This window comes from Enoplosus armatus, chromosome 17 (genome assembly GCF_043641665.1).
Source record: "Enoplosus armatus isolate fEnoArm2 chromosome 17, fEnoArm2.hap1, whole genome shotgun sequence".
NCBI lineage: Eukaryota > Metazoa > Chordata > Actinopteri > Centrarchiformes > Enoplosidae > Enoplosus > Enoplosus armatus.
In genome coordinates this window covers 21991154-22046891 of record NC_092196.1, presented here as the reverse complement: position 1 = coordinate 22046891, position 55738 = coordinate 21991154, and the positions used below count along the sequence as shown (strand labels likewise).

Here is a 55738-nt window from a genome sequence, read left to right as displayed (position 1 = left end):
ATTCAAATACATAATTTAAAAAAGTGATATAAGTTACCGGCGACATATACGTATAATGATAAAAAAACAAGTATTCAAGTAGAAGTAAAAGTAGTCATACTTGAGTTAGAGTACAAAAGTATTTACTGAAAGAATGACTTGAATGACACCAACACACTACAGTCTCTTATTTGATGGATGTGACTGAAATGATGGTCTTCCTCAGGTGAAGAAGTGATGAAATGACAAGTCATCATCTGCTGCCACAGATACCCCAGGACAATATTCCCAGTCTCTATCTCTCAGGTGTGATCACTAAATATTACATTCATATTACATCTATTAAATACATTAATAAGTCAACACTTTTTATGGTTTGGTAAATAAATCATGTGCATCGACATAATAGAGCGAGTCTGTTTAAGTAAAGAGTGTCCTCAGACTTTGATCATTCCAGTATAGATGTCTCAGTTTTCATCACAGACAGCCCCCCCAACCCCACCCCGCCACACACACACACACACACACACACCCACACCCAGGTCTCTCCAGTCACATGAAGAAGTGGACAGATGAGTCTCTTATCACTCTGAACATGTCTCATCTGTTAAATACAGATGTGTTCACTTCTTCACTTCATTACATCAGTCGTGTCCACATGAAATATTGTCTTTTTCTGTTCGTGTGCATAATTTGGTCTCTACTTTTCTGTCTGTGGAGTGAGCATGACAGTTAATGCACACCTTCACACCGTTAGCTTGAACATTTACAGGAGTGCTCATTTTGAAGCATGAGAAACTGTGTGTATATATTATTCAAGTTATTAGCATTAACACAACAGACACACTGACTGCTCTCTGTCAGCTCAGCGTCCATGTCTGATGTACTGACCTCAGACCAGCATTGTTCTGCTGTTCATTTGAGTGTAAATAGTAGCTGCTACCAGCTGACCACCTGCCTCTAAACAGAAAATGCATGAATGCATAAAATAATAATAAATAAAAGTAGCGTGATGAATGCATCCAAATGTAACAGTGTAAAAGTAAAAGTACACTGCATTAAAACTACTCTGTACTACTCAAGTACATGTAACGCAGAAAATGTAACTCGTTACTACACCTCTGCATATGTAGCATTAGACTGTACAGGTGTTCCTAAGAAGGTGGACACTGAGAATATATTGTAGTACATATAAATAAAATAAATAAATAAACATGTAACTTAATAAATATATAAATAATCCAAAATATTTAAACATGGAAACATTAAGATCAGAGTATTCTGGGTAAAGAGATCTGGTGATAATGTGAACTGTTGCAGTTCACAGAGAGTTCAGGTTTGGATAGCATGTTAACGAGCATGTCAGCAGCCAATCAGCTCCTTCCAGTGCTTCATGGATGATGTTTGGGATGTACAGGAGGTCATACGTGTGGATTAATATGTAAGTTTGCTTTATATTTTGTGCCTTCAATGTAAATATGAGAGGAGTGTTGGCAGATGGCAACATGTGGCTGCGCAGACAGGAAACAGTGACCTGACACGTATTCGTCGTCTTTGTAACCTGATCTCAAACCAAAACCCCTCATGCAGATGTTTCCAGCTGCTCAGATGACCTGATGAGTGTTTTCATTGACAGAAGTGACTTGAATTAATCAGTGAATAAAAACACCAGAGTGGCATGAGTATGACATGGACATTATAGTGTTATTATAATGTGAATTAATATTATATTATCATAATGTACTTTAATATTATAGTATGAATCACGTGTCAGCGCCTCCTGCAGTACGACCTGCTCACTGTTGCAGAGGTTTTATCTGGATATTCATTTACAGGATGTTTATTATCTGTGTTGATGTGTTGCTGATATGCTAACATGTTGTTAGCATGTTGTTAGCACGTACCTTCTTCTTCCCTCCTCCCGGCACATGAGTGACGTTCTCCAGAGAACCGATTTTAGACTGAACAGCTTTAAAATCCACCTTCTCTGATTTAATCTCCAACTTCCCTCCACCTGACACACAACACACACAGGTACATTATAATATAATAACACTGTATTAACAGCAAAAAGCATGCATCAGACCAATAACAACCTACAACTAAAAACTGTACAGAAGGAGTTGAACAAGAGGCTGAGAGAAGCTGGGTGGCCAACTCTAAAATACTGTGGGACTCCATGACGTGACATGACAATCATGGGAGTCAGGCAGCATGGCTATGATGAATACAAGTACATTGAATGACAGTGTGCAGTTTGTTGGTTGGTGGCTGTAGTGGAGCTAATAGGTATATACTCAGTCTGGGCTCTAGTTCTAAGTTTGTCACTAGGTTCATCCCGGTGTGTCACCCAGAACACCACTGAAGGAAAAATCCTCCAGAGTATGAAATAAAGATGAGAGATGGTTGATATGCTGTTTACTTCGTCCCTCTGCAGTAACACATATATATATATATATATATATATATATATCCAGTAGTCAATAACAGCTGGCTGTTTGTCTCTAAAGATAAAGAATAACAAAGACACCTGAAGGATAACATATGTTTTCATTCATTTCACCCAAATACACTAATATGCATAATATTATCAAACCTAATATAAACAATAATCAGGAGTTATTATTGAATAATATGACTTCATGTCTCACTCCAATAATTATAAACAGAAGAAATCATCATGTATATTTTCCCAGCATTCCCAAACACTCATCACATGACATATTAACACTGTGTTAAGTTACTGATAATAACACTTCCTGTTATTTATGATTGGTGTTAAATCCTCCCTGACTTGACATATATTCTGATCTGAGTCAGATGAGCCAAGGGCCTCAGACTAGTCATCACCCGAGCTCCAAGTTACATCATGTCAAGTCACAGACTCTCCTGTGTGTTTGTGTGTGTGTTACCTGGTTTGTGGTGGATGTTGCTTTTGGAGCCACACTTTGATGTCACGTTACTCAGATCCAACTTCTTATGAACAACCTGAACCTGCAGACAGACAGGTACAGGGTTCAGGTTAGTATCTACCTGTGAGTCCTGATTTCGTTTATTTCGATTCTAATTTTTGAGTCAAATGTTTAAACTTGTGTGTGTGTATGTGTATTTGCATGTCTATCTTTGTGAGGACATTTTGGAAAGTGATTTTGGCTGGTGCTCACTTTGGGACAGACATTGAAAGGTCTGTTTGAAGGTTCAGACTTGGTTTTAAGGTTCCAGTTAGAGGATTAGAATCAGGTTTAGGTCAGGGTTGAGTAAGGCGTTTAGTTTTGAGGGTTAGCAGCTGGGAATGCATTATGTTAACAAGGGTCCTCACAGCTGCAGAAAGACAAACACGTGTGTGTTACCTTGCCCCCTCCAGGTGAGTGTTTGAGGTTCTCCGTGGATCCGACCTTTGACCTCACATTGCTGAGGTCAGGCATGGGGTGGGAAGGGAGGGGGGGCGTCCGTCCACGAGCAGATCCAGGAGACCTGGGGGGGGTCCGGACCACCGCTACCTGCAGGACCACGTTATCAGAACCAGTTTAACCAGTACGACAAATAAAACAAACAGAACTAGTTAAACAATTAAAACCAGTAAAAACCCCCAGAGTAAATTAAACGAGCAGAACCATCAGATGAAATCCATCCAAGACCAGTATAAACCAGTACAACATGTATAAAAATGATCCTAACCACAAGTAGAATAACTAAAATCAGCAGAACCAAAAACCAGTGAACCAACAGAAACAGGAAAATACGTCAGAACCCGTAACCATTACAGACAATTAAACACCAGTGAAATCAGTGAATGTATTCAAACTATTGTCATGGTCACAAGTTGTCATGGTGGAGAGACAGACTTGTCATTAAGACCTTATTAGCCTCTCAGAGTAGAAGAAGCTGAACATGATGGATAATCAACGATAATAATCAATGATAACTTCATAGATATATTAATCCATGTATTGATAGATGTATTAATAGGTGTAATAATAGATGTGTTAAGAAATGTATTAACAGATGACTGAAGGATATGTTCATATATTTGTTAATCCATGTATTAATAGGGGTTTTAATAGACCCGTTAATGAATGTATTCGAGGATGTGTTAATGGATAACATCCAAAACCAGAAACCGACGAAGCCTGGGCTGGCATACTACTATGAAAAGCAGTATGCAGTATGTAGTACATACTCGCCTGCTGTGTAGTACCAGGTAGAACTAATATGTGAGAGTATGTAGTAGCATCCTGTGTTTGTCGGTAGTACAAATACAGCCTGTTACTCAATCTCTGTAAAGGAGAAACACTACTGAGCATGTGCGGTGTAACGCACAACACAGGCACTAGAAAACATATTTTGTTCTTGGTTTATGGGCTCAGCGAGTGATTTTCATTGAAGTGAAGGACTCCAGTATCCATGTTGTTACAACCAGACTAGGATGGGACAACACTGCAAGGGCAACTACCTTCAGATACCAGTACAACCTGGTACTACTCAAACATTTAAACACCGGTATTACCTGGTACTACTCAAACATTTAGATACCGGTACTACCTGGTACTACTCAAACATTTAGACACCGGTATTACCTGGTACTACTCAAACATTTAGATACCGGTACAACCTGGTACTACTCAAACATTTAAACACCGGTATTACCTGGTACTACTCAAACATTTAGATAGCGTTACTACCTGGTACTACTCAAACATTTAGACACCGGTATTACCTGGTACTACTCAAACATTTAGATACCGGTACAACCTGGTACTACTCAAACATTTAAACACCGGTATTACCTGGTACTACTCAAACATTTAGATAACGGTACTACCTGGTACTACTCAAACATTTAGACACCGGTATTACCTGGTACTACTCAAACATTTAGATACCGGTACAACCTGGTACTACTCAAACATTTAAACACCGGTATTACCTGGTACTACTCAAACATTTAGATACCGGTACTACCTGGTAGTACTCAAACATTTAGATACCGGTACTACCTGGTATTACCTGGTACTACTCAAACATTTATATACCGGAACTACCTGATAACTCAGATACCAATACTACCTAGTACTACTCAGACAGACAGTCAGACAGACAGGTAAAAGGGTAGTTAGACAGGCGTTCTGACCTTCTTTACGTCTCTGTTCGGAGTGGACGATCGACTGGCAGGAGAACGACTTCCTGGACTGTTGACTCCGTCTACTGACTCTGACAGAGAGACAGTTGGAGAGACAGACAGGAAGTCAGAAAGAGAGGTTAACTGGGTCAGACTGGTTGAACTGGTGTTACTGGTTGAACTAGTGTAGTGTTGTACCTGTACTCTTGGCTGAGATCATCTTGGCTGCTCTGGCACCCCCTGCTGTCCTGGAAGCCTGAAATGCACACACACACACATTATTATTTATTATTATTTTGTTTCTGGGGACTGGGCCTCACTGATTACTGTACAAAAACACACAACTTTATTCACTGATTTTGGTGCAACTCTATCATTTTATGGAGAAAATGTTTCCTGGTTTTCCCTCTGATGTCCTCCGGCTGCTCTGCCTGAAGTCTTGGTGAGTTTCCTGATGGACAGAAAGCTTTAAAGTAACCTCTAACTTTAGCTGCCGTTAGCTAGTTAGCTCAGTTAGCCATGCAGCTTGTGGTCCTATTAGTTTAGCTGACTCTGTACGGACTGGGAGCTCAGAGCACCTGGGTAGTGTTGGTGTTTACACCACTAGCACAATTTGGACAGCAGGGAGGAGGAGGTTTTCAGGACCAGCCTCCAAGCTCCTCAGCTAGGTAACGGCAGCTACAGTTGCCAGTAGTTGCCTATCGATTACTTTAGCAACAAGTAAAGACATATGTCCATTAAGAAACTAACTTTCCTTCACAACCGAACTTTCTGTGAGACAAACTGAACAACCTCCAAACACCTGAAGAGTCATCCTGAGCAGAGCGGCCGGATAACTCAGACAGACTGAGCGGGTGGACGAGGTGTCCCTCTACTTGGCATGCTGTCGCTGCTGTGTCTGGAGCAGATGACCACATAAAGAAATCTGTGCCAAGCTGAAAGTGGAAAAAACTGTTGGAAACATGCTCAGAGCAGTCTGAAGCTTTCTGCTCGCAGGGATTACTTTTACATACATTTACCTCACTATTTGAAACGTTGGCAACGTTTAATCCAACATTGTAAAATTATATATATATGACAGAAAGTAAGGAAATAATAGGTTCTCTTTAATGTTCAATTCACCTGTTTGATTGTAATATTGAACTGTGTTGTTTTATATTGACAGGTGTTATTTAGTCCACCCTCATTGATGAACCTCCACATACATACATACAGTACATACAGTGATAGCACCTGGTGAGAGATGACATGCTGATTTTACCTTTATAGTTTCTTCAGCAGTTTCCTTCACAGCTGCTTTTTCTGAACAAAAGAAGAAACAGGAGGAAGTGACATAACAAGAAGAAGAGGAAGTGATGTAACCAGCATTACTACTATAATAATACTGTGCTGTGATTGGCTAGAACTCATTACTTCAACGCGTCCTTGTGATTGGATGCTAGCTGTGAGTGCGAGTGTAGATATGGAGAACAAAAAGTGTCACAGTTTTGTTCTCTTTTAATTGAAGTGGCTTTAATGACATGTTTAAGAGCTGAACATATTATCTAGCTAGCTTTCTTCACACATTAGCTATAGGGTGCTAGCCTTTAATACAGGGGTTAGGGTCAGGGCTACTACAATTAATAATAGTCGTGGCTTGGTGGCGAAGTGACTGACATTTGCCTGATTATACTGATAGACGCAGCAGACTAAAGTCCTTGTTTCTTATTAATGTGGGGGCAAATCTGACAAATGGCCTCAGCAGTTCTGAGCGGGGTCATTGCACAGCAGCATCCGTAGCATGAACTCATTGGGTTAGTCCAGAGAGCTCAGTCCAAACCATCAATCATCTTTTTTTATGTATTTGTATTAATTATAGAGTGATGAGAAAAGAAGCACCTGACACACAGACAGACATACACCTTTTAAATAAACCACATCCAGAACTGTTGAGTGTCTCTCACACCAACAGAAACTGCTGCTGAGACACACAAAATCTTATTGTTAGTTTTGAGCCGAGCAGATATCATATTTCATCTGGTCTTAATGACCTCATGTTGTCTGTGTTGAAGGGCTCAGGACCACGTACACAGTTACATTTTTACATTTTCTAATTGGTCTTTATTACCAAGTAAGATCTGATTAATTTACCAACTTGACACTTCTGAGGGGCAGACGTTAAGATAACAAGCACAGATAAAATAACAAATGTTGTTTCAACTGAAATGCTTTCATTTGAAATCATTTTGTCTATTTCTTATTATATAGATTCAGTGTAATATGTTCACTGAATAAAGTTTTGGTTATGAAAACATGATTTGCTGAGAAGCATATATTATTTGAGTGGTTAAACTGAGTTACATTTAAAATATATTCATATTTGTATTATCATCGTCAACGTCAGTAATGTCACTAGTGTTGCTCGCATCCAATCACAAGGACGCATTGAAGTCATAAGTGCTAGCCAATCACAGCACAGTAGGGCAGAACTTGCAAAAAAAAATTAAAATAATAATTTAATTATTATTGATGACTAAGTGATGTGTGTGTGTGTGTGTGTGTGTGTGTGTGTGTGTGTGTGTGTGTGCTGAACTGCATTGAAAAACAACATCAACAACACACAGAAACATGTCAGAGGGCAGCAAACACGAAATACAAGCAGAGGCCAAAGGTTGGGGGGGGTCGTCATCTTGTTTCCCTGACAACCATGAGGTCACGCAGAGGTCTACAGGAAGTGTTCAGTCTGTGTCACTTTCAAAACAAGACACAGAAACATGACACAGAGGAGGAGGGGGAGGAGGTGGTGAAGGAAGAGGAGAGGGAGGAGGAGGAGAAGGAGGTGGTGAAGGAAGAGGAGAGGGAGGAGGAGGAGGAGAAATAAAGAGGAGTGGTGCAGAAGCGACAGACCTTTCTTAAGAGGAGCGCTTGTTTTCTGGGGTGGAGCAACCTGTTTTTGAGAGGAGGTGCTTGCTTTCCTTACTGAGGCAGCTGCTGTGAATGGAGCTTTGGTTTTGAAGGGAGGATCTGCAGTAGAAATCAAACGTCTCTTGTCTTTGTTGACAACTCCGTTGGTCAGGGGAGCATTTGTTTTATCAGAAGGGACCACCTGGTCATCAGAGGATGGAGGGGTGGGAGGTGCTTGGTGGATGCTCAGCTGCTCCCCAGCAGGAGGCTCTGAGCTGATGGGAGCGCTTGTTTTTTTTATTTCTGGGGAAGGGTGGAGCTCTGAGGACTCCTCCTGCTCCTCCTCCTCCGTCACCTCCTCTTTCTCTCTGTCAGTTGTTTCTTCCTCCTCCTCTTCATCAGCTCCTCCTTCGTTAGGAGGAGGTGTGATGGAGGGGCAGGGAGTTTCTGCCTGAGCATCCCTCTGTTTCTTCTCCAGTTCCATCTCTCCATCGCCCTCATTTTTCTTCATCACAACTCCTTTCCTCTCCTCCATCACCTCTTCTTCCTCTTCTTCTTCTTTAGCCATTATTTCTTTCTCCTCTTTCTGTTCTCCTCGGACTTCTTCCTGCGCTTCATCAGTTCCTCCCTGCTCCTGTTGTAAAGGAGGAGTGATGGAGGAGCAAGGACTCTCTGGCTGCTCCTCTTCTTTCTTCTCCACCTCTCTCTTTTTCTCTTCATCTTCTAGCTGCTCTTCCTCTTCTTTCTTCATCATGGATCTCTGCTCTTCCTCCTCCTCATCCCTCCTCTCTGGCTGCTCCTCAGAGTTGCTCCTCATCAGGTCACCTACATCTTCTCGCTCCACCTTCACCTCCTCCTCCTCCGCTCCTCTTCCTTTTGAAAGTTTATCCAGAAAACTGACAGAGTCAAGGTCTGAGGGCGTAGGAGGAGACAGGAGGAGGAGAGAAGATGGTGAAGGAGAAAAGGAGACAATAGGAGGAGTAGAAGGAGGAGATGAGGACAAACACTGACAAACATACAAACTAAACATATTGACTGGATGTATTTTAACACTTCACCTTCAAGGTTTTTTGTTAAAGTGGTTGCTAATGGTAACAGAAGGCAGCAGAGAGACTTCCTGTTTCCATCAGCAAACTGAGGAGGTGAAGGACGATCAAGACATTGATTGTTTTCAGGATCAATTCTCTCTGAACTCATGAGTAAGGTATGAATCTGATCTCTGATCAGTTAAAAGTGTAGAACAACATCTGGTGGCTTGAGATGTTGAAAAGGTGTTGAAAGATCTGTAATCGTTCCTCCTCCTGTAATGTAACTGTCTGTCTCTGCCTGTCAGTTTCTCTCTACCTACCTGTCTGTCTGTCTGTCTGTCTGTCTCTAACTATCTGTCTAGCTGTTAGCTTATGAGGAGCTGTCAGCTTATGGATAGCTGTTATAGTAGCTGTTAGCTTATGGAGAGGTGTTAGCTTATGATAGCTGTTATAGTAGCTGTTAGCTTATGGACAGCTGTTATAGTAGCTGTTAGCTTATGGATAGCTGTTATGGTAGCTGTTAGCTTATAAAGCGCTGTTATAGTAGCTGTTAGCTTATGGACAGCTGTTATAGTAGCTGTTAGCTTATGGATAGCTGCTATGGTAGCTGTTAGCTTATGAAGCGCTGTTATAGTAGCTGTTAGCTTATGGACAGCTGTTATAGTAGCTGTTAGCTTATGGATAGCTGTTATAGTAGCTGTTAGCTTATGAAGCGCTGTTATAGTAGCTGTTAGCTTATCTATAGTTGTAACTAAACTAAAGGTTGGAAGTTCTTCTTCTGGTATTTCTGTTACCAAACAGCTTCTGATGCATCAGCACCTACTTCTGGACTGGAGGAAGACTGGCCCTGATTAGCATGTCGCAACAGAGAAATAAATATGTGACTGATTGTCAATAAAAGAGTCTGAAATGTGGATTTGATCTGAGACTCTTCAAACTGAAGTGGAGTGTTGAACTCTCAGACAGCTGAGTTCACAATAACAACAACAACGCTACCAACAACACAGGGCACACTGCATTTGTGAGATAAGAAAGATGCACATTCACTGAAGAAGTAAAGTGAAATTGTTTAAGTTCACAATTTTATATTGAGTAATAACATAGTTTGTAGTAACCACTGGTTGCAGCCTGACTGCTGTCCAAAGCCAGTAACAACCGTAAGAATCCCAATCTGAACTCGCGACCATGATCTCAGAGCTGTAATAAAGGCAGAGTGAAACACCCAGTAGTATTAATAAGTAGGCAGGTTTTGTTCCTCTCTGATTTAGTAGAAAGAATGAAGCCTCTCACGTCCCAGAGCTCTCTCCATCAGTGAATGCACTCCAAGGTTCACTCTTGTTTCTCCCTCTTCACCTTCTTTGCCTCCTCTGTCAACTGTCTCTCTTTTTCTTTTGTAGAGTTTCCACACTTACTCTGCTTCATGGGGAGAGCTACCACAGCTATCGGGGAAAACATAAGAGCTCCCTTTTTTTAAAGAACTTTATTGAAACAACAGCTCATGTAAAAGCCATGGATGTATAAAGAGAAGGTAACAGCGCTCTCCTCTTTCTGTTTTGGTGTCACTGGTTGACGCACTTCCATTCCTTTGTTTCTTTGTGCCATTATATTACAGCCATGAAGTGCTGCAGGAATGAGTCCTGGATATTAGTCAGCATTTTTACACTTCCTCGTCTCAAAGTCAATGGGTTTCTTGAATGGGTTTTTGGTTAGATGCCTAAAATAAGGTCTAACACAAGCTGAAAAAGGGCTAAAGGGCTAACAGACAGATCCACACTCTGCTCTTTAATCTCTTTGATCTGAACTCATGTTAATAATCAATCAATCAGAGACTTAAGTCCAAAAATCAACAAGAACATGACCCCCCCCCACATAGTGACCCCCCCCCCCCCCCCACACACACACACACAGTGACCCCCCATCAGTGAAACCCCCTTCCACAGTGACACCAACCTCCCATCATGTTCTGCACTTCCTGGGCGGGGCCATCTGGGGCGGAGTATCCATCCATCATCACTCCTACAGAGAAGGAGGAGAGGAGATGAGAGATGAGAAGATGTGAAGAGGAGTCAGTGAGCATGCTCAGTAGTAAATCCTCCATGATGATGATGCAGCAACAAACACAATAAATGTAATTTCTATTAAAATCTACTGTCACCTCCACCTGTCAATCATCTGCCCTGACACACGGGCACGCGCACGTTCACGTTAGTGAGTGTTTAATCTGAGCTACATTAGCCTGCAGGCTAACAGGCGGCAGCGCAGTGGCGCGCGGAGCATTGAACAGGGATGTGACAGGCGGTCACAGAGCGGAAGAATCCGGCCGCACGCGTCCGCCGCTTCTGCCGCGGCCGCCTCCAAGCCTGCAGACAGCGGAGCGTCAGAGACACATGGAGCAGAAACAGAGAGACAGAGGAGAAGACAGACAGGGAGAGAGACAGACAGAAGGACAGTAAAGACAGGCAGGCAGAGGCAGACAGAGAGAGAGAGAGACAGGTGGTGTGTGTTTCAGTGTCTTACCTCCTGGCTGCTGTCCGTCTGTCTGCTGCTCCACCCTGCTGCACTTCCACCTGCTGCCGCTGTCTGACGGGGGGCGCTCTGCTGCTGGTGCATGCTGGGAGAGGAGGCTGCTGTTGCCATGGTAACCTGCTGCCTCACCGCACTGCAACACACCCCACCAAATTCATGTCCCCACCACTTTCCAAATCAAACCTGCACCCTGGTGTAAAACGTATAGTCAGTTACATAAGTACATCTTCTAAAGTAATTAGACACTGATGCATCAGTATTAATCTGGTATAATGATACAGCACTGATAAGAACCATCCTGCTGCTGTTTTTGATACTTGAAGTATATTTTGCTGATAATACTTCTGTACTACTACTGATATAAGAATGCTGGACTTTTACTTTACTTGAGTATTTTTACATCGTAATACTGCCCATTGTACTACAGTAAAGAATCAATACTTTTGTAGCAGATGTGTATTCAGATTTTTGTCTTTTTTTAAGTGAAACTCATCTGATGTAGTACATGTGTCAGTGTCATATATGAGCCACATATATGTACAAATATAACTCGTATATTTCAAAATATAATAAAAAAAATTCATAATAGAGCGATTGATTTATATATTACATAAATATACTATCATATATATTTTATAGAAAACAATGTAAAGCCATATTTCTATAATAGTTAAGTATTTTGAGTATATAGATATATCATATTTATATGACCACGTACCAAATATGCATATTAACAAATATAAAAACAACGATAGTTTAGACTCAGCTGTCTTTAACAGAATCAGAATCAGGTAGGTGTAACGGCTGGTTTCACAGAGGAGAGGTCCCAAAAGCACGACTCAGAGTCGGGCAGGTAAAAAGTAAAACTCAGTCTTTACTGAAAACAGGCAGGGTTCGGCACACGGTTGAGCAGTTAAACAATACAGAGAATCCAGGAGGGAATAGGCAAAAGACATACAGGAGTTCAAAAAACCAGGTAGTCAAAATACAGAGAACACTAGGAAAATTGCTGGATCACTTGCACAAAGGACAAAGACAACCTGGCACAGAAGGAGGGGAGAACATAGGTTAAATACACACAGGTGAGTGACTAATGAGGACCAGATGAAACTAATCAGAGCGGGGCAGGTAATCACGAAGGCGGGAAACACACAAGTCAGGAAGTGAAGTGTCTGAAACGAGAGGAGAGGTAATGAACAGGACGAGACGTTACATTAGGTTTACACATAGAGAATTGGCTTTGGTATATTGTTGCATAACAATAAACAGCGTTCGTAGTAAATATAAAGAAAGACAAAACAAGTACTCCACAAGAAGTATAAATATAAATAGAAAATTGACAATAAGATGTGTAAAATATGTCCAGTATGTTATTTAAATGAAAGCTGTACAGTTCTGTGCAAAAGTTCACTGTCTGAAGTTTAAAGAATATTTGCAATGTGCAATTAATGATTTACTTCCTGTCACTGAATATTGTTGAGACAAATTCATTGAAAAACAAATTCCAGTTAAAATAAAACTAATAATGATGTTCTGGATCAAATCAAATGAAAGACAGAAAAAGGAGATGAAACATTGACTCATTATTTGTCCAGATGTTCAGACCGTAACAGATTTTCCAGCAGGCGGCTGCTCTGTTTAACACCATTCACACGAGGAGCACAGAGTCACTTCCTGTCACACGATCAGGTCAGAGATCAAACTAATCGTCAGGAGCCAATCGGTCTGACCTTGGTCTCCATAGAAACGGCCCGGAGTCGAGACGCTCAGGCGGAGATTGGACCCGACGTCCCGTTAACCAGAGGCAGCCCGGTTACCATGGAGACCAGACAGACAGGTGGAGGACAAGAAGTGCAATAAAGTGCAGGTCAGAGTGCGGTCACAGACACACAGAGAAGAAGACCACACAGAATGACAGAAAGTCATAATCATGTTCCTGTCTGAGCAGAAACCTTGTTTTTGTTTTATTTAGTTTTGTATGACTTTTAATTTGACATGAAACTGGACAGATTGTTTGAATGAAGTTTGTTAAATTTGTCTCTAAATTTTTATACAATTATTATGCAATTATATTATATTGTACAATCATAGATTCTACTACACTATACGGTGTCACTTTACTGTTTGTTTTCTCTGTAAATTTGACTGAAATTGCTCTTGTATAGTTATCGTTATAGTCTTTAGACAACTAGATTTTCAGATGAGGCCCTGAGTAGAAGTTACATTGAAGCAGTTACAGTGTATCAGTTATAGTGTAGCAGTTACAGTGAAGCAGTTACAGTGTAGCAGTTATAATGTAACAGTTACAGTGTAGCAGCTACAGTGCAGCAGTTACAGTGTAGCTGTGACAGTGTATAAGTTATAGTGTAGCAGTTACAGTGTAGCAGCTAAAGTGCAGCAGCTACAGTGCAGCAGTCATACTGTAGCAGTTACAGTGTATCAGTTATAGTGTAGCAGTTACTGTGTATCAGTTATACTGTAGCAGTTACTGTGCAGCAGTTACAGTGTAGCAGTTACAGGGTATCAGTTATAGTGTAGCACTTACTGTGTAGCAGCTACAGTGCAGCAGTTACAGTGTAGCTGTTACAGTGTATCAGTTATAGTGTAGCAGTTACAGTGTATCAGTTATAGTGTAGCAGTTACTTTGTAGCAGCTAAAGTGCAGCAGTTACAGTGTAGCAGCTACAGTGCAGCAGTTATACTGTAGCAGTTACAGTGTATCAGTTATAGTGTAGCAGTTACAGTGTACCAGAATCAGAATCAGAAATACTTTATTGATCCCCGGGGGGAAATTGTACAGTACCAGTGCTCCCATTCAAGCATAGAAAGCAGTATAAAGGTAGAAATAAAAGTATGTACAAAATATAAAAATAAGAAATAGAAAATAAAAATATACACATTTACAATGAAAAAATAAAAGTAAAAAGGTATACAACAGCAGTGTATATGTTTGTCTATATATATATGTATGTATTGCACATTTAAGAATAAGTAAGTAATAATGAGGTAGTATATGTAGAGGCAGGTCCAGATTTCCAGTGTGTTTCTCCTGAGTGTCTGACACTCAGAGGGAGGAGTTGAACAGTTTGATGGCCACAGGCAGGAATGATTTCCTGTGGCACTCAGTTGTACATTTGGGAGGAATGAGTCTCCCACTGAAGGTGCTCTTGTGCCTGACCAGTACGTCATGGAGAGGATGTGAGACATTGTCCAAGATGACCCCGCAGCTTGGACAGCATCCTCCTCTCTGACACCACTGTCAGAGAGTCCAGCTCCACCCCCACAACGTCACTGGCCTTGCGGATCAGTTTATTTTTGAGTCTGTTGGAGTCTGCCACCCTCAGCCTGCTGCCCCAGCATGCAACAGCATAGAGGATAGCACTGGCCACCACAGACTCATAGAACATCCTCAGCATAGTCCGGCAGATGTTGAAGGACCTCAGCCGCCTCAGAAAATAGAGACGGCTCTGGCCCTTCCTGTAGAGGGCATTAGTGTTCTTTACCCAGTCCAGTTTCTGGTCAATGTCAACTCCCAGGTACTTATAATCCTCTACAATGTCCACACTGACCCCCTGGATAGAAACAGGGGTCATTGGCACCTTGGTCCTCCTCAGATCCACAGTCAGCTCCTTTGTCTTTGTCACATTGAGCTGCAGGTGGTTCTGCTCGCACCATGTGACAAAGTTGTCCACAACAGCCCTGTACTCCTCATCACCCTTACATACATACAACTATTGCTGAGTCATCAGAAACCTTCTGAAGATGGCAGGTCTCTGTGCAGTAGCTGAAGTCCGTGGTGTAGATGCTGAAGAGGAAGGGAGAGAGGACAGTCCCCTGCTGGGCCCCGGTGTTGCTGACCACTCTGTCTGACACACAGTGTTGTAAGCGCACATACTGTGGTCTGCCAGTCAGGTAGTTGACAATCCAGGATACGAGGGGGGCATCCACCTGCATCTCCGTCAGCTTCTCTGTGTCTGTATCAGTTACAGTGTAGCAGTTACTGTGTATCCGTTACAGTGTGATCAGAGCTCACTAGGACACAACTGGTTAATGAGATGATGACAGTAAAACACAAGCATTCAGGAGCACAGAGGATAAATACAAATAATAAAGACATTAAATCGGGTCATAGAAGCACGTGGGTCTTCTGAACATAAACTAGACATAACTATTAAAATATTTAAGGACGGAACGTATTTCATCTTTTGTGTTGATGGCCCCACAGTTTCATGTTGATCACAAACTGTTTATTTTTAGTGAAGAAAAACAACATTTATCCTGTTGATGAATTCATTTATTAGATATCAGACATCAGTTGATACAGAAGGTCACAGCTAAATGTAAAATATCCAAGTGAACTCGATTTAAACTCCACTCAGCCTTTCATTAAACATTATTCTATTCAAATGTCTGGTGGACAAACCAAGCGCTGCTCGTGTCACTGAAATATCTCAGATTATACATTTGATTTGAAATATTATAAATTCAGTATTTAAAAAAACATTTTTAAATCAGATATTTATTATTACATAATTATCCAGATATTTATCCAGCTAATAATGCCACTCACTGGCTTAATTAATATTTACACACACATGCAAGCACGCACGCACGCACGCACGCACGCACACACACACACAGACACACACACACACTCACACATTCAGGCACAATAATAAAGATGAGTTCAGGAAAAAGGAGGACAAGGAACAGTTTGTGTTTCATCCTGAGTGTTTCCCTCTCTACATAGACCTATAAGTACTAACTATACTATGGTTACTATGGTTACTGTTATTACCACTGGTTTCTATCTATCAGGGCCAACCCTCTATGACGCCCTAAACTGGCCCTTTTTATTGAAAGTAACAGCAATTACAATTTATGATAAATATATATTTTAAATATACCTGTTCTGTACAGCGTCCATCATGGAAAGTGCAAATATTAAAAGTACAAAAACATGTCAACAACATATTAAAGATAAAGTCCCAGAGTTTGTCATGATGCTTACAAATCACATTTTATGTAGCTCAGCATGAATTTATTATTCGCGATGTTTGTTTTCATTTCTTAGAATCAAAAAACAATTTGTTATAATTTCAGATTTTGTTATAGTTTCCATAGACTTTGGAATATTCTGCAAAATTGTTAAATTTCCAGACTGCATCATAATCTCAAAATGTGTTTAGCGCCCCCTGATTTGGCTGTAATCTTTACTGGGTATAATCCCCAAAATTATTATAGTCCTGGTACAATTTGTTATAATCTGTGAGTTTGTTATAATCGGTTTGTCATAATCTGTGTGTTATAATCTGAGTTTGTTATAATATGAGTTTGTTATAATCTGTGAATTTGTTATGATCTGAGTGTGTTATAATCTGTGAGTTTGCTATAATCTGAGTTTGTTATAATTTGAGTTTGTTATAATCTGAGAGTTTGCTATGAGTTTGTTATAATTTGAGTTTGTTATAATCTGTTTGTTATATTCTGTGAGTTTTTTATAATTTGAGTTTGTTATAATCTGAGAGTTTGCTATAATATGAGTTTGGTATAATTTGAGTTTGTTATAATCTGAGAGTTTGCTATGAGTTTGTTATAATTTGAGTTTGTTATAATCTGTTTGTTATATTCTGTGAGTTTGTTATAATTTGAGTTTGTTACAATCTGAGTTTGCTATGAGTTTGTTATAATCTGTGAGTTTGTTATCAATTGAGTTTGTTATAATCTGAGTTTGTTATATTCTTTATTTGTTATTTATCTTATTTTTATTCTTATTTTACCTTTTATATTCTACTTATTTGTTATAGAAACAATAGCACCTTCAGACCACAGCAAATTCCTTGTAATGTATGTTACTTGGCAATAAACAGTTTCTGATTCTGATTCTGTTTGTTATAATTTGAGTTTGTTATAATCTGAGTTTGCTATAATATGAGTTTGTTATAATCTGTGAGTTTGTTATCAATTGAGTTTGTTATAATCTGTGAGTTTGTTATAATCTGAGTTTGTTATATTCTGTGAGTTTGTTATAATCTGAGTTTGTTATATTCTGTGAGTTTGTTATAATCTGTGAGTTTGTTATAGTGCCCCCTGAAGTACAGTTGGCGTTTGTTTTTTAGTGAACCAGAACAAAACCAGTGAGTTTATCTTGAAATACTAAAATCAGAGGAACCCAATGAGACTTCACATTTTGAGTTTGTTAGAGCGCCCCCCTGTGGAAGCTCAGCTCTCTGGATTTTGTAACACACATGTGAGGCCTTTCATTTCCACACTCTGCAACTAAACTCTCAAGTTCCGTTGGTTTACTTCTGATATGAGTTGGTTAGTTACAGTAACTGGAAGAGAAGTGAAGAGGACGGATGACGTATTTTAGTGTAAATCCAGTCTCTTGTTGTTGTCGTGTTGAAGAATATTTCAAAAAGAAAAATTTCCCATAAATTCTAACCCAAGTCTTTTAAAGTTTCTTTTTTCTGAGATGCTCTGATCGGTGCTGAACGACTTCATCCAGAGTTCTGCTGCAGCTGAAGACTCGACTGTCTCTTTGAGATAATTACTACCATCTTGTGTGTGTGAGTGTGTGTGTGTGTGTGTGTGTGTGTTGTTAGCTCTGTTAAATAGGAGAAAGCTGGTGTTCAATATTACAATATAGACACTTATAGCTCATCAGTAACACACTTATCAATGAATAAATAAACTTTTGATTATAGAACATGAACACACACCAGCTGCCTGATGTCACACATGTTGTCTGTGACCCTGTGGAAGCAGCTGATTGGTCAAGTCCAGTAACTGGTCAGTACATGAAGATGGGCGGGGCCATACAGAGTCCTGACTGACAGATCTCTCCCTAACCCTGTCTCATGGGCTCCACACTCCTCTGATCAACTGGCTGGTTGAATTAGGTCCCAACGCAGAATAAAGCCTCTGATTGGCTGACTGGAATTACATCACTGATTGTAGTTGGATGAGTTCAGGTCCAACAGAGACTCAGTCTGTCTGTCAGAGGTCAGAGGTTGGAGGACTGTTTGATGCTGTGGAAGGAGACTCTGCTCGGGGAGGTGGGCAGTGACGTGGCACGCACCACCCGGCTCCGGAAGGAGTGGCGGTCCTGCCAACGAATCCAACGCTTCCTGACCGCAGACCGCACCTGCACACAGACAGACAGACAGGTAAAGATACATAGACAGGTACACACAGACAGTGTAGAGTAAAGAACATTGCAGGCTGAGAGATCAATAAAAGAAAACAATAGAATAAATTACCTCACTGTTGAGAAAACAGTAGAAAACTGAAACAAAAAAACCCTGTAGAGACAGACAGAGGAAGAGCGTTAGCTGCCAACAGTGCTAATAATGTAGGCCACTGTTGCTCATTAGCTTAATTTAGACTCAGTTTAAGTTTTAGTGCCAGTTTATCCTAAATCTGGGCTGTATACAGAACTGCCTACTACATACTACCAACAAATGCAGTCTGCATGCTACATTTTGGCCAAATAGGTACGTACTGCTAGTATAGTAGGTGGTTTGAATACAGCCCTGGTTTGTAAAGGTCAACAGAGATCAGATGAACCTGGAAGGACTCCAGTATGGAGTTAAAGTAGATGAAGACGATCTGAGCCACTTCGTCTTCTCCTCCAGGATTCACAAAGAACAACATGTAGGTGATTCCTAACAGAGGCAGCAGCACCAGCGTCGCCTTCACCGCCTTCCTACACGAACAAAACAACAGGATATTATCAGAAAGAGTGCAGGAAAGACTACGACAGAGAGGAAAACACAACAGGTGGAATCAACTGCAGGATTTTACTTTACTTTACTTTAACTTTATTGTCCCCAAGGAAATTTGTCTCGCAGCAGGTCAAACATAGGACACGGGCATGAATATAACACACAATACATATATAACACATAATACAAATATGTAAAAACAATTTGCATTTACACACACATTCTCACTGGTAACCTAATTTCTTTGATAATATTTCATATATTTTTCCAAATATTTTTCTCCAAGCTAAATAGTTTCAGGTATCTGTCTCTTTATCTGTATAACCTCCTCCATGTTCCAAAGGTACATCACAGGACAGTGGTTTGTAATGGTGCTATATCCCATAAAGTCTATTCTTGTGATGCATACATCATCCTAGAAAGGTTTTATTATCATGCAGCTGGAGATAACATGAGTCTGGTTCACCTGCCCAGATACACACTCCTGGGTTAGTGGTTGTACATTGTGTTTGTTCACCTGTTTTAAAGGTGCTTCCGGTGTTGTGGCTCTTACCTGTACTGGATGGTCTCTGAGGTGGTCGACGCCCTCAATTTGGTCATCAGGATCCGAACAATGTTGAACAGGAAGACAAAGTTAATCTGTGGAGAAGAGGTGATAAAGACTGATGCTGACACACTGTAAAAGTGACTAAATAAAGTTATTCCAATAAATGGTGGACTTTTGATTGTGCTGTTGATGGACACTATTCTCCCACAATGCAATGTACAAAAGGAGCTGCTCTTAGCTGGAAAACATAAAAATAAATTGTGGGTTGAGGAGACATCGCTTCCGGTTATGGCGGCTTGCTGACAGGACGCGTGTAAGTCTGCTCTGCTACTAGAACCACCAAATCCTTTCTAAAAAGCTTGTTTCGGGGGTGACGTTCGGCCTAACTGCAACATCAGCGTTGAGGAAAGTACCGATGTCACAAAGGAGGACGGGTCGCGGCCGGGCACTCCAGTCTAGCCTCGAGGGTTTTACAACACCGAGTGTCAAGTCCAAGTTAACCACTAACAATGAAGCCATGGAAGCTAACACTGACGCTGGCGCCAATGCTAATGCTAGCGCCGAGAAACAGTCGGAGGGGGATAACACTACTGCAACTGAGGAGTCCGGTACCACGTTGACAGTAATACTGGCAGCTATTAACAACATGAAGTCCGAGTTTTCATCTAAATTTGACGGCATTCTCACTGCGACTTAAAATGTAAGGAAAGACATTACAGACTGTTCAGAAAGCGTCACACAGGCAGAAATGAGAATCTCAACAACAGAGGACGAGGTAACTGAGGTGGAAAACCTAGAGGGGAAAAATAAAGACCTGGAAGGAAAAATACTGGACCTGGAGGCTCGGTCACGTCGCTCCAACATACGACTTGCTAATCTACCTGTGGCTTCCTGGAGAGCTGGATACCGGAGGCACTGGAGTTGGCGCCGCACCGGGGAAAATTCACGGTGGAAAGAGCACACAGGCTCGGACCAAGAAGAGCACATAAAACAAACTCCGCGTCTAGGACCCTTATAATGAAGTTCCTGAACTACAGAGACAGAGAAGCGGTGATGAGAGCAGCCAGGGCGAAGCGGCAGATCCTCTATAAGAACCAACCGGTGAGGTTTTACCAGGACATGGCGGCGGAGATGCACAAGAAGTTGAAAGAGTTCGAGGAGGCACGGCGGCGACTCCGATCACTGGGGCTCCGGTACGGCATGATCCATCCTGCCCGACTCATAGTGACCTACAAGGACCGCTCACACATCTTCAACAGCGCCGACGAAGCCGAACACTTCATCAAGAAGATCCAGTCGGATAAACAACCGGACTGAAGTATTAATAAACGGATGACACAGTAAGAAACATCACTTAAAAACTGTTAAAGGAACATTACTCTGATATCCTGACGCTTGTGGAGACCGGAGTGGAGTGCAGAGTGAAAGTTATTTAATTTGTTACATTAAGTTCTGATTTCTTTCCCTCCCCCGTCTATAGATAATAAACAGTTCACTGGTTTAATATGCATTATCTTAATTAAGTAAATATAGGTGCCATTTTCACCTGTTGGATTGTTTAAAAACTGTCTGGATTATAGTAGCAGAGTAGTTAGGCTTATTTTGTTTTTCTTTTTACATCAGCTAGCTATACTGATCCTCACGCTGTGTGGATCAGCTCTTTGCTTTCTGGAGGTCCAGTATTAGAAGGTGGTGGAGCACCTGACTGGGGAATATTCAGGTGTATTGATAATGCTAGAGGGAAATAACTTTGTATTTTGTTTTTGTTCTATTTTCTTTTTGTCTGGTTGGAAATTACTCAAAGTGTTGGGGAAGTTCAAAATTACTTGTTCATATGTCTGTTGAACTGAAGGTTAAAATTACATCCTGGAACTGCAGAGGACTACAAAAAATAAAAAAGGTCAAACAAGTTATAAACAGGATTAAAGTATTACAGTCTAAAATAGTATTCCTTCAAGAAACCCACCTAATGTATGACGATGAGCAAAAAGTGAGGAGGAGGTGGAAGGGAAAAATTCTGTCAGCCCCCTTTACCTCTCAGGCAAGGGGTGTCATGACTTTGGTTCATGATTCCATTCCGCTACAGATTCACAAAGTTATCAAAGACAAAGCAGGACGCTACCTGATTATTCAGGGGAGTATTCTCAGGGAACAATTAATTCTGATAAATATTTATGCTCCAAATACAGACGAACCTAAATTTTTCCAAAACCTATTTCTTTCTATTGCGTCTTTGTCTGGTACTTGTATTATGGCAGGCAATTTTAATTGCACTTTAGACCCGCAGAGGGACAAAAGCTCAGGAGTGGACAAATCACATCCGAGAAGTAGGAACGTAATTCAGCATTTCATGAAAGACATGAACCTAATCGATGTTTGGAGGGAAGAGAACCCCAATGATAAAAAATATTCATGTTACTCCAGTACACATCAGTCATATTCACGTATAGACTTCTTTCTGGTTTCAGCACTACTAAAATGTAAAATAAAACAGGTCTTTTACGACCCCATACTCCTGTCAGATCATGCCCCAAATTCTTTAGTCTACCATGATTCCAAATTGATGAGTGATATTCCCAAATGGAGATTCAAAACAAAATGGATGACTGATACAGGCTTTGTTACCTTTCTAGAAGAACAAATCAAATACTATTTTGAAACAAACACAACAGAAACCTCAAGAAGTATCAGATGGGAGGCATTTAAAGCCTTTATTAGGGGACTGATAATTAACATTACTAGCTCTAAAGCCAAAGAAATGTATAAGAAAGCAAAATCATTGGAAACAAAAATAAAGAAATTACTACCAGTCAGGCTCTTGGGATACTCACCAAGAACTACTTCTGCTAAGAACACAATATAACGATATATCTGCAATGAAAGCAGTGTCAAGTTTACTACGACTTAAACAGACATTCTATGATCAAGGTGAAAAACCTGGCAGAGTGCTGGCATGGCGTATCAAACAACTACAGAATGAAAGACATTACTTCACTACAAAACGATAATAATGAAAACATTGTAGACCCAATTGAAATAAATGAAGCCTTTAAGAAATTTTATGAAAGGCTTTATGGCTCAGAAATAGACCCCAATACATCTGAATTGAATTATTTTTTGGACAATATTCACATTCCTAGGATATCAGAAGCAATCAAAGAAGAATTAGAGAAAGATATAACTTTAGGGGAATTATCGGTAGCCATTGATAGTATCAAAGGAGGGGAAACCCCTGGGCCTGATGGGATACCCATTGAGGTTTATAAAATGTTCAAACATAGACTGATGCTACCACTATAAGAAATCTTTGGGGAATCTTTTCATAATGGAATCCTTCCAACATCTTGAAGAGGAGCACTAATCACTTTGCTACCAAAACCGGGCAAACCAAACAATAAATGTGAAAATCGTAGGCCAATCAGTCTCTTAAATGTAGACTTAAAAATTTTGAGTAAAATACTAGCCAGGAGGCTTGAGAAAATAATTCCAAACATTGTAGACAAAGATCAGAACGGTTTTGTCCAAGGTAGGCAAGGCTTCCATAATGTTAGGAAACTTCTACTATATGAGGGAAAAGGGACAGTAGATACAGCATTGCTGTCTTTGGATGCTGAAAAAGCCTTTGACAGAGTTGAATGGCCCTATTTATTTGAGATCCTTACACGTTTTGGTTTCGGAGAAAACTTTAATAAATGGATAAAACTACTTTATACAGAACCATATGCTGAAATTATGACTAACCGTAATATCTCCAAAACCATTAAGATACAAAGAGGATGTAGACAAGGAGATCCCTTATCTCCCCTGCTGTTTATTATGGCTATAGAACCACTGGCAATAGCTGTAAGAACACATCAAAACATAACAGGTATATCAATTGGACAACAGGAACATCGCCTGGCCCTATTTGAGGATGATGTAATAATATTTCTTAGAAATATGGAAAAATCTATTCCTGACTCATTAACATATTTGGGAGAATCTCAGGCTATAAGTTGAACAAATCTAAATCATCAATAATGTTCCTAAATCAATTAGAAAGTAAAAGTCCTCCTGAAATAGTCACTCAATTTAAAATAGTAGATTGCTTCACATATCTGGGCATTCAAATTGTCCCACGACTTAAAGATATGGTAGCCAGTAATTACGAACCTACTGAAAACTACTGGATAGGTGGACACCCATACCAATGTCACTAATAGGGAAAATAAATGTCCTTAAGATGAATATACTGCCTAAACTATTGTATTTGTTTCAAAATCTTCCACTTCCTCCTCCAAGTAACCTGTTCACCCAACTAAAAAGACTGTTTGTTAGATTTTTGTGGAATAATAGACGTTCCCGAACACGACTGTCACTATTGTACTCGCCTTATGACAGAGGGGGGCTTAAATGTCCCACTCCACTTTGGTACTATTGGGCAGCACAGTTAAGAACATTGTTGTTCTACTCCACAGACAGAGATGCTCCTCTCTGGAAGGAGATGGAGGAACTCCAGCTAAGTCTACCCCTCCCTATTTATTTGTACTCAGCAAATGTCAAAAATCTTAAAAAGAATACAAAAAACCCTATAGTGAGAAACATGATTGTAGTGTGGCACCAAGTTAAAAAGTATCTGAATCTGTCTTCAGTCCAATATGGAGAAATGACTCCTTCTCTCCAGGAAAAGCAGATGAGGGATTTAAATCTTGGGCTACAAAGGGGTTGGGAAAAATAGGAGATCTTTACAACCCGCAAAAGGAGCTGATGACATTTGAAGAAATAGTTGATAAATTTAACATACCCCGTAAACACTTCTTTAAATACCTGCAGCTGAGAAGCTTCATTAGAACACAACAAAATCAAACTTTATGCATCCCCTCACTGTCTATCATAGAAAAATTAATGACCATGAATTGTTTATGTTTCCAAAATATATCAGTGCCTGGTAGATGGATGTACAGAGTCATCCGTGGAGAGGCTGGAGGCATGGAGAGAGGACTTACATGAAGACATCTCAATGGAAGAGTGGGAGGAGGCATGTACTAAAGCACAATCGAGAACTACTAATACTCGTCTGAAGTTACTGCAATATAACTGGTTGATGCGAACGTATATAACCCCGGAAAAACTCAACAGATATAATAGAGCCATACCCGATATCTGTACCAAATGTGAGAAGGGAAAGGGTACACTTTTCCATTGTATTTGGCAGTGTACTGAAATACAAAAATTCTGGCAAGAAGTGAAACAATGCATTCAAGACATTTTACAGATTCAAGTACCCTTAGTCCCACAGCTGTTTATATTAGGTTTATACCCAAATAATTTGAAAATTAAAAAGAATCAACGAATATTTGTAGATTTAAGCATATTATTGGCAAAAAGAGTAATAGCCCTCTCATGGAAAAACATCAGAAGACCAAGAGTAAGCAGATGGTTGTCCGAGCTATCTACAACTCTCCCTTTAGAGAAAATTACTTATACAATAAAACATCAACAACATAATTTCCATCAGATCTGGGACCCCTTCATATACTACATAACGGGAACAGACTTGACGCATATGATGGAAGTGCCTGGGGTCGAGTAGATGGTGGCCCTCCGCAGTGACCAATACAACAGAAATGTGTTTTGGGTTTTTTTTCTATAAAACGGAATAGAATAGAGTATAACTCACTGAACTGATACCCAACCAAGAACTGGAATAATATGGGGGGGTGGGGGGAAATTGGTTTGTTTTGTTTAATATGTAATTGTTTTTTTTTGTTAAGTTGTAAAAATCAAAAAGAATGTTGGTAAAAAAAAAAAAAAAAAGTTTCATACGTCTCTTTGTGAAGTTTAATAGGCAGCAGCTTTCTACAGTCAGTTTGATGGACGATGCTCGTATTGTATCATTTACTGTTCATATGAAACAGTAAAGTATGTTGATATTTTTGTATAATAAATGCTAAAACAGTTAGCTGCAGTTTGTACCTCTCCTATATTAGCATACATTCACAGAGGTTACTACTAGTGACATAAAACTGTTGTTATGTGCTACAGCTCCTTGCTGAACAGAAGCTCAGAGTTTTTCAAAGAAACAAGAAGAATAACAAAACTGACACGTCTCATCCGTCTGTTGTAAAGATTATTTTCTTTAAGACATCAGTAGAAAGTCACATTGACATTATTTAAGGTGGACTGACTGTGTTCTTACCAATAGGACCAGGATCATGGGGCCTTGGTAGATGTAGTCTGTATAAACCCCTGCCCTCTTTCCAAACCAGCACCTGTAAATCAAAACACAATCACCAGATATTGTGATATTGTGTGAGGTGAAAGGGAGCATGCATACAGGCGCATACAGGTGTTGTATTGTAGTTTATCAGCAGTTGGAGCCGCAGCAGTGACATTTTAAAACCCTTATAGAGACTCACTCCTTCTCAGAATCATAACATGCAGACATGAAACACCTTTTGACTTACACTTCCCGAGGATATCATTATCTTTGATGTTGAGAATAAACCTCCATAAATCCACTTAGAAATCAGACAAAAAAGACGCTGCAGAACCTGCCTGAGAATCATGTTTTTAAGTTTCCTTCAGTGTCTCAGTGATCAGTGATGGTTGTCAAACAGGGGCTGCTAACAGCTGATTCAGCTGTTTTTAATTGAGACTATTTGACTAAATGTGAACAAATACAAACTGAAAATAGACAGCGCTTAAGTTAACCTCAGTATAACCTACAGTGTAACTCATTGACTCCATGGCAACATTATACTTCCTGTTCCTTCTTTGTCATTCTGATCATGTGACTTACTTCTCATTGTCGTAGTAAAGCTTCCCGAAAGCCCAGGCCACTATAATGGGAAAAGGAATACCTGTAAACAAACAGACAGACAGGTGAAGCTGTAGACAGGTACACGTGGACAGACAGGTGAAGGTGTAGACAGGTACACGTGGTCAGGCAGATAAACTGACCCCAGCCGATGCAAATGAACATCCACTTTCTCAGTTTGTCAGTGGAGTAGGTGAGAACGACAGCCGTGTGGAGATAACAGCCTTCACCAAACATCCAGAAGAAGTTTGTCACATGGAAATAATTATAACCTGCTGTTACCAACCTGCACCACACCTGAGGAGGGGAGGAGGAGGTGGAGGAGGGGAGGAGGAGATGATACAGATTTATGCACAGGATATAGGATATTTAAAAATACATAAATAGTTTTCAAATATATTCTTTTATATTTATATTGTTTTTCTTACTGCATTGTTAAATGGCTGCCATTATATAATTTTGTTTTTAATTTTAGAAATAATTAATAAAAAAGAAACAATTACAACAAACACTAGCGTCAAAGGGGACCTATTATGCTAATTTCCAGCTCTATATTTTCATTTTGTGATTCCACTAGAGTAGCTTTACATGATTCACATTTCAAGTCCTTTTTCATCTTATTGTGGCCCTTCATGCAGCCCTTCAGTTCACCCTCTGTCTGAAAGAAGCCGTTTGAGCTCCTGTCTCTTCAAGGCCTCCCTTTCTAAAAGCCCACTTTCTTGTGATTGGCCAGCCAAGTTCTGGAAGTCTTTGGAAGAATTTCCAAAGGCAAACTGTAAACCTAACGTTACTAAGCAATGCTGACATAAACATAAACATCTCGTCTGTGCCTGGAGCAGAGATACCACAGAAGGACATCCGTGCCTATCTGACATCAGATAGACACGGCAGTTGAAAAAACTGAAACGGAGCGTTCAGGGCAGTCTAAAGCCTGAGCTTTTGACTCACAGGGATTACTTTTACATACATTTACCTCATTATTTGGCAACTTTGGCAACATTTAATATGAATATCTGACATTGTAACATTATATATATGACAGACAATAAGGAAAAGCCTAATAGGTCCTCTTTAAGTAAAAAAGATGAAGTAAAAAAAGGTTCACAATTCTGTTTTTAATTCAATTTATAGTGAAATATTCATATAGTCACACATTATTTACAAATACTAGATATAAAGTGTATCAGCGGGGTTGTGTAACAGTGCAACAGTTAGCTATGTTACTGTTTGTCCCGTTAGCGCCATGAAACAGTTGTAAACAAACACTTTAAAGTAGATAATTAGGATTTACAACACAATAATACATAAAGTGAAAGAGCTGACTGATAAATATCATTTTCAGCATCTTACTGATATATTAACCTATAGGTTAATATATCAGTAAGATGCTAAAAATGATATTAGTACTTAGCATCAAGACAGTCAGTTAACTCTAAATTAGCTTCAAAGAGGGATTACTTATTGTGATATATCAAATTCAACACGTTCATAACAGTGAAATATTCTGAACTAACTTCTCATCTGTGAAATGTTATTGTTTATTTTTTAAATGTATAAATAAATCCTTGTTCCTTGGTTTTGGATTTCTTTAGTTAGAACATCCAAAACTCTGACAGTTCTACTATTTGAACTGATGAGCCGGATCTACTTTCCCGTACAGTGTGATGTCAGCGTGATGTCATGATTTAAAGACATGACATGGCGTGGTGACTGTTGTCAGGGACACTGAGTCTGTCAGTGGGTGTGTGTGTGGTCACCTGGTTGCTCTCAGTAACAGCAGAGGTCATTGTTAACTGGACAATGAACCAGGTGGCGTTCCTCAGGATGAACGCTGAGATCAGATTCCAGTGGATGATATTCCTCAGACAGCGAATGCTCCTGTAACATACACACACACGCACACACACACAGGTAACTAACCACATGTGTAACAGGTAGGTCTGTTCAATTGCATGGAAACGCAATCTTTAGTTGCTGTAGCTAGCCAGCCCCCAGTAGCCAAAGCAGACCGACCTAATGTAGATCCTGCTAGCCATCCCCTGGCAGCTCCCGAGCAGCCAGGAAGCCAGGGAGGCTGGGTGACTGTCCGAAGGATGCATAGCCCTAAGCAGAAGTCCACAGTTCACCACCAACCAGTTCAACAGGTTCTCCCCACTCATCTTTGATTCAAGCCTGTTGATGAACTCTAGACCTAAACTGCATTATAACTCATTGGAAAGCCTTGTTCTGAGTCTCTCACTCCCAATCTGGAAAACATTGAAGCCAGTTTTATTTGTTATAGTGTACCACACTCCAGGTCCATACTCTGAATTTTTATCTGAATTCTCAGAGTTTTTATCAGGTTTAGTCTTTAAAACAGACAAACTCATTATCGTAGGTGATTTTAATATTCACGTGGACGTTGATAAGGATAGCCTTGGTGCTGCGTTTATCTCATTATTGGATTCGATGGGCTTCTGTCTGCTAACCTCAGGCTCAATGCGACTGACACTAGACTCTATTGCCCCTCTAAAAAAGAAGATAATAAAACAAAGAAAGTCAACTCCATGGTATAACACCTAAACCCGCAAATTAAAGCAAACAGCGCAGAAACTTGAAAGGAAATGGCGCTCCACCAAACTGGAGGAATCACGTTTAATTTGGCAAGATAGTCTTAGAATATAGGAATAGACAGGAAGGCCCTCTGTAAAGCCAGAGCAGCATATTACTCATCATTAATAGAACAAGAACAACCCCAGGTTTCTCTTCAGCACTGTTGCCAGGCTGACAGAGAATCACAGCTCTATGGAGCCATGTATTCCTATAACCCTCGGCAGTAATGACTTCATGAGCTTCTTAAATGATAAAATTCTAACTAATAGAGACAGAATTGATCACCTCCTGTCTTCAGGTGGTACCTTACCTTCAAACACAGGAATCTCAGAAACAGCTGTAAAACCTGATGTATATTTAGATTGCTTTTCTCCCATTGACCTTCACCAAATTACTAAAACCATTTCTTCATTTAAGCCATCAACTTGTCTCTTAGACCCCATCCCAACTTGGCTGCTTAAAGAGGTTTTACCTTTAGTCAGCACTTCTTTACTAGACATGATCAATCTGTCTTTATTAACAGGCTACGTACCACAGTCCTTTAAAGTAGCTGTAATTAAACCTCTTCTTAAAAAGCCCACTCTTGATCCAGAGGTTTTAGCCAACTATAGACCAATATCTAACCTTCCCTTTCTCTCCAAGATTCTTGAGAAAGCCGTCGCCAACCAGCTGTGTGACTTTCTACATGACAATAAGTTGCTTGAGGACTTTCAGTCAGGTTTCAGAGCTCATCATAGCGAGGTGAAAGTTACAAATGACCTTCTAACTGCATCAGACAAAGGACTTGTCTTGTCTTGTACTTGTTTTGTTAGATCTTAGTGCTGCATTCGACACCATTGACCATCATATCCTATTACAGAGACTAGAAAATTTAATTGGCATTAAAGGAACCGCACTAAGTTGTTTTAAGTCGTATTTATCAGGCCAATCTCAGTTTGTACATGTTAACAATGAATCCTCCATGTACACCAAAGTCAGTCATGGAGTTCCACAAGGTTCTGTGCTTGGACCAATATTATTCACCTTATATATGCTTCCTTTCGGAGATATTATTAGAAAACACTCCATACATTTTTATTGCTATGCGGATGATACCCAGCTATATCTATCGATCAAGCCAGAAGAACCTCATCAGTTAGCCAAGCTCCAAGCATGCCTTAAGGACATAAAGACCTGGATGACCTGCAATTATCTGAAGTTAAACTCAGACAAGACTGTACTTGGTCCTGAACACCTCCGAAACACATTATCTAAAGATATTGTTACTCTAGATGGCATTGCCCTGGCCTCCAGCGCCACCTGCGGAGTTATCTGCCTTTTTTCACCTCCATAACATTGAAACATCAGTCTCCATCAGTCTCCAAAAGCAGAACAGGAACCAGAGCCTTCAGCTATCAAGCTCCTCTCCTGTGGAATTGGCTCCCAGTTTGGGTCCGGGAGGCAGACACACTCTCTACTTTTAAGAGTAGGCTTAAAACTTTGCTTTTTGATAACACTTATAGTTAGGGCTGGCTCAGGCCTGCCGGGACCAGCCCCCTAGTTATGCTGCTTTAGGCCTAGACGGCTGCGGAACTTCCCATGATGCACTGAGCTTTCCTCCTCTCCCTCTCCATCTTTACATATTCATGTCCCTCCAATGCATGTTACTAACTTTCTATCTTCCCGGAGTTTCTTTGTGCTTTCTCGTCTCGCAGGGGACGTTGTTGTGGACTGCCTGCCACCGTGGGCCCGTCTGACTCGCACTGCTACCATTATTATTATTAGTCATATTTCTGTTATTATTATAGTTGTTATTGTTATTACTGTTGTTGCTTTGTATCTCTGTCTGTCTCTCTCTCTCTCTCTCTCTCTCTCTCAGATGACCACCTAGAGTCTGGTTCTGTTCAACCCTAATAGAAGTATTTCCTTGTAGTGGTAGTGGTGAAATTGTAGATCTTGTATAATTTCCCCCCGGGGATCAATAAAGTATTTCTGATTCTGATTGTGATTATTGTTTCATCTGATGAAGTCATGTGTGTTTGTGGTGCCAATAATAGGCCGGCTGAAATACTTTTAATATGAAAAAGGAAGTATTTAGTTTTATACACAATAGCTTCACATCGATCGGAAAAGTAGAAAAGTGACAGGACTGAAATGAATAGGTGAATAAAAACCTTATTTCTGTGGTTTGATCTTATTCATGTTTGACTCTGGACATCTTCTTATAAGCATATGTACTCTTAACAGGTTACATCTTCAGTCACATTGGTTTATTGGCTTGTTTTTTTCTTCTGACCATATACGTTTCAGATCCACATAAACTTGATTTATTGATGTGAAATTAGCATTCAGTATGCTGTGAGGTTAGTGATCGACATCCCTCGAGGTTGTGGAGAGAATATGTTCCATGTCCTGCGGTCCAGAGCAACAGCTTCATCTTTTCTCTAATACATATTTAATCTAATTCTCTGTATCATCATCATCATCATCATCTTCTTCTTCTTCTCAGTCTGAGATCTGTCTGTGACACAGAAACAGAAAAGGATCTTTTGGACTGAAGCTTCATTTCATCTGTGAGTCTCTGATCCTTCTAATCCTCCGACTCTGTTTGATCCTTAATCCTCCAACAATGACTGGACATCACCCAACACACACACTCTGTTTTATTGGTGTGTTTGTGAGGATCAGAGGAGGAGACAGAATCCAGATCCTTCAGGTTCATTAGAGTCTCATCTATCTGATCAACCAGCTGCTCTCAGTTCAGCCGGAGGTTTGTTTACCTGCTGTTTTATTTCACTGCAGACTGAATCGCTTCACCTGTGTCCCTGAACCTCATTCTGCTTTCAACTCTGGCTCTGATGAGCTCCGATCAAGCCCAGTCTAACTTTTCATTTTGCTGGTTCAGGTCTTTACAGCGTCTGAACTGACCCCTCCTCTCTCACATCAGACTGTCAGTCAGCGATTAATTATAAGAACTGGATACTGTACTCAAAGATGGCACCCAGTCATAGTTGCACTAGTAACAGCAGCAGCTACAGGGGATCCAGGTCCAGCAACAGCAAAAGATGAGGCTGATCATTCAAGGCAAACTGTTCCTCATCAGTCACCACAAAGAACTCCTGCCCCCCAGATCAAAACCAAGGAAAGATCCAGAGCCAGAATCCTGGACTGCAGTCATGATAGAAATTGTTTGGTAGCTTTGGTTTACTAACAGTTGGCCAATAGAAAGCTGTCCCGACAGAGCTGATCTTTGAGTGGACGGAGACCAAATCCAAAATGGAGGCAGCTATCGCGTGTCACACAGTTAGGAGACACCATGCTTATACAGGTGTTAATAAAGTCTGCCACCAAGCTAAGGAGCTAACAAGCTTTATCCTCTGTCTTTCATCATTTTTATTGAATGAAGTGACAGAGTTAACAGTTAACCCTGCGAGTAGTCACTACGTCACCAAGCTTCCAGCCCCAAACTATTTCACATGGATGAGCGAATGTCAGTTTGTAGTGCGACTGCCGCATTAGACAGACAGACAGACAGGTAGATTACCTGAGTCTCATGAAGAGTGTGAAGGCAAGCAGCAGAGCTCCCAGAGAGATACAATGACCCAGGTAGTTGATGATCACAGCAACCTGATAATGAACTTTACTCTTCCTCTGAACAAACGGAAAACACACAAACACACACACACACAGCAGTTAGTGGTGTTTGTTTGCACAATATACTGTAATACAAAATGTCAGAGCAAAGTTCTAACAGGTAAAAACAAAGAATCAGACAAACAGCAGATGTAAACAGACAGAAAAACAGCCGTCGATCATCTGTTTCTGGTGTAACTTCCAAATAAAAGCATGTTGAGAATGAGGAATTTCTGAATATATTATTTAAAATGTCTAATGTTTACAACATTAGTGAGCAGCTCTGTGAAGCTGATGACTGTTGATGGTTTAGTGGCTGTAAATGATAATAAATATGCTGAAATAATCATTAAAGACAGAAAGCAAATAAATAACAATGTATAAACTGAACAACCTGACGTTTGTTGATGTGGAAAAGAACCAGTTTTTATTTTTTATTTTAATTTATTGCATTTTATTTATTCATCAGGACTCATTTAAGGGTTAACCGGTTTGGTGTGTTTGTCCGCTTAGTTCGGTTTCTTTGTTGTGGTGTGAAAGCGGTCAATCACACTTTGATGTGGACCAAACAACCGGACCAAGAACACCTGAAAAGGAGGATCTCAGTCTAGTTCCAAGTAAACTCTGGTGGTTTGTTTGTGGTGTGAAATCAAATGGATCAACCACAGGATTTTATGACAGTAGACCTTTTATTTTAACATGAACTACTAATAAATCCACCCATCCATCCATTTTCCACCTCGGCCTGGGTCTCTGTGGCAGCAGGATTTTTCAGGGTCCAGACGTCCCTCTCCTCCAGAGGGATCCCAAGGCTCAGGCCAGATGGGATATATAATCACCACCAAGCGACTCCAAGAAGGCCGGGTATTCTGAATTGCTGTTTGGTACAATGATTGGATTGTTACTGTAGTTTACTTTGCTTAGTGGCACAGGTGACAAAATCACTGCACCAGTGGTGAAAGGTAAACAGTCTTCTCGCTCCATCTCCAACCTACTGGTAGCAGGTAGCACCGCTGTATCATCCAGCCAGAAGGGTTAGGGTTAGGGTTACCCTAACCCCTGAATGTTATTCTGGAGTTTATCTATCAGGGGATCAATGTTAACCTTAAATAATGAATTATAATTTTTGGTAAAACTATTAGGTAAACCTTTTTTTTGTTATCTGGTTTGTGGTAATTTGGTTTATCGCCAAACTTGAAATACTTCTGCTTTGACAACATAAAGGCTTCACTAATTCTTGCTGAGAGTATTTTATTAAATTTGTATTTAAGTTTTAGAATCTTATTAAATTTCTCTATAGAAGTGCATTGTGCGTTTTCCACATGATATTCCAATTTTAACCCTGTAACGCCAAGTGTATCATATTTGATACATGAGTTTTTGAGACCTCTACATCATCAGTGTGATATTTTTTGTGAAACCTCATGTATACAATCAGACACATGCAGTGCACCAGAAGAAATTGAAGCCCAGGCAGAAACCCATGCCCCTGTGAAGGTTTCAAGCTGCTGTTGGCACCTCTCTCACAAGTGCAGGAAAGGGCAAAATCAAGTGTGGCAGATCACTATCACTACCCACTATCCCCCTGATGTGAGAAAGGATGGCATTGAAACTCAAAGTTTAATGGGTTAAAAAATATTGTGTTTTATATGTTTTTACCATTTAACCATTGCTGAGTCATCAGAAACCTGAATCTGAAGATGGCAGGTCTCTGTGCAGTAGCTGAAGTCCGTGGTGTCCATGGTGAAGAGGAAGGGAGAGAGGACAGTCCCCTGCGGGGCCCCGGTGTTGCTGACCACTCTGTCTGACACACAGTGTTGTAAGCACACATACTGTGATCTGCCAGTCAGGTAGTTGACAATCCAGGACACGAGGGGGGCATCCACCTGCATCTCTGTCAGCTTCTCACCCAGTGGAGCCAGATGGATGGTGTTGAATGCACTGGAGAAGTAAAAAAACATGGCTCTCACAGTGGTTGCTGGCTTATCCAGGTGGGCGTAGACGCGGTTGAGCAGGTAGATGATGGCATCCTCAACTCCAAGTAGGGGCTGATAAGCCGGAGCTGCTCCAGGACGAGTCTTTCCAGGGTCTTCATGATGTGGGAGGTCAGTGCCACGGGTCTGTAGTCCTTGGAGCCACTGGGACGCAGCATCTTCCACAGCATGGGGACCGTCTGAAGACTCAGGCTCATGTTTAAGACATGGTGAAGTACTCCACATAGCTGGGGGGCGCAGGCTTTAAACACCCTGGGACTGACACCATCAGGGCCTGCAGCCTTGCTTGAGTGGAGTCTAATCAGCTGTCTCCTAACATGGTCAGCAGTGAAGCACATTGTACAGCCGTGGCCAAAAGTTTTGAGAATGACACAAGTATTGGTTTTCACAAAGTTTGCTGCTTCAGTGTTTTTAGATCTTTTTGTCAGATGTTACTATGGTATACTGAAGTATAATTACAAGCATTTCATAAGGGTCAAAGGCTTTTATTGACAATTACATTGAGTTTATGCAGAGTCAATATTTGCAGTGTTCACCCTTCTTTTTCAAGACCTCTGCAATTCGCCCTGGCATGCTGTCAATCAACTTCTGGGCCACATCCTGACTGATGGCAGCCCATTCTTGCATAATCAGTGCTTGGAGTTTGTCAGAATTCGTGGGTTTTTGTTTGTCCACCCGCCTCTTGAGGATTGACCACAAGTTCTCAATGGGATTAAGGTCTGGGGAGTTTCCTGGCCATGGACCCAAAATTTCGATGTTTTGTTCCCCGAGCCACTTAGTTATCACTTTTGCCTTATGGCAAGGTGCTCCATCATGCTGGAAAAGGTATTGATCGTCACCAAACTGTTCTTGGATGGTTGGGAGAAGTTGCTCTCGGAGGATGTTTTGGTACCGTTCTTTATTCATGGCTGTGTTCTCAGGCAAAATTGTGAGTGAGGCCACTCCCTTGGCTGAGAAGCAACCCCACACATGAATGGTCTCAGGATGCTTTACTGTTGGCATGACACAGGACTGATGGTAGCGCTCACCTTTTCTTCAAGCTTTTTTCCGGATGCCCCAAACAATTGGAAAGGGGATTCATCAGAGAAAATGACTTTACACCAGTCCTCAGCAGTCCAATCCCTGTACCTTCTGCAGAATATCAGTCTGTCCCTGATGTTTTTCCTGGAGAGAAGTGGCTTCTTTGCTGCCCTTCTTGGCACCAGGCCATCCACTAAAAGTCTTCGCCTCACTGTGCGTGCAGATGCACTCACACCTGCCTGCTGCCATTCCTGAGCAAGCTCTGCACTGGTGGTGCCCCGATCCCACAGCTGAATCAACTTTAGGAGACAGTCCTGGCGCTTGCTGGACTTTCTTGGGCGCCCTGAAGCCTTCTTCACAACAATTGAACCTCTCTCCTTGAAGTTCTTGATTATCCGATAAATGGTTGATTTAGGTGCAATCTTACGAGCAGCAATATCCTTGCCTGTGAAGCCCTTTTTGTGCAAAGCAATGATGACTGCACGTGTTTCCTTGCAGGTAACCATGGTTAACAGAGGAAGAACAATGATTTCAAGCACCACCCTCCTTTTAAAGCTTCCAGTCTGTTATTCTAACTCCGTCAGCATGACAGAGTGATCTCCAGCTTCGTCCTCGTCAACACTCTCACCTCTGTTAACGAGAGAATCACTGACATGATGTCAGCTGATCCTTTTGTGGCAGGGCTGAAATGCAGTGGAAATGTTTTTTGTGGGATTAAGTTCATTTTCATGGCAAAGAGGGACTTTGCAATTCATTGCAATTCATCTGATCGCTTTTCATAACATTCTGGAGTATATGCAAATTGCCATCATAAAAACTGAGGCAGCAGACTTTGTGAAAATTAATATTTGTGTCATTCTCAAAACTTTTGGCCACGGCTGTAGAGGTGACTGGCGGGGGAGGGGTGGTGTCGTCAGGTTGAAGAGTGCCGTCAGCCTGGGGACTGGGGAACGAGGTGTGAGGAAAACTCTCACAGGGGGGTGGGGGCCTGTGAGGAGCAGGAGGGGGAGGGGGGAGTGGAATAGGTGAAGGTTGGAGGCAGACAGCAGAAGAGTCATGGGGGGGGTGAGCAGGGCCCACAGAGTCAAATCTGTTGAAAAACAGATTCAGTTCGTTGGCCCGGTCACACTGCCTTCAACTCCTCTGTTGTTGGTTGGCCTGTAACCCGTGATGGTCCTCATTCCACTCCAGACCTCTCTGATGTTGTTCTGCTGGAGTTTCCACTCCAGCTTCCTCCTGTACTTCTCCTTGGCCTCCCCCTGGATCGTTCTGAATTATCCTGTATCATATTTGTGTTTTGCAATCCTATCTGTTAGCACTCCTCCCTCCCGGCCCCTATCCCCCCAATGCTAAAAGCAAGTCCATAAAACCACCGCTTTGTCTAACTTCTAGAGCACAGCGCAAACCTACTGCAGGATTATAAAAGATATAATAAAAAGAAGGAAAAAAACACAGACACAGAAGACTATATATATATATATATATATACACCAACAGCTGCACCTCCAGTCACCAGTCTGTCAAGCTCCTGAAGTTCGCGGACGACACCACCCTCATCGGACTCATCTCTGGTGAGGATGAGTCTGCCTACAGGTGGGAGATTGACCACCTGGTGACCTGGTGCAACAGAAACAACCTGGAGCTTAACGCTTCAAAGACAGTGGAGATGGTTGTTGACTTTAGGAAGAGCGCAGCCCCACCCGCCCCCATCACCCTGTGTGACTCTCCAGTGGACACTGTGGAGTCCTTCCGTTTCCTGGGCTCCATCATCAGCCAGGACCTCCGGTGGGAGCTGAACATCAGCTCCCTCATCAAGAAAGCCCAACAGAGGATGTACTTCCTGAGGCAGCTGAGGAAGTTTAACCTGCCACAAACAATGCTGGTTCACTTCTACACTGCCATCATAGAGTCCATCCTCACCTCCTCCATCACCGTCTGGTACGCTGCTGCCTCCACCAAGGACAGACGCAGACTGCAGCGTATCATCCGCTCTGCAGAGAGGGTGATCGGCTGCAACCTCCCATCTCTTCAGGACCTGTACTCCTCCAGGACCCTGAGGAGAGCAGGGAAGATCGCTGCCGACCCCTCCCACCCCGGACACCATCTGTTCGACCCCCTCCCCTCTGGCAGGAGGCTGTGGTCCATCAGGACCAAAACCTCCCGCCACAAAAACAGTTTCTTCCCCTCAACCGTCAACCTGACAAACTCTCACTGACCCCCCCCCAGAACACAAACACAAGCTATACGTTATATTAACGTACATCACCCCTGTCCCCACTGCGTTACATTAACGCACCCACCCCCTACTGGACACTTTATCTGGACACTTTACTTTATTCTGGTCACTGCACTGTTGTTATTTATCTTATCTTATTTTTTATTTTTATTTTTATTCTTATTCTTATTTTAGCTTTTATATTCTACTTATTTGTTATCAAAACAATAGCACCTTCAGACCACAGCAAATTCCTTGTAATGTATGTTACTTGGCAATAAACAGTTTCTGATTCTGATTCTGATTCTGATATATAGTAACCTCCTTATGTGATCCCTGAGACGCAGAGTGTTGGCAGTTGTTAGTACAATAGTTGCTCTACAGCAATTAACAACATAACAGGACATAAAGTCAAGATGCATATTTTCTATTAAAGTAGTAAAAACTATTTTAACAAATAGAAAAAATAGAGACTAGAAATTATAATGTTATCAATGATAGTGTGTGATGCTTGCATTGGTTTCTGTTTTCAAAACAGCAATTTCAGCCCTCAGAGTGACCGCAGCGTCCTTTCAATAATCTCGTCACAAGTTACAGTTTTATTGTGTACAACTCAGAGCATAGGGATGCTACTGCCGCTAACGCCCACATTCTGATTTGGGTTGCATGTGTTTACCTCACCAGCTCTCCCCCAGGCAAGGCCTTGGCTCCACCTGGGCCTCCTTCAGCAAGATCACTCTTCCGCTTGTTTCCCTTTTTCGAGTTCGGCACTCTCAGGTCCCTGGAGTAATTTACTTTCTCAAGCACATTGGACGTTAAGCTTTTTAAAAGAAATACAATTAAAGTGTCCTTTTTTTTGTTGATAATGAAGATTTAAATTCATATCGGTGAGAGGTCGCGAGGCGCGTTGTCTCCAGTCATTGCTCCCCTGGAAGCCCCCCTTGTTTTTGTTTTTATGAATAGAAATGATGCCAAAACATGTAAACAAGACAACAAAGAACCAATCCTCAGTGTGTATATGTCTGTGTCCTCTGATAATGAATATTTATGGTACTTTTCTTTTATCCTCAGTCTCCTTTGACTCTAAACACACACACACACACACACACACACAGGCACACCTTTCTCTCTTATTAATTACGGCTCTATGATTGGCCGGCAGCCAACTTTGCCATCCAATTACAGCAGAGCAGAAAACAGGCGACAGATTCTCTCGTGAGAAAGAGAGGGACACTAACTGAGTTACACGACACACACACACTCTGAAGGTCCAGATGGTTCACACAGATCTCTCCGGACGTTAACGTTCACACTGACGTTTTCATCACTCACTCATCCATGGTTTCACACTTGTCTCTGATTGGTTCAGGTTTGTTTGTTTGCTGATGTTTGTATGTGTGTGTGTGTTTGTAGTCCAGATGTGCTGAGCTGGTTGTGTCTTTGTACCTGAAGTTGTGTTTGTGCAGATCAGTCATACACAGAATGTCCACCTCATGGTTTGTATGCCCTGTGATGCTGACAGGTGTTGTCAGGGGCACGTTCAGTCATTCACTCCTCTATAACAGACACTCTACAGTGAGCAGTAAATTCAGATATCTGACACTTCTTAATCATCATCATCTTGTGTCATCACTGACAGCTGTAGAGTCATAACTGCAGTTTTCCCATCTATAAAATGTGGGACTGTTAGCAAAAAGTAGTGTACATGTCATAATATTTCAAAGCTGGAGTGCAGGTACAATTTCCCCCTGGGGATCAATAAAGTATTTCTGATTCTGATTCTGAGGACTTTTACATATAAATGAACGTGAACAAAACAAGTTCACACAATGCTAATTAACCCTCTCACCGCCAGGTACATTTCTCTGTGTTTCAGTATACAGAGTTTTTAAATCTGGTGTCTATGGTGACATTCCCGCGCTGGTGCACCAGTAGTGATGCATTTTATGTCAGCCAGCAATGTCTGGTTTACCAGAGCTGAATATAGCAACCATAGTGACGGAGTGGGCTGTCACCAAGGCAACAGCAGAGCCATGTAGAGACAGAGTCGCATCAAAGAAGTTCAAAATGCTTGATCATCACGTGATTCATGTAGACTTCAGATAGTTCCAGGAAGTTCTTGGGGGGCAATTAGAATATGTAAATAAAATATACAGAGAGACAGAACTGTGATATTTGGTAATTAGTTAGAAAACAGAGTTGATGCAACTCTGTCTCTACATGGCTCTGGGCTACATGTAGGCATCCCCCAGAAGGGGGAGGCAAAAGTTCATTGGAGCTTTAAGGAGACCTGGATACCACGGTCAAAGATTGTGCTCCATTCATTCCAAATTCAATTAAAGTTTTGATTACAGAGAACTTCTCTTTCATTCACCATGGTGGTGGTACTGATTAGTTTAATGGTGACTCTCACCAGTAACAAGTTAGGTTTACTGCAGACAGACAGATAGACAGGCAGACAGACAGACAGACAGACTACTCAGTGGTTTGAGGTTAACAAACAGTCAGAACAAATCTTTGCCCTCTGAGTGTGTGTGATCCATTATAGATGCCAGTATCAGAAAAACACATTATCACCCAATAGATGTGTTAACATCACACACACACACACACACACACACACACACACACACACTATCTCTGGTCCTAAAAGCGTTTTCTTGTTTTATATGTCTGTGGGGACATACGTGTGCTCTGTCTCAGTCTTTTAGGACAAACATGAAGTCTTGTCATCTTTAAAAGGGAACAGAACACTAAATCCAAATCCCAAACCTTTCTGAGTCAGTAAATTACAGTATATGTCTACAGTCTGTTGTGTTTATTGTAGCAGCAGTTCTTTGTCTATTTCTAATAATCTGTCATGTTGTCCCCCATGGTGTGATGAAGCTTAAAACAAGTCAAGTTGCTTTTGAACTTTTCTGTTTTATTTTCTGTTATTATAAATATAATTCAAAGAGTCTTAAATGAAGGTTTGAACTAATAATGATTCTGGTGTCTGCATGCTGCTTTCAAGTGCAGTTTGTTCATTCATGTTTTCAAAGTCAAGTACACCAAACACATGTTCAAAAGGTTTAAAGTCTGTAAGAAACTGTTGCTAGGCAACAAACAACAAAAACATTTATCTGGAAATTTTAAAACATCATCATCATCGTCATCATCATCATCATGAAGTCACCTTTAATAACTATGATGTCTCAGCCAAGACTGAAGGCAATGATCAGTATATTGATGGGGGCTGTCACAATAATCAAGTGTGAACACACGAGTAGACTTAAGATTTGTTGTTGTGGTTTTGTTATTGAGTTCACACCAGATGCACAGGTTGGACATTGTGCAGAGTCATTGTTTCCAATGTAGAAAGATGGACGAGTAATTGTGATGTGCACTACGTTGAGGTTTTGTAACTACAGCTGAACTAAATATATTTTTTTTTATGTTTTTGGTGTTTTATGCCTTCATCATTCCTGTGTTTTGTTGATGTTGGCTCTACGTCCTCACTGCTGTAAGTATAAAAACAATAATTATAAGTTGTTCTTTTCTTCTGACTTTTTTAAAACTTCATACATACAACAGTATCCTCTCTTTGATACAAACATATATAACCCTAACCCTTGACGAAGGTGACGTTACTGATGTTTGGGGTCTGGTTTGAGGTTTAACTTCTTATTAGAGCTCTGATGAACAAACTGTTTTAAAACTCTAATAACAGAAAAACTAACAGACTTATTCGTGAGGGGTAGTGTTGTGTAAAAGGTCCTTTCAGCACCAATCAAATAGACTGTATTTAACCAGGTTTTACAGCTAGAGACCTTCAACAGAAGTAATGAGTCATTTTCTGTAGTGGACTTCTGAAACATTCAGAATCAGGTTTATAAGAATTTTTTAATTAGGACGAGTCATGAAGGTTATAAAACAATGTGTTTATCACAGTTTGTGTTAATGAAATTGTACTTTTACATTTTAACTTGACTTTGAGTGACAGCCCTAATGAGTGTCTAATCTGAGTGTAGTGATTGGTGGTTGCATTGATCAGTGATGAGTCTCACCAGGACGATGATCTCTGTGCACTGACTGTAGTTTCCTCGAGGAGCCCAGCTGCCGTTCGGCTGACACTCTCTGTACACCCGGTCTGCACACACACACACACACACACACACACACACACACACACACACACACACACACAATGGTTATTCTAACAACAACATTAACAATATGTTACAACTGACAGAAAATTAACTAAAGTGTTAGAAAGCAGCTGGGAGTGAAAAATCAAACATCTATAGTTTCATGACAACTGGGCAAACAGCATCTGCTGATGAAGATCATGTGATACGATCGAAAGTTACTGAATGGACCTTGTGATGAGATTGTTTCGTCAACAGTGAAGAGCTGAAAATATCAGATCTGTGTGGAGCAATGAGGAGACTGTAACCTTCCTCACAACACAAATGTATTTCTATCATGTTCTCCACATGGTTTTCCATCGTTTGAGCTTTGACTGCAGCTCTTTTAATGACGTCATCTTGTGGTGTCCTCTTCTTCTTCTGTGGTGGTTTAATGGCAGCGACTGGAGAATTAGCTCCACCAGCTGTTTATCTCCATCAACCAGTGAACTCATGTTCACACAGCAGCAGTGGATGAAACAAGCAGCAAGTCATGTTTTCTTTGGAGGATTTTCTTGAAACACATTTGGCTGAAACTAGACTATTGAGCTGTAGTTTATAATGTTTTAACATGAAATCTTTACCTAAAATATTTCCCTTTGAAACACAGTGCAGTAAAGGTATGAGTAAATACAAGTGAATTGTCAATTTAAATGTACTTTCTTCCTGAGTTTTAATATTAAAATCAGTTTTAACAGACCAGTGTCTTGTAGATGAAAAACTCGCACTCAAACAAATCCAACACTGAAATATGAATTAATCTGTGTGACATAGGCAGCTACAGCGTAACACCCGAGCTGTAATTTGGTCCTAACTGGTGTCACAGCCCTCATCACCCCCTTCTGCCCCGCCCCCCCCGCCCCATTTATGGGTGAGGTGACTTCTTATCCAGCTGTTTTCAGGATCGATCAACAAGTCCAAGATCAGCTGCTCCGCAAGTTGATAAGCTGAACAGATCAATACACCCACTCAGTACTGACTGTCAGCTAGCTCATTAGTCTGTAGTCTGACAGCCAACCAATCAGAGGCCAGAGATTTGATTACATCAGAGGAGAGACAGCGAGAGCATCAGTGTGTGAAGAGATGATGATGATGATGATGATGATGATAATGATGATGATAAAGTTGGAGTGAGACATGAGCTCCAGCTGGTTTAACACGCACACACACACACACACACAGATGACTCATGCGATTAAGTCAGATCAACAACTAACCCTCTAATTACAGGATATTTGTTGCCACCCACACACACATTAACACAAACACACACATCTTAACACACACACACACACACACACACACACACACACACACACACACACACACACACACACACAAACTGGGAATGAATGTAATCCAGCCAGTTGGCAGGAAATAAAAAGTCACCAAATCCTCCTCTGCTGTCGTCTCTTCTCCTCACTGTGTTGTTGAACGTCAGTGAGACCAAAAAGTGTCAATCTGTGATTGGCTCACACTTAATTGGCAGCATGTGATTGGGTGAGGACTGAGGAGGGTACAAGATTATCGCATCAACTCTAACATGCAGTGTCCCAGTTCAGAGGTTCATCATAACAGGCTGAGGAAGAGACATTTCAGAGTCCAACAAGAACAGCTGAGAAACGCAGCTTCCTTTGACTGAAACACAATATACAGTCATTCAGCAAAGCAGTGTCCTTTCAATCCTCTGTTCAGCTGTCATCAGAACCAGCTGACTGTATCGGTCTGTCTGTCTGGCTGTCAGCAGAGGCCAGCAGCCAGACAGACATCTTCAGGTGGACTAATATCAGACAAAAGCAGTTTTCATGTCTCTATCTCTGGTATTTACACTTTCTTGACCATTGGAGGGTAACTTGGCCACACCTTTGTGGGCCACACCCTGGCGAAATCCAGCTCCTGAGTTTAGATCAGTATTTATTAAGGAACATCTGATCACATAACAGACAGACTAACAAGTAGACAGACAGGTACTTACTGGTGGTATTGTAGTGGATGCCGTTGAACTGTTCAGGACAGGGTCTGGTGATCAGCTCTCCTGCTACACTGCGAGGCCAACAGGTTCCTATACCGTCCACAGACAGATCACAATATAAACCTGCAGACAGACAGTAAGACAGACCAGAAGAACCTGTGACGAATAAAAGTACCAAGAGTATAGAAGTTAAGGGAGTTTTATCAAGTTCAATTCAATTTCAATTCAATTTTATTTATATAGCGCCAAATCACAACAAAAGTCATCTCATGACACTTTACAAATAGAGCAGGTCTAAACAGACTCTTTATAATGTTATTACAGAGACCCAACAGTTCCCACCATGAGCAAGCACTTTTGCGACAGTGGCAAGGAAAAACTTCCTTTTAAGAGGCAAAAACCTCCAGCAGAACCAGACTCTAGGTGGGGGGGTCATCTGCTTTGACCGGTTGGGTTTGAGAGACAGAGAGAGAGGGAGAGAGGAAGAGAGAGAGACAGAGAGAGGGAGGGAGAAAGAGGGAGGGGGACAGACAGAAAGGCAGACGTACAGACAGACAGACAGACAGACAGGCAGAGATGTATGGCAGCACTAGCAGTAGCCATAGCAGCTATAATTATAATAATAATGGAAATATGACTGATCATAGTAGTTACAGCTGTAATAATAGCTGAGACTAATAATAGCAATGACAGCTTTAATAGTAACAGAACTACAACTAAACATAATAACTGTAGTGGTGAGAGTCAGGCAGGCCCATGGCAGCAGCAGCCAGGCGTACCAGGACCACGATCCACAGGAGCCTGCGAGACGACAGAGTACAAAGAAACTCCAGGAAGATATAAAGTTAGTAACATGCATTGGAGGGAGATGAATGTGTAAAGATGGAGAGGGAGAGGAGGAAAGCTCCTGGCATCATAGGAAGTCCCTCAGCAGTCTAGGCCTATAGCAGCATAACTAGGGGTCCAGGCAGGCCTGAGCCAGCCCTAACTATAAGCGTTATCAAAAAGCAAAGTTTTAAGCCTACTCTTAAAAGGTGTGTCTGCCTGCCGGACCCAAACTGGGAGCCGATTCCACAGGAGAGGAGCTTGATAGCTGAAGGCTCTGGCTCCTGTTCTGCTTTTGGAGACTCTCTTTGACTTTCTTTGTTTTAATATCTTCCTTTTTAGAGGGGCGATAGAGTCAAGTGTCAATCGCATCACAAAGGTTAGCATAGGAGTCCTCAGTTGTCATGGCATTGAATTAAATGCAGATGGTATCACTTCCTTAAATTTAGCTAAAGCACTATCAGATAGATATCTGGTGTAGACTTTTTTGCCTAATGGCGTGTAGTCCAGTAATAGGAATTCAAAAGTTATTAAATAATTGGTCAATAACAAAGGATTCTGTGGAAAGACAATTAGATGCTCAATTTCAAGTCCATATGTCAGAACCAGGTTGAGGGTGTGATTAAAACAGTGAGTGGGTTTCTGTACCCTCTGACAGAAGCCGATCGAATCCAATAAAGAGATAAATGCAGTACCAAGGCTATCCTTATCAACATCCACATGAATATTAAAATCACCTACGATAATGACTTTGTCTGTTTTAAGGACTAAAACTGATAAAAACTCTGAGAATTCAGATTAAAAAAAAGAGTATGGACCTGGAGCGTGATAGACTATCACGAATAAGACTGGTTTTCCAGGTTGGGAGTGAAAGACTCAGAACAATTAAGTTATTATTAATGACTCCTCTCCTGTTTATTTTTGATTGAATTAATTTAAGTGGTCGGGGGGCAGACACAGTCATTATGGGGTTTTGGGTGGGTCACTGCTCTAATGGAAGCGCAGAGAAGCGTGTAGGACTGCGACTCTGCCTCCTGATCTGGACTCTGGATTGTCACGGTTTTGGTTCACTAATAAAGTCGGTCAGATTTCTAGATATGAGAGCCGCTCCATCCAAAGTGGGATAAATGCCGTCTCTCCTCATCAGACCAGGTCTCCTCCAGAAAGTCCGCCAATTATCTACGAAGCCCACATCGTTTGCTGGACACCACCTCGGCATCCAGCGGTTGAATGATGACATGCAGCTAAACATATCATCACTGGTCAGATCAGGTAGGGGCCCAGAGAAAAGTGAAGAGTGAGAACAGAGAAGAGTCCAACAGAGTTTTTGCAAACGTACACCGACTCCACGTAAATTTTTGTGACCTCTGATTGCCGTAATAGGGAGTCATTACCGCCGAAGTGAATAACAATCTTACTGTATTTACGCTTGTCCTCAGCCAGCAGTTTTAAATTTGATTCAATGTCGCCCTCTCTGGCCCCAGGAATACACTTCACTATGGTCGCTGGTGTCGCTAACTTCTCGTTTCTGACTATGGAGAGCTTCTCCACACTCCTGTGTTGTAAAAGTAATCCTGAGTACTTAAAGATACTCTTGTCTTGATAGTTAGGGTAGTTCTGGGTACTGCAGGGTACTCATACATAGTTAGGGCAGGTTAGTCCTAGGTATTAAGGTTACCCCTGTGTAGTGCAGTTAGTTACACTACACTAAGTGACACTGTGCAAAGGTAGATTAGTTTGGTGGTGTGTATTCAAAAGTAGTTCCAGGGTACTCCATAGACATGCAGAGTAATTCTGGGTGTTCTGGGATTGTCCACTGTAGTCCTGGGCAGTCCTATATGGTCCAAGGTAGACCAGAGTATGGTACTTGGGATCCTTGTTCTTGTTGTCCAGTTGTATTTATAACTGGTGACGGCTTGTTCCAGCACTGACTGAGTCTGAAGATATGGCACAGGTATACCACAAAACCATGTCCAAAGAGTGCAATCATGGTGAAAATATTAACCACTAGAGGACAGTAAAAGCAGAATGCTCAGCCTGTTTTTTTTACTGAGGGTATTCTTGTTGTTGTTGTTTATAGTAGTCAGTCCTGTAAAAAGTTAAATTAAGTCTACAATCAGCTGTACAAACCTGAGGTGTTACTGATGGTGAACGTCTGGTTGAGTAACGCCAACGTCCTCGCTAAGAGAGAACAGGCAGAAAAAGAGAGAGAGGGGCAGAAATCAGTTTCACTTGTTTGTCTATTATTTGAGAATAAAAATGTAGACCAGAGACAGGAAGACAGACAGGAAGCTACCTGTCAGGTTGGTCGACAGCAGGATTAGCGTTTCGCAGGTTAACTCTGCTGGAGAAACTCGCCCACTCAGCAACACACACACACATACCACCTGAAAAACAGAAGGAGATGATCAGAGTTTCATTTTCTGTAACATCATAATAACCAGGAGTCCTTCTTATCCAGAACCTGATTATATGAAAGAATCCACCTTCCCCCTTCCAACAACTCAAGGTTTGTCTGGCTGTTAGCTAACCAACTAGTCAGCATCCTGTAGTCAGCTGGCTTTGGTTGACAGAATTAGGATAGAGCTCAAACCTGGCAACTACACTCTGAGTTCAGGACTGGATATATGATATCACTGTCTTTAGTGGTTGTTGGTCAACAAATAGCTCCAATGCTAACTGCTGCTAAAACCACAATGCCTTCTTTTTATATTTCTTTTGCCATCCAGAGGACATATAGAAGTGGTAAGTCAAAGGCAACTGTGGTTGCTGTAGATTCTTGAAGACTTTTACTTTCTTTCTTTACAAAACTATTTCTGTCACTTTTCATGTGGACAGCAGAGGTCAACACTATGAATGTCCTCAGACAAGACTGTCTGAAAGTGCAGGCTTTTCAACCCGACATTGAGAACAAGTTCACACACGTTTGCCTTTAGATACAATCCTACAATTGTATGTTGTATGAACAAGTTTGTTTGGATTTCAAAAAAAGGAGAAAAGACAAAGCAACATTAACTAAATTGGCCAAAGGAACAACTGACCTAACTAACGACACATGAGGGGAACATAAATACCATTTAAACCTAGAGCATGTAACTTTAAAATAAGGAATAACACATTCTGCTTCTTACAAACGAAAAGTTGAATTCATAAGCAAAAAATGCAATCTTACTCAATCAACACATTTCTTGGGTGCCCTGACAGTTATTATGTTAGTAATGTGTTAAAAATAAATCTGGTAATAAACTAGAGTTACCGCCCCGAGGTTGTATTCCTCCACCAACAAGTCTGTCCACACTCATATAATATGTGTAGTGAAGACTGAAGGAACTGAATAAAAGGTATAAGGTGTATTTTCTGGCTGAATGGAAGTTGTCACCATATTGATGATACATATGTTTGAATCCAGTGAATTTACAATGTTGAACTGATCAATGAAGGATTATCATAGATGTATTGTCTACTGTCTTAGTACAGGTACACATGTACTTGATTACTGTGTAAAGATGGATTCCTTTGACCTATTGGATAAAAATATGTGTGAAATTTTGTCATAATTTCGTGTATGTCAAGGTCATTTTGAGGTCACAATGACCTTTGACCACCAAATTCTAATCAGTTCCTCCTTCAGTCCAACTGGACGTTTGTGCCAAATTTGAAGAGATTCCCTCGAGGCGTTTCTGAGATATCACGTTCATAAGGATGAGACGGATGGACGGACAGCCTGAAAACATAATACCTGCCTCGGCATAAAAACTGTCTGTCTGAATAATTTGTTAACTTTACACATTTTCATCTTCAGCAAGCAGAACTTTTTTTCTTCCTTAACTTCTTGTCTTTCATATGAGTCCCGCTGGTGTTGGTCCAACATGGCAGATGGCTGATCCATCATTCAACAAGGTGGTGTTTTAAATCGGTCACATTATTGCAGCTGCTGATCTGAAATCAGCCTGAGATAGTTTTAACATCAGCTCCATCAGAAGCTCTGATATGATGCTAAGTGACGTGTGATTATCGTCAGTTCAACAATAACTAATTCCACTGATTCATGAATTCACCAATTAGTCTCAGAAATTGACAATTAATCAGCTGTTCAGTCTGTGATGATTTTGTGTTCATTATTCACTCAGCATGACTTTGGCATTCAACACTCAGATGCTGGAAGGGTTTGTTTCTGTGATACAAACACACACACACACACACGCACACACACACGCACATACACTAAGTAAATCTGTTGTCCACAGAGATTTACTGTCGTGTTGCAGCAGCTAAAATTAGACAGAGAGCTGAGAGCAGCACACACACTCAGTCTTCTGGGCGTTGAGTGTACAGTTTTCGTAATGGCAGCGAATACGGACCTCAGTGGGAGGAGTCACATCAGGCGTCAAATCCAGCATCAAACCTGGCGTCCACAGTAACCGTTTGTTTTTCCTACAGAAAATGTTCACTTGAGGTTCATATTGGACCATTCAGAAGCTCTAGATTTGTATCCAACGCCACTTTCTTTGCCAACCAGTCTCCCCCAACAATCAGGGAGTTGGGAGAGCAGCATGCTGATGTTAGCATTTAGCTCAAAACACTGATGTGTCTAAGTACAGCTTCATAGTTATTCAGTGAGATTACTTCTGAGTTACTCAGAGTTACTTCATGTTATACAGTCTTAGTGTATCTTCTGAGTCCTGCAGGGGATCAGCTTGTAAACCAGTAACTGCCCTCTTCCAGCAAAGCTCAACAATACCCGAACAAACAAAAGCAACTCTGGACCCAACCCATAATCAAAGGCTCAGAGCTGCCGCTAACAGGGTTAAAGAAGGACCTTCATTACCCTCGATGTTAGATTAGCATCGCTGGCCACAGTTTACTATCCACATGGGACCAGAGTCTCCGACATAAAGGCTTATCTTAGGGCATCACGTGGGGAGAAGCAGGGGACCCAGGCGCAGGCCACCACTATCTTTAGCAACATCATCATCCATCACCAATAATGTAATTCAACAGTCACAGTTTGTACATGAACCTACTCACTAACACCCATGACTGGATTTTATCAGGCAAGATGGAGGTTTCTGACCGTCTCTGCTGTCACATCCGTGGTATCTGACCATTAATTAAACTGAAGCAGCAGTAGCCTTTCCTCCATTTTTGTGCTGATGAATTCACCACTCGTCACTTCGGTCAACTTTAGCTACGTTTGGTGAGTGATTACCAGTGGTCCTGGTTCCTTTCACTGCAGAGACAGGACCTGTTGAAGACCTCTTTAAACACAGCCCTTTCCAGTCTCCTGGATTCAGTTGCACCTCTTCTTACCAAAGCAACACGGTCAAAGATGTCTACACCCTGGTTTATTGAAGAAACAAGACATCAGTCTCTGTTGGGCACACACAACAACTGACTAACAAACAGCACCTAACTGCAATAAACAACAACAACAGCAAACAGCTGGTGTTCTGCTCGCTGCAGAATCATAGAATCATTGATTGCACTGATTGATTGGCTTTAATCTGGATGTATTTAGCACCTGGTTTGGTTAGACGGGACTGAAATTCCAGGCAGGTCATATGTGCAGTTCAGCTGATAGAAGATATGAAAGATCAGAAAATAGATAATGACTAATTACTGAAGTAGTGATCCAGCGAAGGGCATATTTACACTGCACATGACTGTGATGTCACACACACACACACAGCCAGCATCAGTGTGTGCGTGGTGGGGTGTTATGCAGGGCAACGCAATCTGATTGGTTAAGATGTCCGGGGGGGGGGGTCGACCATATGGCTCTGCTTCCCACACCTGCTTTCCTACTCTCATATACAGATATATCTCTTCACCACAACTATATACTTTAATATACGTATATTGTATTTATTGTTCACTCCTATATTAAACTATATATTTTAATATATGTATATTGTATTTATTATTCACTCCTATATTAATAATATTAATATACTCACATACTTGTACTGTATTATATGTTATTGACAAATATTGGTTGTAACAGTTGTTGTTGTTTCTTTCAAACAAATATTTGCACAGTTCTCTTATATAGTTGTATAATAGATTTATCTGCATATATATATATTAATATTATTAATATATTATATATATTTTTTTAATGTAGTTTCTTGAATTCCATAACATTTTCTATTTATGTTTTTATTCATTTCACTCAAATAGTTCTTTATCTGTTATAACATGAGAATTCTTTTCTTATAAAATCTGATCTTATCTTATAATCCAGAGGTGTTAAAAAGACAAAGTGAACAAAGTAAGAAAGTAAAAAACATATGAACCCTATAAACAGCAGGAGCAGACAGTGTGGTGGCTTTGAGTTGTATGATAACAGGTCATGTTAATAATACAGTCAGTATTACTTTGTAATGTTTTATATGTTTTTTGTATGTTTTATATGTTAATGTTTCTGTAATCACCAACCCTGCGTCCCTCAGTGGTTACAGTCCAGCTGTTTGTGAGTGGGAGGACAGAGGTCTGCTGATCTGGTTCAGATTCAGTCTGAATCTCTGCTGACTCACAGTTCTGACAACAGAAAACTCCTCCTCCTCCCTCTCCTTCTTCTTCTTCTTCTCCTTCTTCTTCTTCTTCGTCACCTCAGCAGAGATCGACAGCAGGCAGGCGTTATTGGATTCCAATAAAACTCAAAATGAAAGTTAACTCTGAACCAGCTGCTCAGTGTTGGACTGGATTGTTCCTGTGTTGAGCTGATTGCTACAGAACCTCACTGGATGTGGACAGTGAGCTGAAATGACTTTGTCACACATAAAAATGTAAAGTTTGTCCTGATGGTGGCGATAGAGGAAAAGTCATGGAGTCACTTAAATCTAAAGGGTTCATCCTGTGGAGATGTTTACTGATGATGTGAACAGTGACATCAATGTGACAAAGTCTGATACATTTCTGTGACGCTTCAACGCGACTTCAGTCTGAACTGAATTCTGGACATTTCAGGACAATCTCACTGGCAGTCTGGTTCTCTGTCCAATTTCCATTCAAATACTGGCTCAGTTCCATGAATTCCTCATCAGTTCGTTGTGTCAAGCATTCCAGCCTTTTCCTTTTGTTCCTTTCCTTTTGTTAAGTGTAGTTTAGTTCATTAAATGTATTTCTATCAGGGAACATGCACAAAATACATTAATCTCAAAAAGAGAAGAGATGCTTTGTACCAGATTTAGCTACTCGCTCATTTCCATCTATGGTCCCTGGGCAGGAAAAGAAACAATAAAACACAGAGCAAATAAAACAGAATACAAATATCAAATTATTACATCCTCACATTATAAAAACAGGTCGTCAAAATGTGAAATTAATGCTGACAAGACTGACTATTTATAATAATTTTTTAACTTCACAGGAGAAAATACGGGAATCTGATTCAGGTTGACAGGGAGCTTCATCCATTCTTTAATGGCTTTAAAAGAAAAAAGCCTAGTTTAGGGACGCTATAATCTCCCCTCGAGGCAGACCTTGAAGCTCAGAGCGGAGCTGAACAAAGCTCTTCAACGGTGGAGGAGCAGCTTTATGGATTATCTTGTGCACATCTCTGTGTGGAGACAATCAAAAGCTTAACATTTTATATTGCACAAGTATATCACAATGATACTGTCATGATTTCCTGTCCAGGACTTTCAGGGCTAGTTTATGAAGTGACCTAATTGGTTTTAGGACAGTCTTGTTTGCCTGAGACTAGTCTCGCATAGAGAGTCTCACAAAAAAACACTCTGGCTTGCTTGTCTTCCTTTAGACCAATAACAATCATCTTGGGCGGCATTGAGTCCAGGATGCAAAACAGTATCGCGCAGATAGTGGAAGGAGAGGAGGATCCCGACTGAAATAGTGGTAGACTTATCCCAACAGCCTACATCCTGTAGCCTCAGACCAACATGATATGCAGTAATAAAAATAAGTTCTCCTGGTATTTTTGGATCCTTGCTTTCTTTTCTTCAACCTTGCCCGTTTATTGGATTTTTGCCTGCTCCCTGTTGGATTTGTTTGTCTTTTTGGACTGCTATCTCTGAATTTGACCTTTGCCTGCCTCACCATCCTATAAGCTTTTGTACCTTTTTGTGAGAATACCCTCATGTGCATCAGAGGCTGTTGGAGGAGGGCCCCTAGTAATTTGTACAGACAGGCAGCTTTGACTATGGTACGCAAGAGAGTGTCCTTCCTCAGACCTCTCTGAGATTGTCAGTCGGCCATCTTTGCAAACGACCAGCCAGACCTCCAGCTGCCCACCTCCTGCTCCGCACTCCAGCGCTCTGCCTGTCCTGCACCCCCAACTCTCAGCCGTCGATTACCACTGAAGCCGGTCTTGCACTCCAGCTGCCGGTCTCCTGTCCTGTACTGATATTTATCCAGCAGTCTGCCCCAGCCTGCAGCCGAATCTTGTGGTGCCAGCTGCCTTTCCTGACCTCCAGCCTCGTTGCCAACCTCCAGAGTGGCCCAGCCTTCATCACCGGCCTCCTGAGCGGTCCCGTCTATCTGATCGTCCTCCTGCTCCATCTGGATCGGAACCATCTAGGTCATCGTCCAGAGCTGCCCTGCCTTTCAGCCTTGCCTCCTGGTTGCCCTCCAGACCTGCAATGCCCATCTGTTTTGACCCCAGGCTGAGGTTTGCTGCTCGGGCTCAGCCACTTACCCCTTGATGAGATTTATGTCTCTGATGGATGAACTGGATCGACCGAATGACCATCTTCAAACTTAAATATAACAAGGTGTGCAGCTCATTAAGGTTTCCAGTTTGTCAGTAGTGGAGCTAAAAAAAATAAAGAAAACCATCCAGGATTCATTTCGCAGTCCTTATATTCTCGCTCAGTCCTTATATTCATGCTCAGTCTTTAAATTCCTGCTTGTCCCTATAATTCAGGATCAGTCCCCATATTCTTCACTTCAGTTGATAACCTCCTGAAATTGGTTATTGGGCTGAAAGCTGTGGTGGTCTCCTTCACCCCTCCCCCTGTTTGTGAGGAAACAAACCACAGCAGAACTAAGTGGGACGCATCCTGATGAGACCAAACATCTGTGTGAGAGTCTGAACTCCCGGATTCCCAGAGGATCAGCTAACACAAGGCTCATAGAAACAGAGGGTAATGAAGGCAGCAGAGCAGCACCTCACTGTGCCGAGGTCACGATTAATAATAACTAAAATTCAACAACATTTTCAATGTCTCACAGAAGACAAATGGGGATTATTTATTTATCAATTCACCAAACAGTGTTAAAAGCACAAGCAACAGCAACACAGTGGGCAGTGATCCTCCCATGGTCCACTGCACTTAATCCAATCCCTGCGCTCCCTCTTGATGTTTGTTTAGTGTCTGTGAAAGCAGCATCAGTCCTCCACAAACCAACCATCAACCAACCCACTAACCAAGAAACCAACCACCCTACCAACTGACCAACCAACTAATCAACCAACCAACAAACCAACCACCCTACCAACCAATCAACCAACCAACTAACCAACTTTGGTTCGGCAATCATCACCATCACTGTCATTATCATCATCATCAGCAGCAGCAGCAGCATCAGAGAAGAAACAGCTGAGACCCTCAAACACAACACTCATGACCTAATGTATGTTATGTTTGGTAACAATGAGTCATGTGACCTCAGCTGCTGATCTGAACCTGAGCTACAGACTGTGGACCATCAGCTGTGTCACACACAGTCGTGGTCACATCTGCTCTCAGATTGAAGCAGAACTGCTGAGAAACAGCTATCTTTTTTTCAGTTCATATTTGTACTAAAACCACTGGAAGCTGGATGTTTCCACCACCAATCTCTATTTGAACTCCTCTGCTACTATTAGCTAGTTTAAGTCTCAGCAGCAGCCGGTGGTGTTCAGGGGAATCACTGATCTACCAGACGGAATCAACACATTTCCCTCCAGGTTATATCTTATAAAACATCTGACTGTTCCTTTAAATCATAAACTGATGTTTCCTGCTTATGAAAAACACAAGCGGTGTGATCGCCCCAGGACGAGGGGAAGAGAGCCCACATCTTTACAGAGACCTGGCTCCACCACAACTTCCTAGATTGAGCTTTTGCCCTTGACAGGTGGACCATGTTCTGCGCTGACAGAACCTGATCAGACGAGGGGAGGCAGCTACAAAGACCTCCCCCACCCCCAATCAATAAAATCCCCAACCAGAAAGCACAGATGAATGGAGAGGTGAGGGCCCTATCCAGAGCTAAGAAAGCTGCCTTTCGGTCAGGTGACAAGGAAGCATACAGCACTGGCAGAGTGAGACTGAAAGCTGGCATCCAGGAGAGACTGGAGAGAGACCTCAACACCAAAAACATGTGGCAAGTGATCCAGACCATCACAGGTTTCAAAAGCATCGTGTGTGGCCATGTCGCCAGATAAGTTTAACAACTTTATGTTCACTTTGATCTCCTCAACAAAGAGTCAGCTGTCATGTCCAATCTGCCTCTGTGAGTATCCACAGCAGATGTGAGAAGAATCCTGCTGAGAGTGAATGTGAGTAAAGCTGCTGGGCCTGGCCGTGTACTAAGAACATGTACCTACCAGCGAGTTGATGTCATTACTGATATTTCAAACGTATCACAGTCACAGGAGAGTGTTGCCACCTGCTTCATGACAGCCACCATCTTCCCTGTACCAAAGAGGTCTGCAGTGTCTAGCCTAAATGACTACCCCCATTCTGATGAAGTGCTTTGAGAAACTGGTTCTCCAGCACATCAAAGACAA

General features: G+C 41.4%; 2 protein-coding genes across 2 annotated transcripts in view; both read right to left on the bottom strand.

Moving 5' to 3' along the window:
* Positions 1–11020, bottom strand: part of maptb (microtubule-associated protein tau b) — a 12216-nt gene extending 1196 nt beyond the window's left edge. The window contains exons 1-8 of the mRNA XM_070923228.1: positions 10960–11020; positions 7985–8893; positions 6360–6400; positions 5297–5354; positions 5111–5190; positions 3330–3479; positions 2892–2973; positions 1884–1993 (exon numbers count right to left, since the gene is read on the bottom strand). Of these exons, the coding sequence (XP_070779329.1) occupies positions 1884–1993; positions 2892–2973; positions 3330–3479; positions 5111–5190; positions 5297–5354; positions 6360–6400; positions 7985–8893; positions 10960–11020 (1491 nt within the window). The remainder of the gene's footprint in view (positions 1–1883; positions 1994–2891; positions 2974–3329; positions 3480–5110; positions 5191–5296; positions 5355–6359; positions 6401–7984; positions 8894–10959) is intronic.
* Positions 11021–18540: 7520 nt separating this feature from the next.
* crhr1 (corticotropin releasing hormone receptor 1) lies at positions 18541–53538 on the bottom strand. Its single transcript, XM_070923725.1, has 16 exons — positions 53257–53538; positions 51540–51614; positions 47300–47390; positions 47134–47184; positions 44182–44301; positions 42093–42169; positions 35834–35845; positions 32723–32829; positions 28365–28485; positions 26751–26904; positions 26590–26650; positions 25987–26059; positions 19815–19900; positions 19104–19242; positions 18797–18838; positions 18541–18681 (listed from the first exon to the last, which is right to left on the bottom strand). The coding sequence occupies exons 1-16, from the start codon at positions 53536–53538 to the stop codon at positions 18541–18543; spliced, it is 1632 nt and encodes a 543-aa protein (XP_070779826.1).
* Between the last annotated feature and the right edge of the window lie 2200 nt (positions 53539–55738).

Bases quoted from the DNA above. Each gene is read 5' to 3' on its own strand.
- crhr1 (XM_070923725.1), bottom strand. From the start codon at position 53,538: ATGGTTCCGATCCAGATGGAGCAGGAGGACGATCAGATAGACGGGACC. The intron at 47,391-51,539 runs GTGAGTCAGCAG...TCTGTTTTTCAG, and splicing joins AGTTTTCTGTTGTCAGAACT to GTGGTATGTGTGTGTGTGTT. The intron at 28,486-32,722 runs GTAATCTACCTG...TGTATGTTACAG, and splicing joins ACACTCTTCATGAGACTCAG to GAGCATTCGCTGTCTGAGGA.